At 34.4% G+C, this 72,089-nt stretch overlaps 2 protein-coding genes across 2 annotated transcripts; both read right to left on the bottom strand.

Moving 5' to 3' along the window:
• Positions 1–47,288: 47,288 nt before the first annotated feature.
• LOC138309469 (lactadherin-like) lies at positions 47,289–51,269 on the bottom strand. The gene is made up of 5 exons (XM_069250671.1): positions 51,027–51,269; positions 49,927–50,096; positions 49,090–49,239; positions 48,642–48,780; positions 47,289–48,375 (listed from the first exon to the last, which is right to left on the bottom strand). Exons 1-5 carry the CDS (start codon positions 51,172–51,174, stop codon positions 48,113–48,115), a joined length of 870 nt encoding a protein of 289 aa, XP_069106772.1. The 5' UTR covers positions 51,175–51,269; the 3' UTR covers positions 47,289–48,112.
• A 14,248-nt stretch (positions 51,270–65,517) lies between these two features.
• LOC138309458 (lactadherin-like) lies at positions 65,518–70,080 on the bottom strand. The gene is made up of 5 exons (XM_069250663.1): positions 69,267–70,080; positions 68,161–68,330; positions 67,325–67,474; positions 66,877–67,015; positions 65,518–66,609 (listed from the first exon to the last, which is right to left on the bottom strand). The coding sequence occupies exons 1-5, from the start codon at positions 69,412–69,414 to the stop codon at positions 66,347–66,349; spliced, it is 870 nt and encodes a 289-aa protein (XP_069106764.1). The 5' UTR covers positions 69,415–70,080; the 3' UTR covers positions 65,518–66,346.
• Between the last annotated feature and the right edge of the window lie 2,009 nt (positions 70,081–72,089).

The following is a 72,089-nucleotide window of genomic DNA, read 5'->3' as shown; positions in this document are numbered from 1 at the left end:
AGGTTTACAAACAAACAAATTAACTTAAAAGATATACATACTGCAAATTAAGATTTACACCGTGATTGCATGACATTGTGTATGCAACTGTCTAATATGTTGTATTTATAATTATATGGATTGAATGAAGTTCAATGGTATTTGTCGATGCACATCTTTTCCATGGACTTACAGTATTTAGAACCAGAAAAATAATTTTGTGGCGTTCTCCCTGCAGTTGAAGGCAAATATTTCACCGACTTCAAACATTAAATATATTGCTCGTCGGTAGTTTTAAATTTTGCTGTAATTTTGAAATTGAAAGTGTAAGTTTTATGATATATACTAAGTTGCATAACGCTTGGCTTCTGTTTTTCATCGGTGAAAATTAAAGTGTTAGTAACTTTTAAATGCTGTTTTAGGACGTTAATTAACAAAAGCAGGTAAACACATGAAGACGAAAACCTCTAGATCACGTTGTATGATCGATATTATCTCTGATACATAATCAGTGTTTGTTTAAGTTGGAATTTATGTTGCAGTAAGTAATATTTGTGTTTCAACTGCATTATTAAATATTTTGAACAAGCAGAAACACACATACATACTTAATATTTTTAGGAACTAATGTAGTTATTGTGGTTGGTATTCGGGCATAGGTTTATAGTATATCTTCATTATATATATTAGATATTATTTTATTTAAATTAATAAACCATGTGATGGAATAGTTTTACTGACAAAACACTTTCTAATTATAATTTCACTGATCGCTGATCTACCTTCTAAAACGGAGAGTACATGAGTCATCAGCATGGGAAAACATAACGCCTGATGAAGCTGAGGTAAAAACCTGCAAATCGGACTAATTAAAGCACACTTTTCTTCTATAAACTTTTATTCATAAATATACTGCCATTACGTATATTAAATACCAGACAGTATCTTTGATAATGAAAAATGTGAACAGATCTGTAGATGTTTTGTTTTTGATCTTCGCAAATCACTTCTTCGCCCTATATACGTATTCATTTATACCAGGCCAGCCAAATGCTACATGCTAATGGTAGGAATTTGTCGGACTGAATAGAGGGAATAATTAATATGAATTAATGCCAGTTCTACGCCTTAATTAGTTTGGTGCCGATGCGCCGGGGTTGAAAGCACTATCGTTTAAATACAGGGGTTCATTTAGGGGTTTATCAAGGATTTCCTTTATGTGGTAATTACATGTGTAGAATAGGAAGGGGACAATCTGGTGCGTGTTATGGTAGTGTGAATAATGAGCGTTAAACGCGACAAAAACCGTCAATTCATTCAACACTATAATCAGATCAGTTCATATCTATAATATAATAATTTGTTACGTGTAAATTTAAATCAAAGCATTTCGCACTCAAAATAATGTAAATCACAACCACATCTTTGATTTCCCAATATCAGTACAGTATATATATATGTTTTTACTTCTTCGCGTGTTTGCTTGTATTCTCTCGTTTTTTTCTCTTTGAAAACCATTTTATCCGATGTCATTGTAAATGTAATATATAAATTAATACCTAAAACTACAAATAATCGAAATACGAAACACGAAATATTTTGTTTGTCGTACTTCAAAGATATACTTCTGCTAGGATATTAGGACATTTTATGTGGTTAGCTAATTGTCGGTTGCTGTAGTTGAGATACAGATATAAAAAGTCTATGTCTTTGTTGTAATTTGCTGAATGTTTGAAAATAACCGAGGGATCGATTTGATCAGTTATCGTCGAATGTAGCCGGTTATTTTCAGATTTTTCGACAGATTTCTATGACCGTGAAAATCGAATCCGCGAAATATCGAGAAATAGCTTAAACATATGTACTCTTTACGTAACGTCAAATTTACGAAATATGAATAACGCTAAAATTTTAATTTCTCGTTTTTAGTCATGAAAATCGCGAAAGTCTAGAACCTCGAAAATAACCGGCTATCGGTAACATCTTATAATTACTCTTGTGTGGTGTACTACGTTTGGTTTTTATGCACATTAAACAAATGAAATTTTGGTCCATCATCGTTTGATGTAAATTGCAGTTTTGCAGTAGATTTAAGAAACACACGATGTTAGTCAGGAATGTAATGATCAAATTCTCTTTCGTAATATATTATTATTTAACAGCTTAACGGATTCCGGGACAACAGTATAATAAATTTGAAATAAAATCCTTACGGACGAAATCTATAAGAAATAAAAACAATAACGACTGACTAGTGAGCACTTTCGCCCCATTCAAGGGAGTCTGAAGAGCTCCCTTGAATGGGGCGAAAGCGCTCACTAGTCAGTCGTTATTGTTTTTATTTATATATACGTGTGTGTGTAGCAACGTCTGTTGATATGCTTGTTATAATTGATACAGTAAACTCGGTGTATGTGTGCAATATATTAGATAAAAGTTCGTATTAGATAGAAACATTATCACAATAATGAGTGCAGCATAAAGTTAAATCTTGTTCACCACAATTGTGCTAAAACGTCCACAACACATTTTATCGCCTTTAAAAGATGTTTTTCAACCTAATCATAGAGCAAATGACAACATCCCAGTAGGGTTCAGGATCTGGTGACCTTTTCAGATTGAGCAATCAAATTGGGTACGAAATAGTTTGCAGGAACTGTCAGAATCATTTTCGTGTATGTAGTCATTTCGACCACAATATAGTACATTTTGGGTCGATATAAGATATGTACTTTTAATTAATCGTATTAACCATGACGTCATTTCATTGGGATATTTAACAATGGAAAATGATATCCAGAAAATGAAAAAAAAACTACGATTTTCTAAGTAGGATTGAGTGCGATTGGATATCTAGCACATGCACGCCGTACCAACGCACGGATTCGTACAATTATTGTATCACTGAATATGGGAGGTAACTCTTGTAAAATCTTTGACTAAGGATGTTATTATTGGAAGGGAAATACTATTACCGTCGCCATATTGATAATATTTTCAGCAGATAAACCACGCAAGCCTCCGGCGATCGCAATTTTTTTTCTCTTAAAATGAGCTCCTTTTCTTCTTGTTGTCATTTATTGATACGATAGACCGAATCATCTGTCTATTAAAATGAGCTCCTTTTCTTTTGTTGTAGTTTATTGATACGATAGACCGAATCATCTGTCTATTAAAATGAGCTCCTTTTCTATTTGTTGTAGTTTATTGATAGATAGACCGAATCATCTGTCATTAAAATGAGCTCCTTTTCTATTTGTTGTAGTTTATTGATACGCATGTTTTAGGCATCATTTGTTGATATAAAGTTTCCTGAAGACTTAAAACTTCCGTACAATACGAGGTTTCTATCATATAATAATTAATTGAAATAATTAATTAAGCCTTTTGATGAATATTTAAATAAATGAGATTTTCTTATTGTATTGTATTTTTTTTTTAATCTCGTCAGCATGGTTTAGTTGGTCTGTTGATTGATCTAATCTGTAAGATGCTCCACCGCCGACAGAGTATAAATGATATTCATTATTTGAACAATAATTGGTGTATTATCGTGTATATATATGTCTAATTAACACAAAACATAATATAAAATAATTCATTATGCCGTTGGTGCATGCGCAATCAGTACTTAATTCATTCCATATAGGATATAGTGTAAAGGATTTTTTTCGGGATGCAATTAATTATTTTTCACATTTCTAACTTGAAGTAAAATTAGAAGCTCAATCTTTTCAATGTTGGTAATAGTGTAAAATAAGTAACTTTTGTAAATGAAGAAAAACACTAAATCGTCTGCTCCTGTTTTTGATAGTGAAAAAATACGATTTGTCAGCGGTGGAGCATCTTTAAAACAAGGTGAGTAATGATTATCTCCCCTCTCTTACAACATTTGTTACCATGGTCGACTACACACATGTCCAGCCCCTTTCATGATCATGTACTAATCCTGATTGGCCATGATTGGAGGATTCAGCCACTTTCATGGTCACGTTATCCTGATTGGCCATGCAAGGGAGTTATTTTGGACTCAACTGTGATAGCATGATATTTATTGGCCACGCTTTTCCTTTGTGAGAGGTTAGAAGTATGCAGTAATTTTGTTTTTTCCTTTTGTGTCTGAATAGAGGGACTGATCGCCTCGAAAACTCGACAATATTTTGTCGACATTTGTCCCACTTATCAATAAACTGTTTCGAGATCATAACGGACACATTATTTCAGATAGATACAATTATGTACAATATTTTTGGAAGGATGTGACAAACTATATAATGTTATCAATGATACAATCACAAAACCATTTTCTTTAAATTAGATAAAAGACGCATTTATTATTTTTAGTGAAATTTAATCCCGAGCTATTTAAGAAACATCCTCAGTAACCCAAGCGATATATGCAATTACGTTAATATCGTAAATGATATATTGCTAACAGTGGGTTACCGAGGATGTTTAATGAATGCAGGAAAATAACTACAGTTGCTTCCCTTTAATCACAAAATTTATGTTGCCTGTCTACTGAGTACTGGTGATTACACCAGCCACAAGTATTTTAATTTTTTTTTCGCGTCGTAAACCTGTGCACCAGCTTATCAAAAAAATCCTCATGTTCGACGTAGTTCATCGTTACATGTAAAATGTTGCTGATTATTATTTCGACAACGATTAGCATATATACGGTGTCATCCGTGTTGACGATCTTCTGTATACCAATTTCATTGCACCTAGGCTATAGTATTCCAACATATTCGCAAATTCATTGATTCGGGATGAAGGGCTCTTAAACGTATTTTCATTTTGTAATTGTTTTTTTTTGTCATTGATTCGGGATGAAGGGCTCTTAAACGTATTTGCATTTTGTATTTTTTTTTTTTTTTTTTTTTTAATTATTAGCGGAACTTTTGAAATAAATTTATATCTCGCCAAAATGGCAGTAATTTACAGTATTAAATTCTGAAAAACGTCAAGAAAATCGTACCAAGAAAACGCGTTGCAATTTTCCTCGAAACGGCTAAATTCATCCCACACGTATTTTTATCATGTGCAGTAATGCATGTAGTGCAGTAATGTATGTAATACTAAAGTTGTGATCAATACTTAGTTTGCCTTGCATGGGTGTACACATATATTATTTGCATACGTTAAGGACACGGAGCCAGCAAAACAAACTGTACTGCTAAGATTATAGGTAGTATTAATTATTCAGTAGAGAAAAGACTGCTGTCGATATATACGATCAAGAAACTACTGTAAATTATGTAGTACTAACTTAAAGCTGTCGTTTTATACATAAATATTTACAGTTTCCACTGACATTGACTCAATAACACAATCTTTCCCAGAAGGCATTGCGGTCCCCACAAAACGGCCCAGCGAAATTTCAAGATTCTTGAAAAACGTATTTCGGACGCACACTTAATTATTAAAGTTATTTCTGACAGTATAATTTGATAATTAAATATCAAACCAAACTATTATGGACTCTTTTGCGTATACACTACATTTACTTGTAAGCAAAAAGTCGCGATTTGCATACGACGTTCGCTGTTTCAAAAACAATCATTATGACGTCATGTATAAAGGGGCGCAGTGTACCAAACAATCATCATGACGTAATATTCTGTGACCCGAGGTCAACAGATGGCCAGTCCTAGCTGCAATATTGTAGCTCAAAAGACTTAAGACAGAAAATGGTGTCGTCTTCGACAGGTATTGTAGGCCAGGTACGTGAGCCGTTGACAAAGGTGAAATTGTGAGGACCGAAATGAACCCTGGGAGAGATTGTCAATAACCATAACACGTGCGACGATTCTATTGTTACGGGAATAGTCGCTGGCATATATAGCAACGTAGGGTGATTCCTATCAGCTGTTCAATCGAATTCGTTGACGATGACGGGGTTACATAATGTACATGTGCTCTTAAGGATGTATTCTTCTGAGGTTTCAGTCACGTTGAAGTCTCGTTTCGACAAAGATCAAAGAACCTTTTTGTCAAAATATTACATTTCTATTTTTCGTAGACTTTTTAGGTTTTAAGAAATTGCCCATTTGGCGACCATTTTGAAATGGTGTCTTTTTCGCTTTGAGTAGAGCCACAGTTTTACCATTTTTTACTGAAATTGTTTTTATTTAAATCATCACTGTGACAAGATGTTTAGCTGCATCAAGCTATTTTTTGCTGTAAATCTTTACTAGGTTCATGGCAATTAAAAAAATTGAGCATTTATGTATGAAATGATACACTTTTGTCACTTTATTTTTACATTTCATGGTAATTTGAGCATTATATTTTTTTTACTGCAAAATACTGAAAAATAACAAATATTCAAATGGGGCAAAAAAGTAAGCACACAGACTCCCCATTTTTCTGCATGATTTAGAAAGAACAATCCTTTCCCTATTGATATACAAAATATTAACAAAAGTTTAATACGAGAACGTTTTCTATAAAGGGTTAAATTTGGCAAAAATGACTAAAAATGGTGCATTTTGTAACTCAAAATTAAGGAGTAGGGGTAACATATGTTGTTATTCTGAGAAAAAAGTAGTCTTATTAATTAAAACTGGTATACTTTTAAAGAAGACTACTGGAAAATAAATTCTTCATACGTTTATACATATCAAACACCTCATTGGGAAATTATGGCTTTAATCTTTTGTGTATTAGTCAAAACGGCAAAATTTACAAATAAAATCCAATATTTTATCAACTAGGTATCTTTGAGTGACAAAAGCTCAAAAACGAGCACACGGACATATGTTTTTTCTTCCATTTCCTTATAAGGGATGAACTCCTATCTCCAAAAATCTATATGAGAAAAAAAGTTTAATACAAGAAAATTTTGACTTCTCAGAGGAGTACATCCTTAAATGTTGTACTTTGGTGTCAATTTGAACTTGAACACACCCGAATGATTTTCTTATGTTTAGTCGCTCTTAGCAATTATATTGCAGGCCAAAATTCTAAAGCCCAACTAAGCTGCAGGCTAAATAAGGAAGGTCATAGATCGGAGACCATTATCTCGCGAACTTGATCTGGAAGGATGCTAATGTGCACGTGATAAACTGACCTACGCACGATAATAAGATATTTGTTAATAAGTCTGCAAAATCCCACCGATCGAAAAATAATTCTGGTGGTTGCATCATTAGTTTAATTGTGCTTTTTATTCATGATCAAAAAATGAAAAAAATCTCATTTGATTGTGAAAGTATGTGGGACATAAATAAGAACATCACTTTCTTTCATACCTAAGGGTGTAATACTAGCTGATCTAGGGTAATACACTCATGCCGCCTGAGGCAGTATTGCATGGCTACCCATGCATGCAATAAAGCCTCGTGACGTCACGGCGTTCACAAAATTTCTATTTTTTCGGTAAAATTTTATCATTTTTTTTTTCACAAACTTTACTGATTTTACTATAAAAGATGCAAATAACAAAATTTGTGTTGAAAATATCACGTAATTTTTCATGTATGGAAAATTGACTTTCAGTGGTGAATTTCTTCGAATTTATTTTAAGATGGTGGGATGTTAAAATTGCAATAAAACGTCGAGGTATGAAAGAAAAATACTCTTTCATAAGTGGATATGAAGGATAGGGATATTCTACCCTCGGGATCACAAAATGTTGCAAAACCCTTGGCATGCCTCGGGTTTTACTACATTTTGTGACCCTCGGGTAGAATATCCCTATCCTTCATATCCACACATGAAAGAGTCTTATATCATCGTACTGGAGGAAAACGAATGTGACCCAAAAACATGTAACACATAAGTTGATATTTGTCGGCTGATTAATTTGGGTTGCAAGCTAGGCCTGCAGAAGAAAACAACTTTAGATAAATTACGACATTTGATTTGCAGGCAAGGATTTGTGACCGTCTGATCACAAGATGATGAGGCAGATCAGTACACTAAATGGACATTTCTTCGAGCCGCATCAATATATCATAATGACATTTCTTTAAAATGTTCTCTTCTTAAAGCCCTCGACCACCAGGACATTAACATACATATATAGCCATCCAAGTAGTCATCTCTATCTTTTGTAGACGAACCAAAAATAAACAACAATGTATAAGAAGAAGTAACAAAGTTACACCGGCCTAACCCGGCGCTCCAGGTTGTATCATTATAATTTAATTTCATCTGTTACACTCATTTCCATTGGTTAGATCTTTGAGATTATTTTTTCCATAGACAGAAAGAATTGTACGAAAATATTATGACGTCATTTATACATATAGAACGTTTTTGCGGCATACTTTAAAAGCGGTACAGTAATTGGCCAAACTGAATTATTGGATAAGATATCAATGCGCCACAACTCAATTTGTTTTATTGTAAAGAAAGTAAAATCGGGGAAATGTATGCCTTATAATTTACCTGATTGAATTATTCGAATTAAAGTATAAGTATTATTGTGAATAGACAGTGTATTGTGGGGTTTTTGAAGTCATGGACAAAAATACGGACGCGTCCACCTTTTACCTAAGTAAATGAGTATCTGACGATCATGTATTAAAAAGGGATTAACAATAAAATATATACACACTTGATGTATGATGAATAAGTAATGTCCCAGGTCGAGAGGTCTTGCTATGTGACACAAATTATGCTGACAGCCGATTTCAGCAACGGGTCATCGACTAGTCTCAACGACTCTTAAAGAGCACTCATCCATCAGGTGTACCACCCAACAACTGCATCCTCGAGCTGAATTACATGTACTGAGAGACACTAACCAGTCGATACCTATCCTTCATACTTTTTTGCATTGACAACGGAGAAATCATTCGCCCATTCCTTTTTTGTGAACATTATTGTAGGAAAGTGCCTTCTTCTGCACATATTTCGTCTCAGTAACAGGGGAAAAATTAGAACATTTTACCACAAGAACGAAACGCTTAACACTCGGCCAAAAGGCAACACAAAACGCATTAGAAAGAAAACCATTCAGGGTGAATCTAATTTTACTATCATTTTATTGGGTTATTGACACAAATCACTATATTTCCTATGTGTCTGTGTTAGCACAGATATCGTCCATAAACTATTCCACGCATACGTCAATGTTTATGGTACTAAACTATATCTTATACTTTATGCTTGCCTCAAGAAACAAGATGCCCATGGGCCTTAACGGTCATCTGACTATTGGCACAATACAACACATCAAAGAATATAGTATTGGCAAACAATTAAAGCAATACAAAAGAACTCTTTTTATTAGAAGAAGTTCAGGTTCTGACATATTTGATGAATTAGACCATGAATTAAGGTCTCATGCATATTTGACCCCAATGACCTTTAATGAAGGTCAATGTCATTCATTTGAACAAACTTTGAACCCATTTATTCCAGCATGTCACAAGCCCAATATCAGGTCTCTAGGCCTCTTAGTTATTCACAAGAAGTTGTTTAAAGATTTTAGCCTATTTGACTCCTGTGACCTTGAATGAAGGTTTAGGTCCTTCATTTGAACAAACTTTGTAGCCATTCATCCTAGCATGCCACAGGCTAAATATGAGTACCCTGGGCCTTTTGGTTCTGGAGAAAAAGTGGTGTAAAGATTTTTGCAAATTTGACCCCTATGACCTTGAATGAAGGTCAATGTCATGCATTTGAAGATGCTTGGTAGCCCTTTATCCCAGCATGCCACAGGCCCAATATCAGACCGTTAGGCCTCTTAGTTATTCACAAGAAGTCGTTTAAAGGTTTTAGCCTATTTGACCCACATGACCTTGAATGAAGGTCAAGGTCATTCATTTGAACAAAATTGGTTGCCCTTCATCCCAGCATGCCGCAGGCCAGATATGAGTACGCTTGGCCATTTGATTCTTGAGAAGAAGTGGTTTAAAGATTTTAGTCTTTTTGAACAGGCAAAGTTTTGTAAACGATGCGGTTCTGGATGGCTTGTTCAAAGAGGCGAATATGGTCCCTGTCACTCTGCTGATGAAGCATGGTTCTATGGCTCAGTCGGTAGAACCGTGGATGTTCATTCCGGAGACCTATATTTCCTGGTCGGAACACTCGACAAAAATGTTCATGTGACGTCACTGTACCGTGTCTTTGAATAATGGATGGAAATGCTACAGTGACTAAGATATATTGCAGTTGTCAGACCATGCAATCAAGTGAACGGAATCGGTTCAGCATTAAATGTCGACTTCACACTGAAGGTGTATTTAATATTAATCGAAGAGCAAATGCTAATGATTTCCCTTTCCACAAGCATAACAAATACACAATTGATATGTGTACCTTACGAGTATTGAAAGCACTTTATGTTTTCATCAGTTAAATATGTTTCTAGCACTGCAATGACAATTCAATCGGTTTAGTCAGAGGTACTCCGATACGTTTTAATATTTAAATTTTTCGCGAAAACAAACGTATCGGAACACCTCTGACTAAACCGATGGAATTACATTGCAGGGGAAGTCACACTAATCGCTCTCCACTAGGACGTTGCTTTTGATTTCACAAGTCAGAAAGCGCCGGTAATTTTGGATTAAAATATTTCGACAATTTAGACATCATTTATATGCTTTTGCATTACATGTATGTACTTATGGATTATCGGAGGACTGATGCGTGACTATGACTCTAGGAAAAAAGGTATACTATTATGAAAAAATAACTTTAATCGAGACGTGGGTAAAAATTCCAATATGTCGACTGTCGCCCCTTTCTCTAATTTATAATAAATATCCCGATTTTTTAAAATAATTTTTCAAATCTCATATTTTCTGAAAAAAATCACATAACTGTCATATATACTCATCAGTCTATCCACCAAATACAAAAAAATGTATGACAACATCCATTTTCATGGAGTTGGCCCCCTGTGCTTATCACACGGACAGGGAAATGTCTACATAACCCAGTTTGGTTAAATTTCTCTGTTTGTCAGGCCATATCGTGGTCAATACTTGGCCAATTTTGTTCGTCATGCACTCATTGGAAAGATAAGGTAAGATATGCGTCACTGGTGTATAAATTTTATTTTTAAAAAATCACGGATTAAAACATAAGGTAGGATTTTCTCTATCGAAGAGTTAATACCCTTGATGCTATAATATATATATATACAACTACTGTTGGTTAGAATTTCGTGTCAGGTCCCTGTGGAGCATGGATTTTTGGTTCAGCAGGTAAAGCCGTGGATGTTCACTCCGGAGACCCGTATTTGATTCTTGGTCGGTACATTAGACACAGCGTTCATGTGATGCCAGTGCAATACCGTTGCTTAGAATAATAGATGAATATAAAAGATACACAAAAAGGGAATAAAAAAATACAGTTGTTAGACCATAAAATCAAGCAAAGGGGTTATTTCAGGTTAAATGCCGGCTTCACACTGGAGTTTTATTCATTATTAATCGAAGATCAAATGATAAAACATTCCCTCTTCACAAGAATAAAATGTTTTACAATAAATAATACATATGTGATGTAGCTTACGGCTGGTGAAAAGACTTTCTGTTTTCACCAATCCAAACTCCGTCTTTCCAATATGTCTGTAGCACTGAAGTGAAAACTACACGCAAACAGTTAGTAATTCCGAATACTCCCGAATTTCTGTACTCGCACCTAAGAATGTAACCTGGGCTGACATACCCAACACACACGTTTTGTTAATAGAGATAAGTAAAATTGACATTCATTTATGTACGATTTACCAGAACGATATTACGTACCCGGACTGCTATTTTTGTTCGTCGACATTTGTAGCCACATCGTTACAGCTAGCCAGTTTTGAGGGAAACATCAATGAATTATATATATATAAACTTCAATTAATAATACGTTCCAAAAAAATTTCTTTCTATGGACATTCAACTACGTTCTAAATATATTTAGGCGTTTTACTAAGTGTGAAATTTTCGTGATACTTCGTTTTAGGGAAGAAATTATTTGGATTCGGTTTCGATGTGGATATAGCTAAAACCAACATGACTTTGTATAAAACGTGTTCGTCTGGACTGTATTCTACGTCGTATGCTATTGATGGTAGTTTGGTGTACACATATTTAATTATTAACTCTCGTGTGTGATCAGTATACTTGTAGTGTGTTTGACATATTTGCGACCCAACATCTGAACGCAACGCATAAATTAATTGATATCCTCGCCGTCCCTCTGTTAAACTTCAACAACCATATTAGAATTGTGTATTTAACTCAAAACTTGTCATATCAACAAAAATATCCACTCAACCACTTTATTATGAAACTTACAATACTCAACTTACATTGCGAAATATGAAAACATTTATGAAAATAAATCAATTTATCATATTTTTTATGATGGACATTCATATCTAATATTGCGGCTACTGACCTACACAATCATTTTTTTTCGGTAGTCGTATGGCTTTAAACAAAAAAGGGATTTTCATAAACCCACCGAACCAAATTCAATTGCATTTTGCAGAAACATTTAATGGCGATAGGTAGACCAATAATTATAAAAAAAAGTATATGGTTCCAGCCTCGAGGTCCTCTGCGGTTTGTTCCAAATAAGGCCAACCTGTCTAAAATTAAAATTAAAAGATTTCAAAATTCGTTTAATGATCTTGAGGTTTGTTTGTTTTATATACATATAGCTACTAGCACGGGCCATATTAGGACGGCTTCTGATGCATGCGGTGTGCTGCGTGTTTTGAGAGACTGCGGTAAAACGTGTTGTATCTTCCTGTAATATAGGAAATCTGACCCTTTTTATAGTGCTTATCGATAGACGCACTTCCTTTCCGATGGAATTTTACTGACAACGGGCACGGGCAAACAGTCGTCCCGCTTCCTTTATGCTAAGCAGGAGCAGTCACAGAGTCGAGCGCTGAGCGCAAAATCAAACGTTAGATAAAGTCAATTTAACCGTGAGGACGAAGAAATCCAATGTTCAGTCGATCATGCAATGGGGCAGCATGTACAATTTAATCCTTACACAATGTTTTATAAAGGTGTCCTTATTTAAGTTATAAAACCTCACTTGAATTATAATTGGTTTATATATAAGACATCAAACGCCAAGTCACAAAGAATAAACTGAGCGTAGTGGAGTTCAGATATCTTGGTTTCCAGGGTGTTTATTCCTGTTTGCTGAGTCGGAATAGGAGACGGTCATTCTGGTCATAAATCCCATCCTTATTCTCCATTAGAATGGGGCGGACGCATTGCTCTCAAGTGCAATGTAAGGCTTAAATTAGAATAAACCATAGTTTATTTGTCTTCACCCACATGATCATCAGTTCACCCCTCTTTAATTATCGAATCATCATCTTTGACGTCGACCAGTTAGGGAAGCCTGCAGCAAAATTAGGCCATGCTGACACGTGAAAAGGCGTGTTCAGATTTACCCGTCGGGGTCCAAACCACCATCCACCTTCTTCTAAACTCGCTACATTGGTCAAATTGTCGTTGTCGTTATCTCGGTCGAATGTGCAGAATTGAGCACCGTCATGTTCCAGCAATGCGTCTTTGTGCATGTTTCCTTTAAAGTAGAAGAAATGCGGCATTTGAAAGAAAGCACAGGTTACAATATATTGAGAAATCAATTTTCTTAAGTGATTTACAAAATTCATTTGGATGATTAATAATGATAACTAATATCACTCACATTGCCTCTTGGTTACTATATAAGCTCAATTACTACTATGACGTTTATTCAACTAAAGAAAACTATATAAATACAATGCATTAAACCAAAACCAAAAAGTAAACTTCTCGACAATGGCAATTTATGAATTAAGCACAAATATCGAAAATAAAGTTTCGATGTTTGTCCTGGATATCAAAGGAATGTTTTAATTTTGGAGTCACAAAAATAAAGAGAAACGTTATTTCGTCAAATTTGTTGCAGCACATTATCGTTTTACTTATGCTTAAGTTTCTAAACTATATACATATATGTTCATGTATATATATATATATATATATATATATATATATATATATAAAAACCAAAATGCATTTCTAGCTTCTTATATATAATGCGGTCATCAAAAGTTTGGGAAGTAATTGAAAACAAACGTGTTTCTTTAGTTTCGGAATGGATGCGTTAAACACAATGTTTCGGTCATCTGTCATATCTACTAACTGTATTCGTAAACGTTTTTCTTGCATTTGCACATGTATAAAAGCATATTCCGATATACAAATACATAAAATCACCTACCAGTAAAATTCCCGTACAACACATCTCGCACGGTTAATCTGTAATTGTCATCTTCATTGGCAACCTGGAATGTCGAGTATATGACGAATGCAGAATGTGCACCTTCAATCCCCATTTCAACGAATAGTCTCTTCGCTGGCGCGGTCAAATAGTGGAGGTTTTCATTGCCTGCAAGACAAAGAGATTTAAACAATTGGTGAAATAAGAAACATTCTGTGTATATTTCAATTAATTTAATTTGGACGTAATGAAACAGCTTAATAAATCCTGTTTCATTTGCTTATGGAATTAAGTAGATTAACTTCGGTCTTCGTACAAGAAAGTAGTATTATTGGTTATTTAAAAAAAGTGAAGATATCACCGATACGAGCTTTTGTGAACTCTCATTTTGAAATTTAAGCATTGTTAACATCGTCAATAGAGGGGGAGTAAAACGGGTATTTTCAATTTGAACTGCTTCGCATTTCATTCAATTTGTTTCAAGAGGAGCTAAATTCGTCAATCCATGAATTCGACCCAAGCCAGATTTCATCCTTGAATGGTATTGATTATATGGCATTGATTTTTAATGGGTGTCTTCTGGTGGTCCCCAGGAGGTACCACGAGCTATAAAGATGGATACAGTACAGTTACAATAAATACTGTTCTGTAGATTTTTGTATCAAGATAAAGGAATTGTCCTATTTATTTTCCAAAACATCTTCTAGCATTATACTGAACAAAGTTACAAGTGATGGTGATTATAAGTGAATAACAGGATATGTTTCAATGCCACAAAGCCTCATCTAGACTTAAGATGATGATAATGTTTCTAACAGCAACATTATCTGTCTGAAATAATCCGACAGTTAAATTGGTATGATTAGACTGCCGTTGCAATAAAAGCATATCCCGCAGAATTACCTGGCAACGGGAATTGAAATTAAATATATTTGAATCCTAAAAACAATAAAGTCTATGTTCATGGGTTTCGACTTGTGCGATTGCATTTCATGTAACCAACTTATAAACCAATACACCACAATGCGTGTTAAGACCTACCAATCCACAAGTCCCCTAATGGATCCCCAAATCCGGTCTTGAACTCCGTCCAGTTCCGATCAAAACTTATTTGAGCACTGCCTCGTGTTCTTCTTTGTATGACCTGCGTTGACATTTATTCTTGTATTGGCTAACTTAAGAAACTGATAAAATTGGTTGAAAATATTAAGCATTATATAGTTAAACATTTAAGATATGTATAGAATCTTTTGACTTTCATTATCATCTTAACGTCATTGTACCCAAATCGATACCAATATGGATACATTTCTTTTTTAATACTCTATCTGTAGCATAGAGGTTTTAATTTTTTCATATTTTATGTAGATCCTACAAGCTTTATTTTTATGATTTTATTGTGACAGTGCTGATTTTTACTGATAGAACGATTGATACCATGTGACGAATCTTTCACTTCTATCACATGGCATGTACCCAAATTGTTTGATACCCAACAAGAACAAAGAAAACAACGTATAAATGTAAGAAAAATATATGATTATAGATAAAAGTGATTTTCTTATAAACTTAGGGTGTAGTTGGGCTTATTAGACTGATTAACACCGAATATGAATAAATAACAATGACATTCGATCCTTAACGACGTACAGATACATATCAAAGATGGATTTCAAGCATATATAAAAAATTCCTTAGAAACTGCCCACAGCCAAATTTTCTTTTCAAATAAGATTACGTTTTTTCCTTTTAAAAAGGCGCAAGGGGCCTGAAATCCCCGCGTTAATTTTCAATAAAACTACCTTCACAAATATGTCAAAATAAATCATTCTTTGTTTAATATTCTATATTTGTATTCATAAATCATTTGAGTAGATTTTATACTTTCTATCTGAGTTTTGCTTTGCAGATTTTGAACAGATACGTTTGTTTTAAATAATTAATTTAACAAGAAATTAACACTTTCGTGAAAAAAAGAAAACAAAATATTGCTCTTTGTCATCCAATTTCACACTATTAAAGGAAGTGTCCACAATTTTGCCGTGTGTTGAAAATATTCTCAGGACATTCTCTGTCTATGTGTAAATGAGTTTCAAAAATAAAATACGGGAAAACAGTTTCTGGGTGATTTTATCATAGCCAGTGCAGGTAGCAACAGAACTATTTATTAACACACCTAGGAAAACATTTCCAATTTGGATTGTATTCCAAATTCAAATTGATGTCAAAATTATTGTATAGTAATAATTTTGGATGCTTAATATAATGGTTACAATTTCGAAAATATTTGTTGCAATGGTAACAAAATGGAGGCCTCTGATTGGCTGAAATTTAAATAATGTCATATTGAAGTGAAAATTGGTACAGAGGGGTTACGAAGTATGCTGAATATAATTGTATCACTTTCAAAAAGATCGGTTGCCATGGTTACAAAATGGAGGCCCCTGATTGATTGAAATTTAAATATTGGTGTATAGGAGTTATGAAACATGCTGAACAAAGGAACACTTTCGAAATGCTTAGTTTCCATGGAAACAAAATGAGCGACTCTGGTTGAAATTTAGGGTTTTTTTTTAGATATAAGTGAAAATTGGTACATATCGGTTATGAGGTATGCCGAATACGATAGTAACAGTTTTGAAATAAAATGTACTTTGCTGTCATGGTAACAGTATAAAGGGCCATGATTGGTCAAAATTAAGATTGTAGCCTTTGTGGTGTTGGCATTTTTTAAAGTTTAAACATATTTTATTTGAAAATCAAATGTAATTCTGTTTCGCTCTTTAATCTACATATATTCAGTTTCAAATTGTTTTATTTGGATAATCTTTATTTGTTTCTTTTGAGTTTGAGTTACTAACGAAAATTCATTTTTTTTGTTCTAATTATTTTTTTTATTCTTATATTTAATAAGACACCATTCTTCACTCGAGAGCATATCTGGTTGTTTGGCTTTTTTGTATTGTTAGGGAAAATGCAAGAATACAAAAGCACTAACTATATAGAATATGTGTAAGTTAACAAAATTCTATCACTAATTGTTTTATTACGGTAACTATGATCAATTTTGAATTTACAGTCACCAAGGTTAAAAAGAGTGTTTTTTTGTTTTTTTTTTTTTAGAAAATCCTCTTTTGCTACATTTCAGCCTTACAAATGCTCTTTTCCAGGATTTCATTTTTTATAAAGTATCTGCTATTAGATCATACATATGGCATGTTTTTAAAATGATTTAAAAGTGTGGACAAAATCGATAATGCCAATATCTGGTGCAAACCCAATACCCTTAAATTTCATTCTGTCAGAAATGTTAATTTTTTCCTTGAAAAAATCAATTTGTAGTCAGAATAATTAGTAAATATCATTATAAATGGGTATACATGTACAATAAATACAAATACATATACCTAAGGTATTCTGAGAAAACATTATTTAAGGCCCTTCATGCCTTTTTCAAAAAGGCAAAATACTAAGATAAAAAGCACACATTAAATAGTAATGTACCTAGACCTATAACACTGCAAAATTTGAAAGAAAAAAATCGGAGCGTGCGCAGATTTTGCATTCCCACCTTTCGATGATTTCATTTCAGTTTTTATGACATTCACAAATCTATACGTGCATTAGGTCAATGTGTGAGACGCGACTGCTTAATCTTAATAAAACCATTTCTTTCTACGCGAATGCAAATACATTTAATAAAAAAGCTATAGAAATAGATTATGGTACAAATTACAGGATACTTCATTTTAAAGACAATATAACTATACTGAGGAATGCAGTGAGTTCCATCTGTTGTCATACTCACACGCGATCTACATTAGGTCTAGTTTGACAAAAGTAGACACAAATACATATAACACGAATTAAAATCCTTTATGGTTTCGGATAGAGCATACTTACAATCCCAATCTAATTAAAACAAAACTTGTAATTCCGCTCCACTACGATACTCTACGTTACGCTCGAATACAAGATCTAACAATGCCCCGTTCGAGATCACCTGAGCATGATCTCTAGCCTTGAATTAGAACATCTCGGGACGTACTTTTATCCGTTTACACTTCCAAATGAATCAACCACATCGAAGATTCCTTATGTGACACGCTGATTGGCTAACCATAGGGGTCATGCTGAGGTGACCCCGAACGGGGCATCGTTAGATCTTGTATTGGAGCGTAACGTAGAGTATCGTAGTGGAGCGGAATTACAGGTCTAATTTTAATTAGATTGCTTACAATCCAGACTTCCCCAGCGTCATCCAGTTCTAAATAAGCGTCGATTTTCTTTCCTCCCGTCGTAACTATGGGATAAACACCGGAACTGTTGTCTGAAAGTTTGTATTAAAGTCTTATATTTGCAAATATTGTTATAAGTCATGCATATACTCATATCCATATCGTAATTTTTAATTGAAGAAGTTAATTAAGAATAAAGATATTAATAGCACATCCAATGAACCAGATAATTTTATTGTTCTTGTTGGTAATTACCTGTTTGAAAAAGAAAAAGAAATTTCTCGGTAGTTGTATTTATATCATAGGAGATTTATTCTTCTACAGTACCGAAATTTTGTTTTGGAAATATATGGTTTTGCTTTTATGTTTGTTTGTTTGATTAATTAGCATCCTATTAACGGTCAGGGTCATGAAAGGACGGTCTCCCATACATGCGATGTGTAGAGTGAATGTAGTATCTCTTTTGCATAAGATGATTTTGGCATAGTCCTGACGAAGAATAAAAAATGGCCACCTACACACAAAACACATTTAAAATTTTTCCGGTTCCAGTAAAACCTAAAAGTAATTATTCGATAAGAGAAGTGTTGCCTTCCCCCTTCCAGGTAATTTGAATTCTCGGTATACTCATTTAAATGAAAAGAATGATAGCACATTTTTCATTTTCCCTGTAGACTCTAAGTTTAATGAATTCACCAATTTGTAAAAATGAATACATAAGTAAATGAATAAATAAGTAAATAAACGGGCAATTCAGTTTTATAAAGGTTTTAACTATGAAAAGGTTTGAACGGAATGATCTTGAAATTTCCTCCTCAAATATCAATGAAAGAACTCTGAAATGACTAATGATATGAAAAAATCTATACCAACAGCTACAAATACATTTCTGAAAATGCCCCACTTATATAAATACAATGCTGACACAATAACCATAAGGAAATACATATATAAACATTAGCTTTCATTATTTTCATATTGGATACAACATGTAAATCATTCACTTTGAATTTTCAACACCAGCATTTTTTTACGATTTGCGTCAAAACATTGATTTGGGATTTATAAAGCGCTTACCTTTTGTGTAGTACACATTTGTTTTGTTCAGTCCTTCAACATTCCCTTTGGTCAAAAATGTGGAGTACGTATCACAAGTTTGATTTTCCGACGTGTACGAAAACGATGAACATGAGTAGCTGTTACAATACTCGTAACACCTAAAACGGCTTTGAATTTTGGTATTTGAGCTTAACAAATACAAACTTCGATTAACTGGGGATGAACGCAGTACTCTCTTGAATTGGTGATGCTGGCAGGTGTCTAATGCCTTAACTCCAAATACTATGGAGGAGAATGCGCAACATACAGATATTATTTTCCTGAACCAACTTCTCAAGATAGGCATCTTCTAAGCTATGTAATGAACCAGCATGCAATTGATACATAAACTAATGGCGAATTTCACCATCAGGTATTTATAGAGTAAACAAAACACGTGACCATAACATATCGATTATTTTTACATGAACGAAAACAATTGGTTAACGGGTAACCTGCAAGTGTAACCGCAGAGGACTATAGTGTTTGTCTCTGTTTGTCCGTCCGTCTGTCTGTCCGGATTTGGTTTCCAGATGATAACTTGAGAACGAATTGATGGATTTTGATAAAACTTCATATTATAATAGTAGCAAATGAGAAACCTTGAGCTTGAATGTAAACTACAAAGGTCAATGTTACTAAAAATAGATCGTTTCACAAATTTTAGTTTTTAGATGATAACTTGAGAACATATTAACAGTTCAAGCGTCATACAATAATAGTGTAGGAGGTCACTCAGAACGGGATTGAATTTGGGGTCAAAATGAAATTGACGGCAGGGGAAGTGTGTTGCTTGCAACACCTGCTGTAATCTTGTTAAGGTTGCTAGGTACTCTGCGATAGTATCTTGCCGGTTGAAGAATCAAGGACCGTAGATACGTGTTGTGGGTAAAGTGGTCGATTTAACTTTTTATGCTTATCAATGCACGTTGCAAACGAAATGTTCGCTAATTTCATTCATGATGTGTCTGAATGATTATATCTCAACATATTACGACCTCCAGTTATGAGTCGCAAGGGAAAGTCCCATGTCGGGCAGTTGCTAGATAGAAGCTTATTTTGCAATCACGTGCGCTACATATAAGTTTAAATGCCTAATCAAAATAACAGGTTTTTGTGGATTCAATATTCCGTCTTTGCATATTAAAGCTTTAGCTCCCTTCCGGGCAGGTATCGATTGTTACGTCATTATTTTGTGAGCGCAACTCACGTCATTTTCATCGAAAAGTATGACGTTACGCTCGCAAAAAACATGACGTCATTATCAATACCTACCTGCAAGTGCAGATAACTCTGTAATATGCAAATCCGGAATAGCGCTCGTGCGACTATTCTGCAACAACAAAAAGGGAACGGGACGACTGGTTCCCCCATTGTCAATATCAGGGCAACTTAATCACCATATATGGCAGCGACAGAACAACTGCCCGAGGTATTCCCTTTATTAAATGCCATAGACACGTAATTTGTTCTCAGATTGGTCAATTGAAAGTGTGTTTTTGAAATGAAATTAGCCGTGTGTATAATATTTGTTATAAATTTTAAACATTAATAATAAGGGGTATTCGACGAATAGCTGCTAGAGCTATCAAGGATTTTGTTACATTAATAATATAGGGACACCGTCAGGACCGTACGACCAGTTCGACGAATGGGCGGTATTCGAGGAATCCGAGTTCAAGTTAGAGGGGCTATACTGTAAAACAATCAAGTCAACCAGTTACTATTAATCTATTTGGCTGCTAAAGCAAAATTGCAAAAGTGCCATCATCGTGGCGATAGTGACGTGGTAAGTTAATTGAACATAGTTTGATGATTTTGACGAAGTTATAATTATGTAACATAGCATTTATATTTAGTTCCCCTTGTTTCAGTTTCGTCGAATACCTCGGCATCTTTGCATTTGTAGTTAATTTTCAAGAATAAGGAATTTCCGTAATTCCATAGTGTTAAAATTTAACATCATGTATCCCGAAGATAAAAAATAACGTAAAATAACAACAGCAACCACCAAATTTAACATTTACCAATATTCTCACTTTCATTTCGTACACTTATTTTGCGGATAAAGCTTCATTCCTTTTTGTTTTTTAGCCATAAAAACGAAATGCGATGTTCCAAAACGCACAGACACTGCCCACAAACATTTTTTTTTGCATATTGAAATTAATACTTTCTGTAGTTGTTCCTCTAAAATCGCAGTAATACATTTTCCTTTTGTGAGAATAAGCAGGCCCAAATGTAAATCTTCGTGTTAATTTCTTATTACAAAACTACCAGCATAAAAATGCCGAATTAGGTCATCCTTTGTTGAATGGTCCATTTTGTTTTTATTCATAAATGGTTTGTCGTAGATGTATACTTGATTACTGAACCATTGTTTAATCAAAACGGAAAGTTTCACTAGAAATGATTATTTTAACAGAAATTAATACTAGAAGAAAAATAATTAATGATATTGTTGCTCTTTGTCATCTCAATTTATCCTGTTATTGAGTACTCTGAGTACATTTTCTGCCTTAGCGTAAATTACTTAAATTAAATGGCACATTCTGAACACTACTAATCTTTAGCTGAATAATGTTACATTAAATCATGTCAACACACACAATCATCTTAGAATATCATTATCAGGAAATTTAAGATTACAGGTTCATATATCTGATTTGTGGCAAAGGCTAATAAAATATTAAAATATTAGTCATTATCGTACATAATTCCACGTGACGACCTCCAATATATATATATATATATATATTATGGTAAGATCTATTCTGTAATATAGCTGTATACTCTTCGATACATTGTCAATACAATCATCATGAATCCGACCTTTTTGAAAGTGTCCATCGAAGGGCTGTTTTTATCTTCCAAGGGGGGATAAGGTAGCAAAATTTCCAACTTTTAATTTTAGGCCATAGGCTAGGAAGGTCCCATATGCATCAAAAAAACCCAAATCTGAACCATTTTTTAACCTTATGACCCACTGATCACAAATCAAAGTGTTAACATTGTATATGTTGGGAAGGACTTCCGGTTATGGCGTCATCAAGATGGCCGTCATCCCGGATTTCACTAAAAACTGACAAATAGTCATAACATTGACATTTTTCAACCGAAGTAGACCACAATAGAACAACAATTACATATATGGACTTAATAATCCAATATATGCAGTAATTGATGCGCAGGAAATGAAAAATTCGATTTCTAATTTAAAAACGCAGCAATAATGTTTTTCAACACCAAACTATTACTGTATTTCTAATCAGTTTTTTGACCACTTATCAATCAGTTTAAACAAAAACACCAACGAAAACCAATGTTAACATTGCATAAGTTCCGGTTTTGACGTCATCAAAATGGCCGCCTTATCGAATTTCGAATTTCCATAAAAAAAAAACCATCGTACATTGACATTTTTCAACTGATAAAGACAAATGAGGTATCAGAATGACCACAATAGAACAACAAATACATATCAGGACCGAATAGTCCAATATATTTAGTGGTTTTTACGCAAGAATTAAAATAAAATCGGATTTTAAACTCAACAAGAGGTCCAGAGGGCCTGTAATGCTCACCTGGTTTGTAATGCCAAGTTCTGAATACAGGATCATTGTTTCTGTTCTGAAGGAATTTAAAGATTTACAATTATTTCCCTATTAGGCCCCGCCCTTCCTGCTCCCGGGGGACCAGAGAAGAAAGCATTGTAGACTAAGTGTTATTAAATTCGATAAATTATGATCCCATCCCTCAATACTTGAAATCGCTCTGCCTTCTTCATTCACGTTGCACTTCAAACTTTTGCAGATATTCAAATCTATTAGACCAATGCCTTCCAAAACATTTGTATAACTATGTTTTCTTTTCAAAAACTATTAGAGGCTGGAGCAATTTTCCAGAATACATAAGAACATAAATCCACTCTTACCTCGTTTTTCCAAAGCACTATAATGCTTTCAATACTCGTAAAACAAATAAAGAATTATAACAGTTTTATTTGTTCTTTCTGTATCTTCACGGAGGAGAAACTACGTCACATACATGGTTGTCGTTGCAATTTGAATGGCGGAAAATTGTCCACTTTAATGTAGAAAATGGTATGCTGTATCACCAATAACGAAAATTCCAATAAGACCATGAGTGCATCGTACCCCGGACATTCCCATGTAACTGTAGCAAGTATTAATTGTGTTATAAATCTCTCCGTTTCTTCAAACACTCCAACACAATATCAAAATAGTGCCTGATATCGTTAACACAATCAAGCATGGTTTTGTAAACAATCCGAATTTCTGCATATTTCCGATGTCGCATGTAGAACACTTTGTTATATTATGTAGCATATTGCATTTAATAACTGTTTAATTTTGAAATACGTATAATATGACTGAAGGCAATGCCTTTAAGGGCGCAGCCAGATGTTTCAGTAATTATTGACTATACAGTACAATATTGAAAAGTGCAATTTATGGAAATAACGGAGCCGAATTTTCTGTTTATTTTTTATTCATATATTCACACTCTGTCCTTATCCAAAAACCCTCATTTGTGATAGAAACTCCCATTAGAGAATTAAGACATTTTATCTTCGTAACGGATATTCCGTTTTTGGTCAGCTGATAATAGTTATTGGGATTGTCGTTATTGGTGATACAGTATATATACCATTTTCTCCCCTGAAGCGAACAATTTCCCACCATTTAAATTGCAACGACAGCCATGTATGTGACGTGGATCTGATGCTGCATGATGACATTATCCGGTATTCATTTATCAATTACATGTATGTGCATATATGGCATGCATGTTACTTTTAACGTACATTTAACTGAGTATTTTAATAAGTCAATCAGAAACATATTTACGGAGGTAATTGAGAATTACATAGAGAGTACATCCCTATCTATTTTGTAGATTATAAAAAATGGAATTATATAGTAATATTTCGGTATGAAAATCTGTTGCAAAGCTAGTTGTGACTCATTTTTACAAATATAGAAATGGTGAGGCTCGTATCCAGCACAATCGATACAAAAGGGACATAATATGTCCAAGCGTTTTGGTTCCCCGTTTTCGAAGGGTACATTCCTGGAATATCGATGATCGGAGTCTATGGTACATGTATACATGTACAGGTTAGCATGTGGTCAGTGTTCGTATGGATGATGGATGTTATTTGACTTACAGTACACAACTTTTTTCAATGCAGAAAATGAAAATTCAATGTAGTATTTAAAAAAATCTGACTGTGTGTCATTTTTTAAGATAAAGAGTATATACGTGGCTCTGCTGCTGTCGGACACCTTCACCGACTCCAGGTAAACGACCAATCAGAATGCGCGGGAAGGGCTTTAGACTAAAACCACAAACAAACTGTTACTTGGACTTTGTTCACGATTACTTCAAAGGTACGTGGCGATCAGCAGAAAGATCAAAAGGAAGGCAGTGCGTTTCTCCGCCGTGATGCAATTCATTGTATTGGATTAAAAAAGTCAGAACAATCCTGAATTTGTTATGAAACTGAAGTTACGGTTGATATCCCGGTGGGTAGGTTTTCAGAAAGTATACCTTGTGGCTGGAATCTGATACAGACTCTGTGAAGTTCAGTGATTTTACCGAGTAGAGATGGCATTCCTTAGTTTTAAAATCAAACATGAAACTCCCACATGATACTGATAGGTGGCATGCTTTCCCGCATATTCCATTGTTAGGTGATGTTGTCAAGTGAAGCGTAGCTGGAAGGTCCACCGGGTCACCCTTCTTTCCAACCCAACCAAGCTTTGGTATAACTAATATAAAAAATCCTTTTTTTAAATAAAAGGTAATACAATATTGCATTGCCTTTCTTCTCGTATTTTTTACCTAGATATTTTGCGATAAATCTGAATGCATCTCTATCTTCGGATCATACGAAAGCAACTTGGTCTAACTGAAATTGATATAAACTTGGAGAAATGATGTTTTTTTTTATATTATGACTCGTTTTTAATTGATCCGAATCTTTAACGTTAAAAGAGGAGAAACTAGGTTTATTCATTCACCTGGTTAAGGCAAACAAATACCTAATAAAAAAAATGCGCCGACGCCAGAATTAAAATGAAATAAAATGAGGAACAAACATGTTAATACATACTTGCACATCCGGTGATTTCGAAACGAAACGCAGGCCAGTCATTCCACGTTTCTGGATAAATCCTAATGAATTTAGTAGGCCTTATCTCAGTCACAGTCATTGTCACATTTGATGTTCTGTCGATATTTGCAGGAAATATCTGTCATGAAAAAACAATTTAGAATAATTCTTCTCGATATCTCATTATGATAAATGCATATTTGTATAGATGGAAAGGTAATAAAATGCTTAAATACAATTGCTTAGCTTCATTTCATTACAATCGGAAGAAATTGAAGTATGAGGGGGGGGGGGGGGGACAATAAGCACTGCCACCCTCTAAAGCATGTAGTATTTACATAATATGACATAGTGGTGTTTCATTTATAAAACTCAAAATAGTAAACTGCTAGTAATTAGCAAATGTAACCACATTCAATGATTTTGAAAAAAAAAACGCATAAAGAATTTTTTACATTTACCTTTTTTAATCCATCACTGTCGAAAACGTCATGCCATTGTTGTCCATCTAAGCTGTGCTTCACTGAAAACGACTTTGTATATTGGACGTAATCTGATCGTCCTCGAATGATAAATCCGGTGATAGATGACAACACTCTCAGCTGGATCTAGGAATCAATATAAATGAATTAAATAAAAACAAACATGGATAAGTAAATAATACAATACACATTAACACATAAATCGCATTTTGTTTTTCGTTAGCGTTACTAAAGCAATTAATATAATATGGTTCTTTCCCGGTTCATTGCGTTTTAAGATGCTTATAGTTAGTTTCGTTTCATGACCGTGTAAGTCATCGTATAAATTTTCTAGTATCTACATCCATGCCTTTTACATTGTACATACGATGTGCATTTATACACAATTAGAGGATAAATACAACTGTTTTCTATCATAGATTCATAGAGTTATTATGGAACAAGTTTTCTTTTACATATAGTTTATCCCCTTTGATTTATGTTTTGGTATTTAGTTACACGGAAACTTGTGAAATACATCGTCAGCCGGTTAGTTTTTTTCCCATCAAACTGTTATAATCATGATGGCCTTGCAGGTAGGGAATCATATCGGAGCCATATGAAATGGGAAATAAAAATCCACTTACACCAATAAAACCCCAATAAAACTCCATTTAACCAATAAAACCCCAATAAAAATAACACGAATTTTTTAACGAGGACAGGCTATAATTATGTGCAAAATCAGAACGTTAAAAAAAACTTGTAATGTTATCACAATCAGTGAAAGATAGTCCCTTGTATGTGAAGAAGACTTGGTAAGTTTCGCTAATAAACAATACAATTGTTTGCTGTAGTGTCGTGTGGATTACCTGTAGGTATTCGGTATTAGATTTACTGCCAGGGCACCATGCTCCATGAGACGTTCCTATCCTGACTTTCTTTGGTTGACAATTAGGGTGTTGGTACGAGGACGATGCCGTTATGAATGAGTCATCGACACCGTAGGGTCCAGTAACAAGATTTTCACCACAATGACAATCTAAACAAATAATTATGATTATTTCTTCATTTATGGTCGTCATATCTATGTATTTACATTGCCACTGCAGTGTTCCTACATTGTATATGTGGCCACTAAACCCAATGTATATTAACCAATGTTATTACTATCAGTTAGGCACTGGCGTACTTTTACCTTCCAGAGGTCACGTCTGGGTTTATGTTAGTGTGAGAATTCACTGAAAGAATGTTAAATTGCTATTTAAATTGATCAATATGAAAACATATTTTGATTAAAATATTTGAAATGGATTGAAGTGTTGTATTTATCTTTGTATATCTGGTTTATCGATATTACTCCTTCATCTACTATTATCGTGTAGTCGGGTTTCCATGACAACACACCGGAAATTACTGACAGCCACTATTTACCGCCAATCATAGGCTGTTTCATCAACTGGTATTTTTCTCTTAACAGGCATATACGTTTTATTTTCAAGCTTTTATTTATAAATCTTTTTTCTTTTTAAAACGACAATCAATACATCAATGAAGAAACAAATCCGCGAATGGCAAGAAAATCTTATGTTGATCGTGACGTCACAAAACTTACATCGACGAAGTGTATTTATATGGATAAAATCCCTTGGAATAGTCAATGGGATCATACGTTTAGACAGTTTTTTAACAGGTATTCTGTAAATATAATCATAAGCATAATTAACTTAGTTGTTGTCGTATTTTGCGCGTTTCGTACTGAAATAGATTTAGCCTGATTAATGTCGCTACATGTATTTGATTTTATGTTTAAAGTAACGAACCCCTAATTGGATGTGGATGTGGCGCAGTGGCAGAAGGCGCAGGTATGTTTGGCTAGACGATTGGGTGCCGGAGATCGTGAGTTCGAGGCCCGGATAGGGCACGAGTTAATAAATTGTCATGCTTTGTTAAATTGTTTCTTTGATTTTTAATATAGTAAACACTGATACCGTAAAATCTCGATTAGAGCTGCAGCTTATATTCTTTGTTGACAGGAAACACACAGCCCAACGCTTATGTCCTAGGCTGGCTCAATTTCAAGCCTGTGCTATTTTCGAACTCATGTATCCTGTAAGGTATTGCGGTACTGAACAATTCATTTCGTTTTAGTAATTAGATAATTTACATGAATTGATTTAATAATACACATATGCTTGTTAAGCAAATTTATTTTAACTGTAAGAATGTACAAACAGTGTATACTATAAGAAAAGAAACACATATCAGTGGCGTAGGTTGATGAAACGTAATGGGGGGCAACGATCCTCAATATTTTGTAACAACCCCCCACCCCTCGCGCGCCCCGCACCCACAGGAGATACTTGATATACTTATTACATATAATCCTCGTACACACAGTGGCGTCGCTAACAGGAAATTAATGAATACGCAAATTAGCATGCGAGTATGGGGGGTCCGAGGTATCCCCTGGAAAAATATTAGAATTTAGAATGACTGAGGTGAGCTTTACAATGTATTTTGATGATTTTTCGAGCGCCGAAGGCGCGAGATTTAGGTGATTGAGGGATCCGAGGTTCTCCCCGGGGAAAAATTATACGATTTAGAGTGGCAGAGAAGAGTTTTACGATACTTTTTGTTGAATTTGCGAGCGCTAAAGGCGCCAAATTTTGGTGTTTTGGGGTTCGGGGTAAATTTTACGATTTAGAATGGCTGAAATGAGTTTTATGATGTACTTTGATGAATTTGCGAGCACCGAAGGCGTGATATTTTGTTGTTTGTGAGGTCCTGGGTACTCCCCGGGAAAAAATTTACGATTCAGAATGACTGAGATGAGATTCACGATGCATTTTGTTGAATTAGCGAGCGCCGTAGGCGTGAGATTTTGTTTGTTTTTTGGGGCGGAGGGTGTCCCCCAATGAAAAAATATTACGATTTTGTATTTTGATGATTTTCTTAACATGGTATTTTTTTATTTAAAGTTACCTGCTATGAAATGATAATTGTGAGTGTCGGGATATACCATTATGCAACCCAGCTCGATCTGAACATACCGGATTCACACCATCGGCACTCAAAATAATAATGAATTGATTGTCTTGCTAAGACATATAAACAAATTAATATTTTAAGAAACATTTTTTGAAATAGTATAATCCCTTGATGGACATTTTTAGTCTAGTTCATGTGTATTGAATTTTCATTATTAGAGGTTTGAACATTACTTGCTTGAACGTTTTAGGAAACGCGCCACGCAGCGGAAAATTTTCTAAAATGAAGTACAAAAATGTGCAGGATGACCCTTTTTTCTTTCAAATGTCCATTTTTAGAACATTTCACTCAGCGAAAATGGGGGGCCAAAAAGACATGTTTGCCTCCCCCCCCGTCCTGGGGAACGGGGGGCAATTGCACCCCCCCCCTCCCCACCCTGCCCCCCGCTTCCTACGTCCCTGTCATATACATAATGTTATGATAAATATATATTGATCACATGTAAGATAACATCAAAGAGCAAGAAATCCCAGACAAAAATAACGATTTTAAAACATTGTGTTTATGTACAAGAATTAATGGCTTAGATTTTATCATAAAAAATCTTATATCGCTACAAATACAAAGTTATTGCGCATAACTAGAAGTGCAGTCAATGTATGATCCGGTTGCTCGATTTAGCATGGGTCCGGTTTTGAAGAAAATGACGATTGTGGTAAACATGCTGAATAGTTGTTATCTACACATAATCAAATCTTTTAAAACACAATGGCAATTATTATGGAATGTAACTGAATGTTGTGTTTCCACCTGGTAATTATTTACAGCTGACATTTAAATATTTATTAACTAATTTAAACCTGTTGTGAAATCCAACCCCTGTGTCTATGGTATGCGATGCAGACCAATAAAACGTGTTAAATATGGGATTTAGTCGCAGATCAGTGGAAGACTTCTGTGTTATTCTTGAAATGTGATAACTTCGTCGCTGTCAACTGGAGATTTGCGATAAAGTAAGTAGAGAAACATCGATTTGAAATGTTGGCGGTTACCAACGAACCTCCAATGTCGTTGGTTTTGACACTAACGGAATCGTTTCGTTGATAATAGACGTTAGGTCACTGAAATCAGCTTGTTTGCTATTTGAGCGTATTTTCATTTTCTATCTTTTCTAAGCTTACATCCATGTCACCTGACTGTTACACATATACATTATACACATTATCGTATCGATTTGAGTTCGATTATGCCTACTTGAAATGAGTGGTGAACCTTATTGCGTTCGGTATGTTCAGCAGTTTTCCGGGGGCTTGAGCCTAAGTCAGCGTTTCATCGAAGTACGTGTATATACATTTGTATACGTATTATTTTATATTACTGACAACATATAATATCTCTTCATCAAGCATTACTGTCTGTGTTTCTAAATGTACAATGACATCTCTACCACATTGCAGAAAGTCCATTCAAAACTGAAGCGGCGTAACACTAGGTCACAATGTAAACAATATCTATCAAAACGTATTTTCACGCCGGTCAGAGGTCAGCGTGTGACCAAGCATCTTCATTGGGAAATGAAGGGATCAGAGTTTGCTTGTTTCATTGAGGTGGAGCGAAGTGAAAATGTAAATATTTTGAAATGAAAACAAGAAATAAAGCCGATGCAAAAATGAGAATAATTCGTCAAAGAAATACTCAGCTCATTTACCTCTTTTCGCTATAAACAGCAGCATTATAGTAGCTAGAAGTAGTAAGTCAACGGCACGTCTTATCTGCATAATGGTTGGAACGTTATCTGAAAAAAAAACACATAAACCACACGATTACTGCAGGTAAATGTTCCGTCTTCACTGGCATAACTGCAATAAATCATGATAATGACGTCTACAGTGCAATGAAATGTGTACATAGTCAAACTGAGAAGCCAAGCAATAGTCTACAAATTCATTTCACATTTTACCGCGCTAATAGTAATTATAAAGGGACTTCTTCAGATATGTGTTCATCTAAACAGACATAAACATTTGTTACAGTTCATAATGTGTTATAAAGCAGCAATTCTGTGTCCGTGCTAGGACCTCTGTCGTTGAAGTATGTCAATATTTTGCCTTGTGTTTCCGAAAGAATGTTAACAATATGTGTATGTCACATTTTGATTCCTGGTAACACAATATGCCTTATTGAATTGTCCTTTTCACGCCTGATATCAAATGCTGACTCGGGCCTATACAATGTAGCTATCGATGTGGATCGTGGTTAGTGAGGCAATTCATTATTAATGCAGGTTATTGATAGTTGTCATTCGTGAAAACAGTTCTTTCTCCACCAATGACAAATCCCATCTTCTTTTATTTCGTCAAAAGCGGTTGTCTTGAGCACCACTGTATTTCTGATAGATGGCGTTTGTTTTGGTGAACTGCATAGAAAACGAAACGATATGGCAAAACCATTTGCTCTATAATCATCAATAATTTTTGTTAATAATGTCATGAAACCATCCAAAAGAAAATGACGACTATGATAAAGTAAATGAGTATACACAGTGTATCAAACAATCGAGAGATGGAGAAAAATTAAAATGAACATGAATGTAGGATTTCAGTGTTGATTTCATATGAGATGTTATAGAATGAGTAAAAAATAGTTTTTATTATTTCTGCGAGCCTTCGCGAATTAATGTATCTCGCAAATTAAAACAGCGAGATACATTTTATAAAAAGGATATGAACAAAAATTAAGGATATTTTTTTATATAACTTCAAAAAAATTCGAGGAATTATAATGTAAAAAGTGTCGCAAAAATCCTATTTTGAAACCGCCATTATTTCACCACATCAAGACCTCTCTTTAGAATTTGAGCCAATGAAAAGCGTTCAGGTTACAACATGTGTATTAGGCATACTTTTATTATTATACTTTTATTTCGTTTCATGAAATAACACTTAATAAACAAATGTTTTAATTTGAAATATGAGTTTTGCTGTTTTCATTTTGTTTTCATCATTCATTACTGTATCAAAAATGTAAAAAATGTTAAAATATGTTAAAGACATTTGTGCAGTCACTAAATAACATGCTATTATACTTCAATGCATGGTATATTTTCATATTTTTAGGACAAATGATGACAATTTTAACATTGATTGGCAATGTTTGATACTCCAAAGAAATAGTAAAGAAAAATAAAGCTTAGTAAACTTTACTTAATGCAAATAATTTGCTTTTTACAGAGCATTCAGCAAAAACTAACGAACCAATAGCACCAACCAGCTATTATTGTTAATGGGAAATAGTTTAAATATCATCCGACATGTAAATCCTTTCTCATTTGTTACAAAATATTGTATGAAACTGTTTATTTTTGTTTAGCATGGTACTTATTTTTGTTTCTCATACTAAAACTGAGATGCATGTACATGCACAATGTATATAACTTCAAAAACTATAAACATAAAGATTATTCTTTTAATGATATTCCTTTATTGTCTTTCGAAACAAAAACATATGGATAGTATGACTCAAAAGTTTCATTTTATCAGCATTCATATCAGAAAAGATTGATTTAATATGGAATCTTGAAACGAAAAGATCGTTCATAAAAGTATTTCCTCATAAAATGTTTTGGGTAAATCAAACGTAATAATCAACACAAAAATGAAAGCAAATCTATTTTATTTACTGTCGTAGAAGTCTAGAAGTGAAACTTAGTTAAGGTCGATCCTACCAAAATGTATAATTTACTAGATCAACCGATATTTTACAGATTGAATAACAGACGAATCGTCACCAATGTTACTCATTCATGCAGTCAAAACACGTTGGCAAAAGTAACCGCATGCACAAGACGTCCCCGTGCCTAAATACACACTGACCGTGCCTTAAGATATCAGATAACTGAGGTGTTAATTGATTAGCGATTACCATCATTCAATTAACATCCCGGACTGTCGTATTTTTTATTTGATTTGTTTTGGGTTTTTTTGAGAGTAGACCAGTGAAATTAACTGACATGGTCGCCGGTTTTTGGGAGAGTTCGAATGCAAAGTCTGAAAGAGTTGCGAACATCGACAAAAACAGACTTAAGACGGGGCATGGACTATTAAAAAGTTTGCGTCCCTATCACATTTTAAGTACCTCTGCACGTGGTGGCGGAAAAAAAATGAAAAAAACATGTATGTTGTTGTAAATATTTGCAAGACGATTGTGTATTTGAAGAGACGATGCGTAAATGATTCAAACACCAGAGTGACCAGGAAACGATGACTAGTAAAATTGAAACCTGTACAAATTTGCCGGGTTCGTTAGCTTACCTGACAACAAAATGAGGAGCGTTTTTTTCGGAAAACAGGAGCGGGAAATGCGACGAACGAGAAATCAAATTTAAAGGGCCTCACATTAGTGATATTGCAAACGAAAAACTCATTATACGAGTAAAGTCAATGAATTTTATGTGTATCATTTTGTTTGTTTGTTTGTTTGAGTTTTACGGCCCATCGACAACTAAGGTCATTTAGGGCCAAACTACAAGGCAGGCATTAGTATTAGGATATAAACTGTATCTAAAAGATCAGGATAAGAAAAAGGCAAGTAAAAACTAAAACAAAATTGTAGATGTTGATTTGATAAAAAGAGTTACATAGAATAAAAATAGTTTTGGCTAAAACACATGAGAAAACTCATGCACAATATTGACGAAACGTTTGATATGAATGTTAGATGCGATTAGAAAACGATCAAATTTTGTTAAAAATGCCGATCTCTTTTTAGATAATTGAAAATACGATTATGTCTCACGCCATGAAACAAAGTGTAAATGTCGGAGACATCATATTACTTATCTCGTATGTGTTTAAAATCAATACAATGCAATAAAATATGCTCCACTGTGAGAGGAGAATCGCATGCATGGCATGTAGGAGGATCCTCCCCTCTCAATAGATAAGAATGTGTAAAATATGTGTGTCCAATTCGGAGCCGAGAGAGAACAACTTCCTCTCTGCGGTCTCTCCGACTGGACAGATTAGGATTAAGTGTAGGTTGTATTTTAAACAGTTTATTGTTTGTTTCGGTAGACCACCTTTGTTGCCAATGGTGTTTAATGGCTGACTGAATGTAAGGTTTAATGTCGGTGTAAGGTAGTTTCAAATCTGTTTGTGCTAGGCGAAGAGCAGTCTTAGCTGCTTTATCAGCCTTTTCATTTCCCTTTATACCCACATGGCTGGGAATCCAGAGATAAGTAATTTGAGTTTTAGAAGACAATCGAAATGTTCGGATCAAAAGATTTTGGATTAATGTGTTTCTAGGGTTTCTTGATTTCAAAGCCTGAAGAACCAAAAGAGAGTCGGAACAGATGATTGCCTTTTCAATGCGGTGTTCTTCGATATGGTCAAGCGCCAGACCGATAGCACATGCTTCCGCAGAGAAAATGGAGGCAACATCCGGGAGTCGGATAGAGGAGCAGTGATTAGATGTACAGCATGCTGCCGCAACATTATCACCATCTTTTGATCCCTCAGTGTAGATCTGAACATGGTCAGGGAAAGCCCTAATACACTCCCGAAAGGAGGATTTGTGTTCTTCGGGTAATGCACTGGATTTTGCCCTCTCATGCAGAGATGAATTGATATCAGGTGTTTGAATGAGCCATGGTGGTACATCCGATACGGTGTACTCGTCAATGGTGTCGAAATTTATATTTAGTTCCAGCAAATATTTTGAAATTCGGATGCCAAATGTTGGTATGAGCTTTTGATTTTGTGTAAATATTTCTTGATGTTGTGGATTGAATAAAAGGTTGAATGCGGGATTTTTTAGGTTTGATTTCAGTTAAGCAGCATACTGTAAGGATAATTTCTTTCGTCGATCGTCGAGAGATGGTTCATTAGCTTCCACATGGAGACTCTTCACAGGTGTTGTTCGAAAAGCTCTAAGTGCGAGACGCAGTCCCTGATTCTGTATAGGGTCAAGCATCTGTAGATAGGAGCTGCGAGCCGATCCATAGACAATAGAGCCGTAGTCAAGTTTTGATCTAATAAGTGCCCGATAGATACGTAGAAGCATTTCACGGTCTGCACCCCAATCAGAATGGGAAAGAACTCGTAGAATGTTAAGCGCCTTCGAGCACTTATCCTTCAGATGTTTGATATGTGGAAAAAAGGATAGTTTCGAATCAAATATTAGTCCAAGAAATTTAGTTTGTTCAACTACTGGAATTTTAATTCCATTGAGTGTGAGGTCAGGATCATTGTGTGGTTTTCGTTTTTGACAGAAGTGCATACAGACAGTTTTTGATCTTGAAAATCTAAAGCCATTTTCTTCAGCCCAATTTTGTAATTTGCCTAAACATTGTTGTAGTTGTCGTTCTATAGTGTGCATGTTTTTTATCTGTAACAGATCAAGACATCATCCACAAATAGAGACCCTTCCGTAGATTGGCCAAGACGTTTAGTTATGCTGTTAATTTTTAATCCAAAAAGTGTGACGGACAGGATACCACCCTGGGGGACGCCCATCTCCTGTGTTTCTGTTTCTGAATTAGTTGAACCCGTTCGAACTTTGAAATGTCTGTCAGATATAAAGTTTGAAATAAACTTTGGCAAATTACCACGTATACCGATATCATGTAGATCGTTCATGTGCATCATTGTTTTATGCTGCGCAATGTTGCATCAATATGAACGGTATTGAAATGCAGCAAATATTTGTTTATTATGTCTGAGTGGAAATGTGTCATAGAAAACTGGTTTACAAATACAAAAGAGATAGAGCTAGTAGGAAGATGTATCATGTCATTTGCATCGAATTTAATGCGAGAAATAGCTTAGCGAAAACATAGTTTAAATGTATAATGATGTAAGAGGTCATTTCCCAAATTCTATCAAAATATATTTTGTACTTACCAGAAATTTGATCAACTGATCCCTTCAAGAAATTATTCAGACTGAATGTATCCGATGTAATCCAATTGAGCTTTGAGAGAAGGAATGGTTATTGACGTCAAAGCTATCATGAGAGTAATTGTTGGAAATTAATATCGTTTTGCTAAGCAACCAGCTTGAGTCCATGCGAGGCATCTGTCACATGATATGTTATTAATAAGTTAAATGTTCCTTATAAACTGTAACATCTATGAATATACGCATATCAATTATATATGACCTGATCAAACGAATCGATTTTGAGATTGATAGTCCGGACGCCAATTCGCGTTTTTTTTCTTATATCAATTTTTGTCTATTTACGTATATAGTAAGATCACGGTGAGTGGGGAGTTTTCACCCTTGAGCATTTCAAAATAATTATGATGACTCTCAGAAAACTTATTATCTCATTTCAATCTTTTTAGGATACAACTGGTAAAACCGGAAGTAAAATTTAGTATATAATCCATAAAAACGAAGATGGCGAAGAAATAATCTTCTTCTACATCTGTATAAAATTCTACCCGTGTTATTAATAACTCATTTAACAACAATCTTGAGGGTATACAGTTGTCATGATTTGAACTACTATTAAGTCATTTTTATTTCAAAATATGAATTTTAAAATTTGTGTAATTAAGAAAATGGTATGTTGTGGCTATGCGAGTAGATGAAATTCTAGATCCCCGTCTGTCATGTCTGACGCAATTTATAATGTAGAGAATACATGATTAGTATCTTACAATAAAAGGTTTCTTTTGATGCGAGACTAAGGAAAGCCGAGATGACGGCTAATAATATAAGAATACTCAAAAAACATCGAAGAATTACTTTACAATACATACCTTTGCTATGAGCCAAGAAAAAGACGACACCGCCATACGAGATTTTCGATGTCATAAAAATGACGTCATTCCGGTGAATGTGGGATTGAATGACGTGTCATTCACCGGAAGGGTAAAGTTCTGGGTCAAGCTAGAAAAAGTTCCGGCCGATAAGGAACAAATTCACGTGATCGTAATGAGAAGAAATCAGGTGATTTTTTTTTGATTTTTTTTTTATTTTTTTTTAGCGCTTTTCCGATATTAATGTAGCCTAATTACAATTGGTATTGTTGATTTAATTGTGTCTTAATATGCATGCTTGCAGTAACATGCAATTGTTTAAACATAACAAAAACTGATAACCTAAAATCTCGATAATAAGCTTCGGCTTATACTCTTTGGTGGTAGGTAATCACAAATTGTTTTAGAGACTGGCCTATTTCAAGCCCATCTTCTTTTCGAATTCATTTATACTGGAAGATATGTAAGGCTTACATATGTACGTTTGAGACCGACTTACTTTCAAAACGTTTAATGGGCGACGAAAATATAACGACGTATAAAGTTTATTATGTTTGATCTAAACGAAGTACATGAACTAATATTTACACTTGCGAGGCTTGTTCTCTATACACAAGTACTAGCCGATTTTGTTTACCATAACTGCATGGTAACATTGAACTTTGAACTTGCGTATGAAAATGTTCTATGCAACGTATAGAGGCTACTTTTTTAAAAGAAACACGTGGCTTTGTTTACATTTTGACGCAACATTACGTGTATATTGTTGTTTTTCATAGAAAATTGGAAAAATGTAAACAATACATATATGTTTAATATACATTGTATGATACAAACATTTTTTAAATGAACAATTGTATAAAGGAACGAGAAAAAAAATCCCGACCGGGGCGACGTGCAGTGCTTTCATTTTTGTTAAGAATGAGAATAAGAATGGAGGTCAAATGTAAACATTACCTCTGTGTCTGTGTTCGTCCTACGATCGAGTCTTTGAGTTGGACGAGCGTGAGACCTTCTAACAGAGGTCAGTTATAAACATATCCCCTTGTCTCTGTCCTTTGAGAATTTAATCGAGTGTATTATAAAACATTTTATTAATCGAGTCTAAGACGATTTTTGTTGTTTCTGCGAGCTTTGGCCAGCAAAAATTAAAACTTGTACACAAACAACAAAATACTCGTAAACTTATTCTAATTAATGGAGTTAACGCCCTTTATATTATATCCGTCTGTGATATCCTTCAGGTGTTGTTCGTTATAAGCATAGTTTGTAATACAGTTATTACAAACACTTCAACAGACAGTTAGTACTACGTTATAGCTACAACAAGCTATAAACATGTTACATGTAGTTTCATGCGTATTTAACTTTGTTTTTCTTTTTCTTTTTAATTTGGAAAAATGTGTTCATTTATACAAAATAGCCCATATTGAATAATATGTTTGTTCCGATTTCACTTTTGAGCACCTTCAGTATCAAGACATACGATTTAAGGTTTATTTGTCGTTTTTAAATTCATTAACCGTTATTATTTATGAAGGACACTATACTCGTCAAGAAGGGAGGGGAAAACTTGAGATCCCGAACATAATCTATCGCCCTGTGATCAGTATCTGGCAACTGACAAAAATCAGATTAATTCAACTATACCGCCACTGCAGTCTCAGCAACCATAACACATCCCTTGGTATTTATAAGCTCAATAGTAAATGTTTTGAATAAAATATACACAATGATATATTTGTAGATGTGTAGCAGCCTAAAAGTACTTAGCCGATGGCACTTTGTGATAGGATCACAACGTCATACATTATTGAGATTATAGGGGTCGAGCTCCTGATAATTAGCTTTTAAATAAATTATTGTGTTGTCATTTCCTACAGTCAAACCTCGATGATTCGAACTCCGATGCATCGAATTTCTCGCTGTATCGAACTTTTTGTCTGGTCCCGAATTTCTTCACTATATAACATTACTAACTAACCTATGTATGAATCGAAGTTCTCGATGTATCTAACTTTTTTCATGGACCATTTGTTATAGAATCATAGGTAACTGACACTCGATGATTCGAATAAAAAATTACCTTTACAGATCAGGTGTTCGCCGATACCCCGCGGCATGCTGTAACACCAATGTTACCTATGTTGCTGTCTCGCGACGGCCCTTCGCCGGACAATAGGGATTATAACAGCTTGTGTTGCTTGCTTGATATCATCAAGATAATTAATATCACTGATCAGGTCGATACCCTATGCTTTGTTTTTTTTTTTCAAGCTGATTTATTAAATCATTTGTTCGCCGCCGCCATTGGTAGCGGTTTGTATAATTTACGGAACATAAATAGCGAGCCACATTCTTAGTAACTCATAACCAAAACTGTTACATTGCAAAACTTTGGCATAAATACTGGAGCAAATCGATCATTCTAAATCGAAGTATTGTGTAGGTGTTGTAGCGCTTTCGGTTCCTCCTTTTAAGTTTCGTTTTTACAACGTGTTTTCGTTTTTATATTCATTCCGTAATATTAACCATCGCTTAAATAGTCACCAAACGAACACATGTACATGGGTTAGGCCTTGTACACGTAACAGAGTTCGAGCTAGGTCGGGTTAGCAGTGCGCGGCGCCCTGCCCTTAATTCCCAGCGCCCTGCCCTTTTTCCTAACGCCCTGCCCCTTTTCCCATCGCCCTGTCCCCTTTTCGATTTCCCCATACTGTCCCGATATCGTCGGCTCAAATTCGGGACTTAGCAAGTCTAGCTAACACAACTTCCTGCTTCCTGTTTGCTCGCGCATATCATTGATGATGTCTTCAACTTCCGACTCAAAATAAACAAATTTACAATGTTTTTATCTTGCCAAGAACTCAACAAATCGGCAAAGAAATGTCACGATCTGTTGTGGATGTTCAGGTATGTAGTTATATGCAATTTTCGTAATGTATTTTGATGCATTTTTGCCTCGATTGCTTCAAAATCGGCGTAGCATTTTCGCGTGTCGGCTTTTCTTTGATGTGCAAAAAGTAAATAAATTCACAAAATAAGAAGCTTTATCGATCAAGAAGCGAGATTGTGAATTGGCAATTATTATTCTATGCCACCGATAACACTTTGGAATTGATATCTTGCGTAATTTGTTGTTTAATTATACATTTTCTGGTAGTGCGAGCCGTGAGGCATGGCTTCGTTAAGTCCAGGCACAAATCATCAAAATAAACGGAGTTATTTCAGTCATCGAATTCCTCATTTAATCCTATACATTTATTCAAACTTACTTTGAACAAAAAGTATTACTATAAGCTGTATTTTTCGTTCACTGCGTATAAAATACTTATTTATTTCATGACCAGTAGGCCTATCTTAAACGTTAATTCAGAGACATGCAATTTCAAATAATTAACATTGAGAATAAAACTTGAATAATGGTCCAATTGTTTAATATTTTTGTTTTCTTTTTAATTTGTTTCTTTCTACTTCATAGATGACAAAGCTGATGCTGAGGACTAGTACTCATGATGTCCAGCGTTAGCTTCACTTATGAACACCTCACAACCAGCCTTATTTTATTGTGTGCCATTGATTTAGTATATGTGTGACAAATTTCCTAGGTTATATATACACATACTTTTATCAAAGAACTCTTTTTGAAGTCAATTACAATTGTTGTCAACTACTTAATTTGGACATGCAACTTTGTTACAATTTATATATATATATATATATATATATATATTTAATTTCAATTTCTTGATTTCATGGATGAAAGTGTGTATTTTTTTTAATATTGATAACTTGTAATGTCTGAGAGATGTGTAGGTATGTCTACTGAGTGCATGGTGAGATTACAGGGAGCTGTATATGTGGATACATTGTTTTCAACATTTACTTGTTGTTAACAATTTTGCCCAGCGCCCTGCCCTTTTCAAATCCTAGCTGGAACACACGGTAAGTTTTGTTTATTATATACATATGTATTGTTAACGATAGCAATACATGTGATTAATTGCATACTTCGTTTTTATTTTGTTTTGCTTGTGGTAAATACAATGATTATAAATTGTTTCCGGAACGGAGACGTTATGTACACAAAGTTGGTCATGGTAAAACAAAATCGGTCTAATTTCGACCATGAATAATTCGAAGTCTCGATGTTTCGAAGTTTTTCTAACGGTCCCTTGAACTTCGATACATCGAGGTTTGACTGTATATAGCAAACAGCAATACCGTCATTTCTATCATGTTAAAAACGTTATATTGACTGAGGTGTTAGTTTTGAAACAAGTGATTATTTCTGTCATCTTGCAGTTTACCCTTGGAAGTTCTTATCGATTTCTGCCACATCGGGTTTCATGGACACGTGTGTTGTGAGGTTTGCGTTTTCTTTCCGAGTTCAAAGACACATCAGTTTAAAACGGATCATGAATATCATGCTTCTGGTATTGTCTAATTGTGTTACTGGGTTATGAAAAGGAGGTAGAAGTTCATACCAAGCGAAGAGTCAAAATGTGTAAAATTGTTTATACACAGGAATTAGAATAAAAACAAACTTCATTAACATACAACACAACACTTTTATTAAAAAGTAAACCACACAAATATTCAACATGTAATGAATTCTGTATATTCCAAAATATCTAAAGGCTTGTAGTGGTGTTGGGTGTATGAACCAAATATGAACCAAATGATTTCTTCACGATATAACTCTTAAATACGTGAAATCATACGACAATTTCGAACAAGATATAAGATTTTTGTATATCTAAAGTCGCAAATTGAGTAACAAACAACATTGGCTCTGTAGAGCTATTATTGCGAGAAACAAGAATACAAATAAATAAGATTATAATAAATTATATACAATGCCGCAGGGAGGACATCAATCAAGCATGTAAGACAAGACAAAGTTTAAAACCAAAACAAATGATAATAAAATGAAGAAACACATCACATATTTTGAGTATCATTTAAAACAAAAAGGTTTTATATTAAAAATGAATACTAGTACATTGTGTGTATTGCTTAACAAACGATTTTCTGTTAATTCTTAAAAGTTCTGTTGCCATTGTTTTTGCATTTTAACATGTTAAAATCTAATTTGTGCTTCTTTAACAAAAAAGTAATTGTAGATGTATAATCATAGTCAATAATTCTCATTTGCTCTTTCTAGTATCTTTTCCATTTCCCTGATGTTAGTAATATTTCAAAAATGCCAGGCTGGTGGACAGTAATTAAAATTTGATAAAATAAAAGATTTACATAAAGTGATTTTGGCCTTTCGGGGTAAATAGATGCCTATTCTTTTCAGTATACAAAATTGTTCTGAGGTTTTTCTTCATATATTTGATATATGAGAGTTAAAATTTACAAAGTGTGCGATACAAATATTTAGGAGTGGAGAACGATTAAGTTTTAAAGCACAGTAATAACAGCAATCTTTGGTATCGTGACATTTTTTAAGTTGAAATAAATCTTGAATATGCATTTAATTAGGGGGGGGGAGGGGGAACATGAGTTATTATATATAAAGTGACGGTGGTTTTTTTGTGTGTTTTTTTTTTTTTTTTTTTTTTTGAAAAAATCAAAATTCTATTTTGCTACCAGGTGAGGTTTGCAAGTTTTTCAGAACAATACTTGTTCGAGTTTAAAATTATACTTATCAGGGGAGCAAATCGGTGTCTCTGTAACAAACCAAGACCATTGCTATGATCCTAGACTTCTTAGTTTGCAAATAATCCATGGATAAAATTGACAACGACTGTACACAGGTTGTATCCCAACTTTATGAGTGCTCGTGTATTAGTCTTGTACGAGATTATTCATGAAATCCAAATTGTTGAACTTCTGATTTAGTGGCGACGTTTCTTTTAAATAAGTTTTTACTCATTTCTTCGCGAATAAAAAAGAGATGTCATACAGCTTTTGGGTAAAAGCATGGAGTTAGAGAGAATGATACAGCTCAACAGCTGCATCATCTGCATACGTTTCAAACACAAAAGTTCATTTTGATTCAAAGATCATTCTTTTGTAAAATGAAATCCTGTAAAAAATATATTGGAGTACTTGTGTTGTATACTATAATATGTGGATATAAAGGATAGGGATATTCTACCCGAGGGTCACAAAATGTAGTAAAACCGAGGCTTGCCGAGGGTTTTGCAACATTTTTTGATACCGAGGATAGAATATCCCTATCCTTTATATCCACTTATGAAAGAGTATTTTGGTACAGACATATGACGCCTGTATCTTTTTTGTGATAACTCCGTGAGTACAAACCCCAGCCAGATGTTTCACAATATTCTAGTCTTTCTTCTGTTCCCAAACATTTGACAACGAACAGCCATACATTTGCTGTTCCTTCCCATAGTGTTGTTGAGATGAAAAGCGAGGATGGCCCTACCCCTGAAGACAAAGAACTGACTCCAAAAGGATGGTGTCAGTAGATGAGATCTATCAATACAGCAATCGGTGCTAGTCATAAAATTTATAGATTTACACCAAATGTAATCAGAAATAGTCTTTTGGAAGGGGATTCGATTTTACACAAATGGCTATTTTTATACCTCTGGAGCTAAGAGGATATAACCTAGTAGAGGAATTAGAAGGAATGCCTTTAAATCGCTTCTAGTCATAATTTAGTTTTGGTCTAGAAATCCTTGAGAAGCGGGGATAAGAATTCGTTCGAGTGGTGACTTTGATCTCCCTGGGGCAGGAGGGGCAGGAAACAATAGATCGTTACTAGTCTAAGTAGTTGATTGGTTTATAACAGGTCAGAAACATATTTGGAGAGGAGAATAAAATTTCGCTTAAATAGTGACCGCTGGGGTTAGATGGTTAGAACCCATCACGACAAATAACAATAATTGATTTACATTATTGTGAAATTATTAATAACATTATTTCAAAATATTTTTTTATTTTTGATATAGTGTATTTAGCTATTTACCCTAATCATTGGAATATCAAGGTGAGCGATACAGGCCCACTGAAACTCTTGGTGAGCAACACGTGGTGCCATTTACCTGTATCCAAGTTAAGCGCAGATGACATCGTATGATTCTTGAGTAATGGCATCGTACCGTATCGTGCCAAAACCTGTTGGTCTATAAACCTTTACACGACCAGAGGAACAAGTATCTGAATTTACCAGCCGGATGTCACCGTACATGTCGTCTGCTTCTGTAAACAAAATAAGGAAAATGCTAGGAATCTCGTTTAAGAATAAAGCCATCCCGTGTTTCTTTCCAAACACTTTGTCCGAAGAAATAACGAAGGTGTTTGGACTTTCTTTCGTCACTGTTATTGAGTGTTACGAGTCTCATATCTCATCAAATTGACACCTGTGGGATTGATTATCTTTTACTAGTGAGTCATGTTGTTCATGTTAGTGCCACGAGTGTCAGTGTCATAAGACTAACAGTTAATTGAACTGACATGACCATGACTGACAGCATGTAATTCCAGACAGAACCATGTATATTAAATAGCTACTAACTGTAGCAAGTGTTAATTGTGTTATAAATCTCTCCGTTTCTTCAAACACTCCAACACAATTTCAAAATAGTGCCTGATATCGTTAACACAATCAAGCATGAATTTGTAAACAATCCTAATTTCTGCATATTTCCGATGTCGCATGTAGAACACTTTGTTATATTATGTAGCATATTGCATTTAATAACTGTTTAATTTTGAAATACGTATAATATGACTGAAGGCAATGCCTTTAAGGGCGCAGCTAGATGTTTCAGTAACTATTGACTATACAGTAAAATATTGAAAAGTGCAATTTATGGAACTAACGGAGCCGAATTTTCTGTTTATTTTTATTCATATATTCTGTCCTAATCCAAAAACCCTCATTTGTGATAGAAATCCCATTAGAGAATTAAGACATTTTATCTTCGTAACGGATATTCCGTTTTTGGTCAGCTGATAATAGTTATTGGGATTGTCGTTATTGGTGATACAGTATATATACCATTTTCTACCTTGAAGCGAACAATTTCCCGCCATTTAAATTGTAACGACAACCATGTATGTTACGTTGTTTCTCCCCCGTGATCTTGATAAAAGGTTCAATTGCTTCAAAAATTCGCTTTGTTCTAATATCATTAAATTGTTTGGGAATCATTTTACGGACATTTGATGTCTAGTTACAATGTGTGTAGAATAATTTGAAAAAACTATATAATATAATCTAGGATGCAAGCACAAAAAATCCCAAATTGAATAAATGACGCTTATAAATAATATACTCACCACTTTCTGATATATTTTCAGACATGTATAGGAAAATACAAATATCATACTGATATTATGTATGGGTACTGCGGAAATGCATGGAAAAAAACTGCAGTTGCCTCCCTTTATTTGCAGACAGAAAGCGTCATTTGATTGATCCAATGTCGACGTAGTCCATCGTTAAAATGTTAAAATCTACTGTATACCAGTTCATTTCACTCATTCTATATATATTTTTTTTCAATGGGTTCCTATGTTTTTTCCATCTATTTTGTAAATATGTTCCATACAACCATTAGCGAAACATTGGAATTCAATTTGTATCTCTCACCAATAAACCAGTTTACGGTATTAAATTTAGAAAAAAAGTAATGAAACTCGTACCAAAACAACGATTACCAAATTTATTTGACACTGCCAAAGCAAGTCAATTTTGAACATAATATACAGTACATAATACATCACACTATACACGTCTTTCTAATTGAAAAGTGCTGACCAATAATCGATGAGCCTTGCATGGGTGTGCACAAATATTATTTGCATACATTTTGGAAACAGGGCCAGTAAAATGAGATTCCTTACTGTTAAAATCATAATTGGTCATCCTCAATACCCCAGGGGTTATTATCACTATCGTTATATCCGCTCTTGACTATCTCATAGTAAAAATCGGGTCAGCAGTAATTTGATCCTTTGATGTACACCAAGAGAATTGTATAACGGTACACTGTGGTTTACTGTGTGACTGTGAAGTTGGGCGTCGCTCTATCTGTAATTCTGCAGGCTTGTGATTATTTTTTCTCCTCTTGAATTGCCTCCAGTTTTACTATGATATTGCCAGTGGTGTATAAAATGTCAGTGAAAGTAACCCTGGAGTATCGAGGATTATATATATAATTAGTTAGTTTAATGTTCAGCAGAGACAACAGGGAAATTATTTCCTTCACTCCTTTTTTGTGAACATTATGCTAGGAAAGTGTCTTCTTCTGCACATACTTCGTCTGGGTAATGGGGCAGAAATTGGAATATTTTACCACATGAACGAAACGCTTAACCCACGGCCAAAAGGCAACGTAAAAACGCATTAGAAAGAAAACCATTAAGGGTAAATCTAATTTTACAACAATTTGATCCTAAAATCAAGCGAACGGGGTTATTTCATGATTAAGTTGTCACAGACCCCGTCACAGGCAACCTTTACCCCATCACCGACATTCTGTCGAGAATTGAAACCACTCCCACTTGCAATTGCTAATCCATGTCGCCTTTTGATTGGTCAGTCACATTTTAAACTTGTGCTGCTGAATCTTGGATTGGCATTGGATTTCATCAGGCTCACGTGCATATTGTAACATTTTAAAAATCAAAATCGCTTGCACGGACCATTCGATATATTAATACCTCGGCAAAGTTAGCATATGATTATGCACATTCAAATATCGAATTATGGATATATCACCAAGGATTTATAAGTGAGACTACGTCCTTGATTCATGTATCACATATTTTAAGACTCTTTCATAAGTGTGTAACTGTACATGTATATGAAGGATAGAGATATTCTACCCAAGGGTCACAAAATGTAAAACCCGAGGCTTGCCGAGGCTCATACATGTACCGTGACGTTTTATTGCAATTTTACTACTATGAATTTCCGCCATCTTGAAATAAATTTAAAAAAAAGTCTGCAAATCAATTCTCATCATATGAAAATTACGTGATATTTTAAACACAAATTCCGTTGTTTGTATCTTTTACTAATAAAGTAAACCCAGCCTAGTTTCTAAAAACAAAAGTTTAAATTTAACCGGGAAAATAGTAATTAAAATGTATGTATTACCTGTATATTTCAACTTCTTTATGGATATTCAACCCGAAATAAGTCATGTATGTATCAACAAGACCTATTTTTTTTAAAACACGTGTCATTGAGTAATTACTCACAAAGATATGTTTGCGAAATCACATATTTAGTGATTATTGATGGCATAATCAGGTTAAGAATTGAGTTCTGATTTTTATACACTATAATCAGTATTAATTCTAAAAAGTATCAAGGAAATTATAAGAATGCATGGGAGTATGGGCGCATACATCCTCGATACTCCAAGATTAAAAATTTGTTTGTAACAATGTGTTAAAGAAGGTCATTATGTAAAAAACAAGTGAAGAATGAATAAAGAAAAATAAATAAATTATTGACAGAGATAACTGATGCTGCATGATTACATTATCCGAATACATATGATGGTATTCATTTATCAATTACATGTATGTGCATATATGGTATGCATGTTACTTTTAAAGTACATTTAACTGAGTATTTTAATAAGTCAATCAAAAACATATTTACGGAGGTAATTGAGAATTACATAGAGAGTACATCCCTACCTATTTTGTAAATTATAAAAAAATGGATTCATATAGTAATATTTCGGTATGAAAGTTTGTTGCAAAGCTAGTTGTGACTCATTTTTACAAATATAGAAATGGTGAGGCTCGTATCCAGCACAATCGATACAAAAGGGACATCCAAGCGTTTTGGTTCCCCGTTTTCGAAGTGTACATTCCTGGAATATCGATGATCGGAGTCTATGGTACATGTACATGTACAGGAATGTCTGGTTAGCATGTGGTCAGTTTCGTATGGATGCTATTTGACTTTGCAGTACACAGCCTTTTTCAATGCAGAAAATAAAAATTCAGTGTAATATATAAACAAATCTGTGTGTCATTTTTAAGATAAAGAGTATATTCGTGGCTCTGCTGCTGTCGGACACCTTCACCGACTCCAGGTAAACGACGAATCAGAATGCGCGGGAAGGGCTTTCAACTAAAACCTCAAACATACTGTTACTTGGACTTTGATCACGATTACTTCAAAGGAACGTGGCGATCAGCAGAACGATCAAAAGGAAGGCAGTGCGTTTCCGCCGTGATGCAATTCATTGTATTGGATTAAAAAAGTCAGAACAATCCTGAATTTGTTATGAAACTGAAGTTAAAGTTGATATCCAGGTGGGTCGGTTTTCAGGAAGTATACCTTGTGGCTGGAATCTGATGCAGATTCAGTGAAGTTCAGTGATTTTACCGAGTAGAGATGGCATTCCTTAGTTTTAAAATCAAACATGAAACTCCCACATGATACTGATAGGTGGCATGCTTTCCCGCATATTCCATTGTTAGGTGATGTTGTCAAAAGAAGCGTAGCTGGAAGGTCCACCGGGTCACCCATCTTTCCAACCCAACCAAGCTTTGGTATAACTAATATAAAAAAATCCTTTTTTAATAAAAGGTAATACAATCATACGAAAGCAACTTGGTCTAACTGAAATTGATATAAACTTGGAGAAATGATGTTTTTTTATATTATGACTCGTTTTTAATTGATCCGAATATTTAACGTTAAAAGAGGAGAAACTAGGTTTATTCATTCACCTGGTTAAGACAAACAAATACCTAATAAAAATGATGCGCCGACGCCAGAATTAAAATGAAATAAAATGAGGAACAAACATGTTAATACATACATGCACATCCGGTGATTTCGAAACGAAACGCGGGCCAGTTATTCCACGTTTCTGGATAAATCCTAATGAATTTAGTAGGCCTTATCTCAGTCACAGTCATCGTCACATTTGATGTTCTGTCGCTATTTGCAGGAAATATCTGTCATGAAAAACCAATTTAGAATAATTCTTCTCGATATCTCATTATGATAAATGCATATTTGTATAGATGGAAAGGTAATAAAATGCTTAAATACAATTGCTTAGCTTCATTTCATTACAATCGGAAGAAATTGAAGTATGAGGGGGACACTAAGCACTGCCACCCTCTAAAGCATGTAGTATTTACATAATAAGACATTGTGGTGTTTCATTCATAAAACTCAAAATAGTAAAATGCTAGGAATTAGCAAATGTAACCACATTCAATGATTTCGAAAAAAACGCATAAAGATTTTTTTACATTTACCTTTTTTAATCCATCACTGTCGAAAACGTCATGCCATTGTTGTCCATCTAAGCTGTGCTTCACTGCAAACGACTTTGTATATTGGACGTAATCAGATGGTCGTCCTCGAATGATAAATCCGGTGATAGATGACAAGGCTCTCAGCTGGATCTAGGAATGAATATAAATGAATAAATAAAAACAAACATGGATAAGTAAATAATACAATACATATTAACACATAACACGCATTTTGTTTTTCGTTAGCGTTACTAAAGCAATTAATATAATATGGTTCTTTCCCGGTTCATTGCGTTTTAAGATGCTTATAGTTAGTTTCGTTTCATGACCGTTTAAGTCATCGTTTAAATTTTCTAGTATCTACATCCTTGCCTTTTACACTGTACATACGATGTGCATTTATACACAATTAGAGGACAAATACAACTGTTTTCTAACATAGATTCATAGAGCTATTATGGAACAAGTTTTCTTTTACAGATAGTTTATCCCCTTTGATTTATATTTTGGTATTTAGTTACACGAACACTTGTGAAATACATCGTCAGCCGGTTATATTTTTTTCCATCATACTTTTATAATCATGATGGCCTTGCAGGTAGGGAATTATATCGGAGCCATATGAAAGTGGAAATAAAAATCCACTTACTCCAATAAAACCCCAATGAAAATAACACGATTTTTTTAACGAGGACAGGCTATAATTATGTGCAAAATCAGAATGTTAAAAAAAATGTTATCACAATCAGTGAAAAATAGACGCTTGTATGTGAAGAAGACTTGGTAAGTTTCGCTAATAAACAATACAATTGTTTGCTGTAGTGTAGTGTGGATTACCTGTAGGTATTCGGTATTAGATTCACTACCAGCACACCATGCGCCATCAGACGTTCCTATCCTGACATACTTTGGTTGACAATCAGCGTGTCGGTACGAGGACGATGCCGTTATGAATGAGTCATCGACACCGTAGGGTCCAGTAATAAGATTTTCACCACAATGGCAATCTAAAAAAATAATTATGATTATTTCTTCATTTATGGTCTTCATATCTATATATTTACATTGCCACTGCACAGTTCCTACATTGTATATGTGGCCACTAAACCCAATGTATGTTAACCAATGTTATTACTATCAGTTAGGCACTGGCGTACTTTTACCTTCCAGAGGTCACGTCTGGGTTTATGTTAGTGTGAGAATTCACTGAAAGAATGTTAAATTGTTATTTAAATTGATCAATATGAAATTACATTATAATTAAAATATTTGAAATGGATTGAAGTGTCGTATTTATCTCTGTATATCTGGTTTATCGATATTACTCCTTCATCTACTATTACTGTGTAGTCGGGTTTCCAAGACAACACACCGGAAATTACTGACAGCCACTATTAACCGCCAAATCATAGGCTGTTTCATCAACTGGTACGAGTATGTGGCGCAGTGGTAGAAGGCGCAGGAATGTTTGGCTAGACGATTGGGTGCCGTAAATCGTGCGTTCGAGGCCTGGATAGGGCACGAGTCTTTAAATTGTCATTGAGCCTAAGTCAGCGTTTCATCGAAGTACGTGTATATACATTTGTATACGTATTATTTTATATTACTGACAACATATAATATCTCTTCATCAAGCATTACTGTCTGTGTTTCTAAACGTACAATGACATCTCTACCACATTGCAGAAAGTCCATTCAAAACTGAAGCGGCGTAACACTAGGTCACAATGTAAACAATATATATCAAAACGTATTTTCACGCCGGTCAGAGGTCAGCGTGTGACCAAGCATCTTCATTGGGAAATGAAGGGATCAGAGTTTGCTAGTTTCATTGAGGTGGAGCGAAGTGAAAATGTAAATATTTGGAAATGAAAACAAGAAATACAGCCGATGCGAAAATGAGAATAATTCGTCAAAGAAATACTCAGCTCATTTACCTCTTTTCGCTATAAACAGCAGCATTATAGTAGCTAGAAGTAGTAAGTCAACGGCACGTCTTATCTGCATAATGGTTGGAACGTTATCTGAAAAAAACCACATAAACCACACGATTACTGCAGGTAAATGTTCCGTCTTCACTGGCATTACTGCAATAAATCATGATAATGACGTCTACAGTACAATGAAATGTGTAAACAGTCAAACTGAGAAGCCAAGCAATAATCTACAAATTCATTTCACATTTTACCGCGCTATTAGTAATTATGAAGGGACTTCTTCAGATATGTGTTCATCTAAACAGACATCAAACATTTATTACAGTTCATAATGTGTCATAAAGCAGCAATTCTGTGTCCGTGCTAGGACCTCTGTCGTTGAAGTATGTCAATAGTTTGCCTTGTTTTTCCGAAAGAATGTTAACAATATGTGCATGTCACATTTTGCTTCCTGGTAACACAATATGCCTTATTGAATTGTCCTTTTCACGCCTGATATCAAATGCTGACTCGGGCCTATACAATGTAGCTATCGATGTGGATCGTGGTTAGTGAGGCAATCCATTATTAATGCAGGTTATTGATAGTTGTCATTCGTGAAAACAGTTCTTTCTCCACCAATGACAAATCCCCTCTTCTTTTATTTCGTCAAAAGCGGTTGTCTTGAGCACCACTGTATTTCTGATAGATGGTGTTTGTTTTGTTGAACTCCATAGAAAACGAAACGATATGACAAAACCATTTGCTCTATAATTATCAATAATTTATGTTAATAATGTCATGAAACCATCCAAAAGAAAATGACGACAGTGATATAGTAAATGAGTATACACAGTGTATCAAACAATCGAGAGATGGAGAAAAATTAAAATGAACATAAATGTACGATTTCAGTGTTGATTTCATATGAGATGTTATAGTATGAGTAAAACATAGTTTTTATTATTTCTGCGAGCCTTCGCGAACGCAAATTAAAACAGCGAGATACATTTTATAAAAAGGATATGAACAAAAATTTAGGATATTTTTTTTATATAACTTCAAAACATTCGAGGAATTATAATGTAAAAAGTGTCGCAAAAATCCTATTTTGAAACCGCCCTTATTTCACCACATCAAGACCTCTCTTTAGAATTTGAGCCAATGAAAAGCGTTCAGGTTACAACATGTGTATTAGGCATACTTTTATTATTATACTTTTATTTCGTTTCATGAAATAACACTTAATAAACAAATGTTTTAATTTGAAATATGAGTTTTGCTGTTTCTATTTTGTTTTCATCATTCATTACTGTATCAAAAATGTAAAAAATGTTAAAATATGTTAAAGACATTTGTGTAGTCACTAAATAACATGCTGTTATACTTCAATGCATGGTATATTTTCATATTTTTAGGACAAATGATGACAATTTTAACATTGGCAATGTTTGATACTCCAAAGAAATAGTAAAGAAAAATAAAGCTTAGTAAACTTTACTTAATGCAAATAATTTGCTTTTTACAGAGCATTCAGCAAAAACTAACGAACCAATAGCACCAACCAGCTATTATTGTTAATGGAAAATAGTTTAAACGGATGAAATATCATCCGACATGTAAATCCTTTCTCATTTGTTACAAAATATTGTATGAAACTGTCTATTTTTGTTTAGTATGGTACTTATTTTTGTTTCTCATACTAAAACTGAGATGCATGTACATGCACAATGTATATAACTTCAAAAACTATAAACATAAAGATTATTCTTTTAATGATATTCCTTTATTATCTTTCGAAAAAAACATATGGATAGTATGACTCAAAAGTTTCATTTTATCAGCATTCATATCAGAAAAGATTGATTTAATATGGAATCTTGAAACGAAAAGATCGTTCATAAAAGTATTTCCTCATAAAACGTTTTGGGTAAATCAAACGTAACAATCAACACAAAAATGAAAGCAAATCTATTTTATTTATTGTTGTAGAAGTCAAGAAGTGAAACTTAGTTAAGGTCGATTCTACCAAAATGTATAATTTACTAGATCAACCGATATTTTACAGATTGAATAACAGACGAATCGTCACCAATGTTACTCATTCATGCAGTCAAAACACGTTGGCAAAAGTAACCGCATGCACATTGCTAAGACGTCCCCGTGCCAAAATACACACTGACCGGGCCTTAAGATATCAGATAACTGAGGTGTTAATTGATTAGCGATTACCATCATTCAATTAACATCCTGGACTGTCGTATTTTTTATTTTATTTGATGTTGTTGTTTTTTTTGTTTTTTTTGAGGGTAGACCAGTGAAATTAACTGACATGGTCGCCGGTTTTTGGGAGAGTTCGAATGCAAAGTCTGAAAGAGTTGCGAACATCGACAAAACCAGACTTAAAACGGGGCATTAACTATTAAAAAGTTTGCGTCCCTATCACATTTTATGTACCTCTGCACGTGGTGGCGGAAAAAAAAAGAAAAAAATGTATGTTGTTGTAAATATTTGCAGGACGATTGTGTATTTGAAGAGACGATGCGAAAATGATTCAAACATCAGAGTGACCAGGAAACGATGACTAGTAAAATTGAAACCTGTACAAATTTACCGGGTTCGTCAGCTTACCTGACAACAAAATGAGGAGCGGTTTTTTCGGAAAACAGGAGCGGGAAATGCGACGAACGAGAAATCAAATTTGAAGGGCCACACATTAGTGATATTGCAAACGAAAAACTCATTATACGAGTAAAGTCAATGAATTGTATGTGCATCATTTTGTTTGTTTGTTTGTTTGAGTTTTACGGCCCATCGACAACTAAGGTCATTTAGGGCCAAACTACAAGGCAGCCATTAGCATTAGGATATAAACTGTATCTAAAAGATCAGGATAAGAAAAAGGCAAGTAAAAACTAAAACAAAATTGTAAATGTTGATTTGATAAAAAGAGCTAATTAGGATGAAAATAGTTTTGGCTAAAACACATGAGAAAACTCATGCACAATATTGACGAAACGTTTGATATGAATGTTAGATGCGATTAGAAAACGATCAAATTTTGTTAAAAATGCCGATCTCTTTTTAGATAATTGAAAATACGATTATGTCTCACGCCATGAAACAAAGTGTAAATGTCGGAGACATCATAGTACTTATCTCGTATGTGTTTAAAATCAATACAATGCAATAAAATATGCTCCACTGTGAGAGGAGAATCGCATGCATGGCATGTAGGAGGATCCTCCCCTCTCCATAGATAAGAATGTGTAAAATATGTGTGTCCAATTCGGAGCCGAGAGAGAACAACTTCCTCTCTGCGGTCTCTCCGACTGGACAGATTAGGATTAAGTGTAGGCTGTATTTTAAACAGTTTATTGTTTGTTTCGGTAGACCACCTTTGTTGCCAATGGTGTTTAATGGCTGACTGAATGTTAGGTTTGATGTCGGTGTAAGAGGTAGTTTCAAATATGTTTGTGCTAGGCGAAGAGCAGTCTTAGCTGCTTTATCAGCCTTTTCATTTCCCTTTATACCCACATGGCTGGGAATCCAGAGATAAGTAATTTGAGTTTTAGAAAACAGTCGAAATGTTCGGATCAAAAGATTTTGGATTAATGTGTTTCTAGGGTTTCTTGATTTCAAAGCCTGAAGAGCCGAAAGAGAGTCGGAACAGATGATTGCCTTTTCAATGCGGTGTTCTTCGATATGGTCAAGCGCCAGACCGATAGCACATGCTTCCGCAGAGAAAATGGAGGCAACATCCGGGAGTCGGATAGAGGAGCAGTGATTAGATGTACAGCATGCTGCCGCAACATTATCACCATCTTTTGATCCCTCAGTGTAGATCTGAACATGATCTGGGAAAGCCTTAATACACTCCCGAAAGGAGGATTTGTGTTTTTCGGGTAATGCACTGGATTTTGCCCTCTCATGTAGAGATAAATTGATATCAGGTGTTTGAATGAGCCATGGTGGTACATCCGATACGGTGTACTCGTCAATGGTGTCGAAATTTATATTTAGTTCCAGCAAATATTTTGAAATTCTGATGCCAAATGTTGGTATGAGCTTTTGATTTTGTGTAAATATTTCTTGATGTTGTGGATTGAATACAAGGTTGAATGCGGGATTTTTTAGGTTTGATTTCAGTTAAGCAGCATACTGTAAGGATAATTTCTTTCGTCGATCGTCGAGAGATGGTTCATTAGCTTCCACATGGAGACTCTTCACAGGTGTTGTTCGAAAAGCTCCAAGTGCGAGACGCAGTCCCTGATTCTGTATAGGGTCAAGCATCTGTAGATAGGAGCTGCGAGCCGATCCATAGACAATAGAGCCGTAGTCAAGTTTTGATCTAATAAGTGCCCGATAGATACGTAGAAGCATTTCACGGTCTGCACCCCAATCAGAATGGGAAAGAACTCAACTCGTAGAATGTTAAGCGCCTTCGAGCACTTATCCTTCAGATGTTTGATATGTGGAAAAAAGGATAGTTTCGAATCAAATATTAGTCCAAGAAATTTAGTTTGTTCAACTACTGGAATTTTAATTCCATTGAGTGTGAGGTCAGGATCATTGTGTGGTTTTCGTTTTTGACAGAAGTGCATACAGACAGTTTTTGATCTTGAAAATCTAAAGCCATTTTCGTCAGCCCAATTTTGTAATTTGCCTAAACATTGTTGTAGTTGTCGTTCTATAGTGTGCATGTTTTTTTGATCTGTAACATATCAAGACATCATCCACAAATAGAGACCCTTCCGTAGATTGGCTAAGACATTTAGTTATGCTGTTAATTTTTAATCCAAAAAGTGTGACGGACAGGATACCACCCTGGGGGACGCCCATCTCCTGTGTTTCAGTTTCTGAATAAGTTGAACCCGTTCGAACTTTGAAATGTCTGTCAGATATAAAGTTTGAAATAAACTTTGGCAAATTACCACGTATACCGATATCATGGAGATCGTTCATGTGCATCATTGTTTTATGCTGCGCAATGTTGCATCAATATGAACGGTATTGAAATGCAGCAAATATTTGTTTGTTATGTCTGAGTGGAAATGTGTCATAGAAAACTGGTTTACAAATACAAAAGAGATAGAGCTAGTAGGAAAATGTATCATGTCATTTGCATCGAATTTAATGCGAGAAATAGCTTAGCGGAAACATAGTTTAAATGTATAATGATGTAAGAGGTCATTTCCCAAATTCTATCAAAATATATTTTGTACTTACCAGAAATTTGATCAACTGATCCCTTCAAGAAATTATTCAGACTGAATGTATCCGATGTAATCCAATTGAGCTTTGAGAGAAGGAATGGTTATTGACGTCAAAGCTATCATGAGAGTAATTGTTGGAAATTAACATCGTTTTGCTAAGCAACCAGCTTGAGTCCATGCGAGGCATCTGTCACATGATATGTTATTAATAAGTCAAATGATCCTAATAAACTGTAACATCTATGAATATACGCATATCAATTATATATTACCTGATCAAACGAATCGATTTTGAGCTTAATAGTCCGGACGCCAATTCGCGTTTTTTGTTTTTTTTCTTATATCAATTTTTGTCTATTTACGTATATAGTAAGATCACGGTGAGTGTGGAGTTTTCACCCTTGAGCATTTCAAAATAATTATGATGACTCTCAGAAAACTTATTATCTCATTTCAATCTTTTTAAGATACAACTGGTAAAACCGGAAGTAAAACTTAGTATATAATCCATAAAAACGAAGATGGCTAACAAATAATCTTCTTCTATATCTGTATAAAATTCTACCTGTGTTATTAATAACTCATTTAACAACAATCTTGAGGGTATACAGTTGTCATGATTTGAACTACTATTAAGTCATTTTCATTTCATAATATGAATTTTAAAATTTGTATAATTAAGAAAATGGTATGTTGTGGCTATGCGAGTAGATGAAATCCTAGATCCCCGTCTGTCATGTCTGACGCAATTTATAATGTAGAGAATACATGATTAGTATCCTACAATAAAAGGTTTCTTTTGATGCGAGACTAAGGAAAGCCGAGATGACGGCTAATAATATAAAAATACTCAAAAAACATCAAAGAATTACTTTACAATACATACCTTTGCTATGAGCCAAGAAAAAGACGACACCGCCATACGAGATTTTCGATGTCATAAAAATGACGTCATTCCGGTGAATGTGGGATTGAATGACGTGTCATTCACCGGAAGGGTAAAGTTCTGGGTCGAGCTAGAAAAAGTTCCGGCCGATAAGGAACAAATTCACGTGATCGTAATGAGAAGAAATCAGGTGATTTTTTTTTTATTTTTATTTTTTAGCGCTTTTCCGATATTAATGTAGCCTAATTACAATTGGTATTGTTGATTTAATTGTGTCTTAATAAGTATGCTTGCAGTAACATGCAATTGTTTAAACATAACAAAAACTGATAACTTAAAATCTCGATAATAAGCTTCGGCTTATACTCTTTGGTGGTAGGTAGTCACAAATTGTTTTAGAGACTGGCCTATTTCAAGCCCATCTTCTTTTCGAATTCATTTATACTGGAAGATATGTAAGGCTTACATATGTACGTTTGAGACCGACTTACTTTCAAAACGTTTAATGGGCGACGAAAATATAACGACGTATAAAGTTTATTATTTTTGATCTAAATGAAGTACATGAACTAATATTTACACTTGCGAGGCTTGTTCACTATACACAAGTACTAGCCGATTTTGTTTACCATAACTGCATGGTAACATTGAACTTTGAACTTGCGTATGAAAATGTTCTATGCAACGTAAAGGGGCTACTTTTTTAAAAGAAACACGTGGCTTTGTTTACATTTTGACGCAACATTACGTGTATATTGTTGTTTTTCATAGAAAATTGGAAAAATGTAAACAATACATATATGTTTAATATACATTGTATGATACAAACATTTTTTAAATGAACAATTGTATAAAGGAACGAGAAAAAAAATCCCGACCGGGGCGACGTGCAGTGCTTTCATTTTTGTTAAGAATGATGGAGGTCAAATGTAAACATTACCTCTGTGTCTGTGTTCGTCCTACGATCGAGTCTTTGAGTTGGACGGGCGTGAGACCTTCTAACAGAGGTCAGTTATAAACATATCCCCTTGTCTCTGTCCTTTGAGAATTTAATCGAGTGTATTATAAAACATTTTATTAATCGAGTCTAAGACGATTTTTGTTGTTTCTGCGAGCTTTGGCCAGCAAAAATTAAAACTTGTACACAAACAACAAAATACTCGTAAAATTATTCTAATTAATGGAGTTATCGCCCTTTATATTATATCCGTCTGTGACATCCTTCAGGTGTTGTTCGTTATAAGCATAGTTTGTAATACAGTTATTACAAACACTTCAACAGACAGTTAGTACTACGTTATAGCTACAACAAGCTATAAACATGTTACATGTAGTTTCATGCGTATTTAACTTTGTTTTTCTTTTTCTTTTTAATTTGGAAAAATGTGTTCATTTATACAAAATAGCCCATATTGAATAATATGTTTGTTCCGATTTCACTTTTTGAGCACCTTCAGTATCAAGACATACGATTTAAGGTTTATTTGTCGTTTTTAAATTCATTAACCGTTATTATTTATAAAGGACACTATACTCGTCAAGAAGGGAGGGGAAAACTTGAGTTCCCGAACATAATCTATCGCCCTGTGATCAGTATCTGGCAACTGACAAAAATCAGATTACTTCAACTATACCGCCACTGCAGTCTCAGCAACCATAACACATCCCTTGGTATTTATAAGCTCAATAGTAAATGTTTTGAATAAAATATACACAATGATATATTTGTAGATGTGTAGCAGCCTAAAAGTACTTAGCCGATGGCACTTTGTGATAGGATCACAACTTCATACATTATTGAGATTATAGACGTTATGGGGTCGAGCTCCTGATAATTAGCTTTTAAATAAATAATTGTGTTGTCATTTACTATATATAGCAAACAGCAATACCGTCATTTCTATCATGTTAAAAACGTTATATTGACTGAGGTGTTAGTTTTGAAACAAGTGATTATTTCTGTCATCTTGCAGTTTACCCTTGGAAGTTTTTATCGATTTCTGCCACATCGGGTTTCATGGACACGTGTGTTGTGAGGTTTGCGTTTTCTTTCCGAGTTCAAAGACACATCAGTTTAAAACGGATCATGAATAACATGCTTCTGGTATTGTCTAATTGTGTTACTGGGTTATGAAAAGGAGGTAGAAGTTCATACCAAGCGAAGAGTCAAAATGTATAAAATTGTTTATACACAGGAATTTATACACAGGAATTTATACACAGGAATTATAATAAAAACAAACTTCATTAACATACAACACAACACTTTTATTAAAAAGTAAACCACACAAATATTCAACATGTAATGAATTCTGTATAGTCCAAAATATCTAAAGGCTTGCAGTGATGTTGGGTGTAAAATTCATAGTCAAATTTATTCATATGAACCAAATGATTTCTTCACGATATAACTCTTAAATACGTGAAATCATACGACAATTTCGAACAAGATATAAGATTTTTGTATATCTAAAGTCGCATATTGAGTAACAAACAACATTGGCTCTGTAGAGCTATTATTGCGAGAAACAAGAATACAAATAAATAAGATTATAATAAATTATATACAATGCCGCAGGGAGGACATCAATCAAGCATGTAAGACAAGACAAAGTTTAAAACCAAAACAAATGATAATAAAATGAAGAAACACATCACATATTTTGAGTATCATTTAAAACAAAAAGGTTTTATATTAAAAATGAATACTAGTACATTGTGTGTATTGCTTAACAAACGATTTTCTGTTAATTCTTAAAAGTTCTGTTGCCATTGTTTTTGCCTTTTAACATGTAAAAATCTAATTTGTGCTTCTTTAACAAAAAAGTAATTGTAGATGTATAATCATAGTCAATAATTCTCATTTGCTCTTTCTAGTATCTTTTCCATTTCCCTGATGTTAGTAATATTTCAAAAATGCCAGGCTGGTGGACAGTAATTAAAATTTGATAAAATAAAAGATTTACATAAAGTGATTTTGGCCTTTCGGGGTAAATAGATGCCTATTCTTTTCAGTATACAAAATTGTTCTGAGGTTTTTCTTCATATATTTGATATATGAGAGTTAAAATTTACAAAGTGTGCGATACAAATATTTAGGAGTGGAGAACGATTAAGTTTTAAAGCACAGTAATAACAGCAATCTTTGGTATCGTGACATTTTTTAAGTTGAAATAAATCTTGAATATGCATTTAATTAGGGGGGGGGAGGGGGAACATGAGTTATTATATATAAAGTGACGGTGGGTTTTTTGTGTTTTTTTTTTGAAAAAATCAAAATTCTATTTTGCTACCAGGTGAGGTTTGCAAGTTTTTCAGAACAATACTTGTTAGAGTTTAAAATTATACTTATCAGGGGAGCAAATCGGTGTCTCTGTAACAAACCAAGACCATTGCTATGATCCTAGACTTCTTAGTTTGCAAATAATCCATGGATAAAATTGACAACGACTGTACACAGGTTGTATCCCAACTTTATGAGTGCTCGTGTATTAGTCTTGTACGAGATTATTCATGAAATCCAAATTGTTGAACTTCTGATTTAGTGGCGACGTTTCTTTTAAATAAGTTTTTACTCATTTCTTCGCGAATAAAAAAGAGATGTCATACAGCTTTTGGGTAAAAGCATGGAGTTAGAGAGAATGATACAGCTCAACAGCTGCATCATCTGCATACGTTTCAAACACAAAAGTTCATTTTGATTCAAAGATCATTCTTTTGTAAAATGAAATCCTGTAAAAAATATATTGGAGTACTTGTGTTGTATACTATAAGACTCTTTCATATGTGGATATAAAGGATAGGGATATTCTACCTGAGGGTCACAAAATGTAGTAAAACCGAGGCTTGCCGAGGGTTTTGCAACATTTTTTGATACCGAGGATAGAATATCCCTATCCTTTATATCCACTTATGAAAGAGTATTTTGGTACAGACATATGACGCCTGTATCTTTTTTGTGATAACTCCGTGAGTACAAACCCCAGCCAGATGTTTCACAATATTCTAGTCTTTCTTCTGTTCCCAAACATTTGACAACGAACAGCCATACATTTGCTGTTCCTTCCCATAGTGTTGTTGAGATGAAAAGCTGTAATTGAGAAATATGTAAGTAGTAACTGTGTTATATTTATGGCCTATTTAATTAAGAGTAGCCACGAAAGTAGTATGCGAATGATACTAATTTTTCAGGTCCTCTACCTATTTTTATCGTGCTGCGTCAGTTTCTCTACTGCTATGCGTCATTCGTTTTTCCGTAACATAAGTGTGGATTTTCTTCAAAGTTAGTGTGAAACATCATCACTGATTGACATTAATGTTTATCACAAACGAGGATGGTCCTACCCCTGAAGACAATGAACTGACTCCAAAAGGATGGTGTCAGTAGATGAGATCTATCAATACAGCAATCGGTGCTAGTCATAAAATTTATAGATTTACACCAAATGTAATCAGAAATAGTCTTTTGGAAGGGGATTCGATTTTACATAAATGGCTATTTTTATACCTCTGGAGCTAAGAGGATATAACCTAGTAGAGGAATTAGAAGGAATGCCTTTAAATCGCTTCTAGTCATAATTTAGTTTTGGTCTAGAAATCCTTGAGAAGCGGGGATAAGAATTCGTCCGAGTGGTGACTTTGATCTCCCTGGGGCAGAAGGAAACAATAGATCGTTACTAGTCTAAGTAGTTGATTGGTTTATAACAGGTCAGAAACATATTTGGAGAGGAGAATAAAATTTCGCTTAAATAGTGACCGCTGGGGTTAGATGGTTAGAACCCATCACGACAAATAACAATAATTGATTTACATTATTGTGAAATTATTAATAACATTATTTCAAAATATTTTTTTATTTTTGATATAGTGTATTTAGCTATTTACCCTAATCATTGGAATATCAAGGTGAGCGATACAGGCCCACTGAAACTCTTGGTGAGCAACACGTGGTGCCATTTACCTGTATCCAAGTTGAGCGCAGATGACATCGTATGATTCTTGAGTAATGGCATCGTACCGTATCGTGCCAAAACCTGTTGGTCTATAAACCTTTACACGACCAGAGGAACAAGTATCAGAATTTACCAGCCGGATGTCACCGTACATGTCGTCTGCTTCTGTAAACAAAATAAGGAAAATGCTAGGAATCTCGTTTAAGAATAAAGCCATCCCGTGTTTCTTTCCAAACACTTTGTCCGAAGAAATAACGAAGGTGTTTGGACTTTCTTTCGTCACTGTTATTGAGTGTTACGAGTATCATATCTCATCAAATTGACACCTGTGGGATTGATTATTTTTTACTAGTGAGTCATGTTGTTCATGTTAGTGCCACGAGTATGTCAGTGTCATAAGACTAACAGTTAATTGAACTGACATGACCATGACTGACAGCATGTAATTCCAGACAGAACCATGTATATTAAATAGCTACTAACTGTAGCAAGTGTTAATTGTGTTATAAATCTCTCCGTTTCTTCAAACACTCCAACACAATTTCAAAATAGTGCCTGATATCGTTAACACAATCAAGCATGAATTTGTAAACAATCCTAATTTCTGCATATTTCCGATGTCGCATGTAGAACACTTTGTTATATTATGTAGCATATTGCATTTAATAACTGTTTAATTTTGAAATACGTATAATATGACTGAAGGCAATGCCTTTAAGGGCGCAGCTAGATGTTTCAGTAACTATTGACTATACAGTAAAATATTGAAAAGTGCAATTTATGGAAATAACGGAGCCGAATTTTCTGTTTATTTTTTATTCATATATTCACACTCTGTCCTAATCCAAAAACCCTCATTTGTGATAGAAATCCCATTAGAGAATTAAGACATTTTATCTTCGTAACGGATATTCCGTTTTTGGTCAGCTGATAATAGTTATTGGGATTGTCGTTATTGGTGATACAGTATATATACCATTTTCTACCTTGAAGCGAACAATTTCCCGCCATTTAAATTGTAACGACAACCATGTATGTTACGTTGTTTCTCCCCCGTGATCTTGATAAAAGGTTCAATTGCTTCAAAAATTCGCTTTGTTCTAATATCATTAAATTGTTTGGGAATCATTTTACGGACATTTGATGTCTAGTTACAATGTGTGTAGAATAATTTGAAAAACTATATAATATAATCTAGGATGCAAGCACAAAAAATCCCAAATTGAATAAATGACGCTTATAAATAATATACTCACCACTTTCTGATATATTTTCAGACATGTATAGGAAAATACAAATATCATACTGATATTATGTATGGGTACTGCGGAAATGCATGGAAAAAAACTGCAGTTGCCTCCCTTTATTTGCAGACAGAAAGCGTCATTTGATTGATCCAATGTCGACGTAGTCCATCGTTAAAATTTTGCTGATGTGTTTTTATAATGATTGACATATATGGTGTCATCTACTGTATACCAGTTCATTTCACTCATTCTATATATATTTTTTTCAATGGGTTCCTATGTTTTTTCCATCTATTTTGTAAATATGTTCCATACAACCATTAGCGAAACATTGGAATTCAATTTGTATCTCTCACCAATAAACCAGTTTACGGTATTAAATTTAGAAAAAAAAAGTAATGAAACTCGTACCAAAACAACGATTACCAAATTTATTTGACACTGCCAAAGCAAGTCAATTTTGAACATAATATACAGTACATAATACATCACACTATACACGTCTTTCTAATTGAAAAGTGCTGACCAATAATCGATGAGCCTTGCATGGGTGTGCACAAATATTATTTGCATACATTTTGGAAACAGGGCCAGTAAAATGAGATTCCTTACTGTTAAGATCATAATTGGTCATCCTCAATACTCCAGGGGTTATTATCACTATCGTTATATCCGCTCTTGACTATCTCATAGTAAAAATCGGGTCAGCAGTAATTTGATCATTTGATGTACACCAACAGAATTGTATAACGGTACACTGTGGTTTACTGTGTGACTGTGAAGTTGGGCGTCGCTCTATCTGTAATTCTGCAGGCTTGTGATTATTTTTTCTCCTCTTGAATTGCCTCCAGTTTTACTATGATATTGCCAGTGGTGTATAAAATGTCAGTGAAAGTAACCCTGGAGTATCGAGGATTATATATATAATTAGTTAGTTTAATGTTCAGCAGAGACAACAGGGAAATTATTTCCTTCACTCCTTTTTTGTGAACATTATGCTAGGAAAGTGTCTTCTTCTGCACATACTTCGTCTGGGTAATGGGGCAGAAATTGGAACATTTTACCACATGAACGAAACGCTTAACCCACGGCCAAAAGGCAACGTAAAAACGCATTAGAAAGAAAACCATTAAGGGTAAATCTAATTTTACAACAATTTGATCCTAAAATCAAACGAACAGGGTTATTTCATGATTAAGTTGTCACAGACCCCGTCAGAGGCAACCTTTACCCCATCACCGACATTCTGTCGAGAATTGAAACCACTCCCACTTGCAATTGCTAATCCATGTCGCCTTTTGATTGGTCAGTCACATTTTAAACTTGTGCTGCTGAATCTTGGATTGGCATTGGATTTCATCAGGCTCACGTGCATATTGTAACATTTTAAAAATCAAAATCGCTTGCACGGACCATTCGATATATTAATACCTCGGCAAAGTTAGCTTATGATTATGCACATTCAAATATCGAATTATGAATACATCACCAAGGATTTATAAGTGAGACTACGTCCTTGATTCATGTATCACATATTTTAAGACTCTTTCATAAGTGTGTAACTGTACATGTATATGAAGGATAGAGATATTCTACCCGAGGGTCACAAAATGTAAAACCCGAGGCTTGCCGAGGCTCATAATGTACTGTGACGTTTTATTGAAATTTTACTACTATGAATTTCCGCCATCTTGAAATAAATTTAAAAAAAAAGTCTGCAAATCAATTCTCATCATATGAAAATTACGTGATATTTTAAACACAAATTCCGTTGTTTGTATCTTTTACTAATAAAGTAAACCCAGCCTAGTTTCTAAAAACAAAAGTTTAAATTTAACCGGGAAAATAGTAATTAAAATGTATGTATTACCTGTATATTTCAACTTCTTTATGGATATTCAACCCGAAATAAGTCATGTATGTATCAACAAGACCTATTTTTTTTTTAAAACACGTGTCATTGAGTAATTACTCACAAAGATATGTTTGCGAAATCACATATTTAGTGATTATTGATGGCATAATCAGGTTAAGAATTGAGTTCTGATTTTTATACACTATAATCAGTATTAATTCTAAAAAAGTATCAAGGAAATTATAAGAATGCATGGGAGTATGGGCGCACACATCCTCGATACTCCAAGATTAAAAATTTGTTTGTAACAATGTGTTAAAGAAAGGTCATTATGTAAAAAACAAGTGAAGAATGAATAAAGAAAAATAAATAAATTATTGACAGAGATAACTGATGCTGCATGATTACATTATCCGAATACATATGATGGTATTCATTTATCAATTACATGTATGTGCATATATGGTATGCATGTTACTTTTAAAGTACATTTAACTGAGTATTTTAATAAGTGAAGAAAAAACATATTTACGGAGATAATTGAGAATTACATAGAGAGTACATCCCTACCTATTTTGTAAATTATAAAAAAATGGATTCATATAGTAATATTTCGGTATGAAAGTTTGTTGCAAAGCTAGTTGTGACTCATTTTTACAAATATAGAAATGGTGAGGCTCGTATCCAGCACAATCGATACAAAAGGGACATCCAAGCGTTTTGGTTCCCCGTTTTCGAAGGGTACATTCCTGGAATATCGATGATCGGAGTCTATGGTACATGTACATGTACAGGGATGTCTGGTTAGCATGTGGTCAGTGTTCGTATGGATGTTATTTGACTTTGCAGTACACAGCCTTTTTCAATGCAGAAAATAAAAATTCAATGTAATATATAAACAAATCTAACTGTGTGTCATTTTTAAGATAAAGAGTATATTCGTGGCTCTGCTGCTGTCGGACACCTTCACCGACTCCAGGTAAACGACGAATCAGAATGCGCGGGAAGGGCTTTCAACTAAAACCTCAAACATACTGTTACTTGGACTTTGATCACGATTACTTCAAAGGAACGTGGCGATCAGCAGAACGATCAAAAGGAAGGCAGTGCGTTTCCGTCTTGATGCAATTCATTGTATTGGATTAAAAAAGTCAGAACAATCCTGAATTTGTTATGAAACTGAAGTTAAAGTTGATATCCAGGTGGGTCGGTTTTCAGGAAGTATACCTTGTGGCTGGAATCTGATACAGACTCTGTGAAGTTCAGTGATTTTACCGAGTAGAGATGGCATTCCTTAGTTTTAAAATCAAACATGAAACTCTCACATGATACTGATAGGTGGCATGCTTTCCCGCATATTCCATTGTTAGGTGATGTTGTCAAGTGAAGCGTAGCTGGAAGGTCCACCGGGTCACCCATCTTTCCAACCCAACCAAGCTTTGGTATAACTAATATAAAAAAATCCTTTTTTAATAAAAGGTAATACAATCATACGAAAGCAACTTGGTCTAACTGAAATTGATATAAACTTGGAGAAATGATGTTTTTTTTATATTATGACTCGTTTTTAATTGATCCGAATATTTAACGTTAAAAGAGGAGAAACTAGGTTTATTCATTCACCTGGTTAAGACAAACAAATACCTAATAAAAATGATGCGCCGACGCCAGAATTAAAATGAAATAAAATGAGGAACAAACATGTTAATACATACATGCACATCCGGTGATTTCGAAACGAAACGCGGGCCAGTTATTCCACGTTTCTGGATAAATCCTAATGAATTTAGTAGGCCTTATCTCAGTCACAGTCATCGTCACATTTGATGTTCTGTCGCTATTTGCAGGAAATATCTGTCATGAAAAACCAATTTAGAATAATTCTTCTCGATATCTCATTATGATAAATGCATATTTGTATAGATGGAAAGGTAATAAAATGCTTAAATACAATTGCTTAGCTTCATTTCATTACAATCGGAAGAAATTGAAGTATGAGGGGAACACTAAGCACTGCCACCCTCTAAAGCATGTAGTATTTACATAATAAGACATTGTGGTGTTTCATTCATAAAACTCAAAATAGTAAAATGCTAGGAATTAGCAAATGTAACCACATTCAATGATTTCGAAAAAAACGCATAAAGATTTTTTTACATTTACCTTTTTTAATCCATCACTGTCGAAAACGTCATGCCATTGTTGTCCATCTAAGCTGTGCTTCACTGCAAACGACTTTGTATATTGGACGTAATCAGATGGTCGTCCTCGAATGATAAATCCGGTGATAGATGACAAGGCTCTCAGCTGGATCTAGGAATGAATATAAATGAATAAATAAAAACAAACATGGATAAGTAAATAATACAATACATATTAACACATAACACGCATTTTGTTTTTCGTTAGCGTTACTAAAGCAATTAATATAATATGGTTCTTTCCCGGTTCATTGCGTTTTAAGATGCTTATAGTCAGTTTCGTTTCATGACCGTTTAAGTCATCGTTTAAATTTTCTAGTATCTACATCCTTGCCTTTTACACTGTACATACGATGTGCATTTATACACAATTAGAGGACAAATACAACTGTTTTCTAACATAGATTCATAGAGCTATTATGGAACAAGTTTTCTTTTACAGATAGTTTATCCCCTTTGATTTATATTTTGGTATTTAGTTACACGAACACTTGTGAAATACATCGTCAGCCGGTTATATTTTTTTCCATCATACTTTTATAATCATGATGGCCTTGCAGGTAGGGAATTATATCGGAGCCATATGAAAGTGGAAATAAAAATCCACTTACTCCAATAAAACCCCAATGAAAATAACACGATTTTTTTAACGAGGACAGGCTATAATTATGTGCAAAATCAGAATGTTAAAAAAATGTTATCACAATCAATGAAAAATAGACGCTTGTATGTGAAGAAGACTTGGTAAGTTTCGCTAATAAACAATACAATTGTTTGCTGTAGTGTAGTGTGGATTACCTGTAGGTATTCGGTATTAGATTCACTACCAGCACACCATGCGCCATCAGACGTTCCTATCCTGACATACTTTGGTTGACAATCAGCGTGTCGGTACGAGGACGATGCCGTTATGAATGAGTCATCGACACCGTAGGGTCCAGTAATAAGATTTTCGCCACAATGGCAATCTAAACAAATAATTATGATTATTTCTTCATTTATATGGTCGTCATATCTATGTATTTACATTGCCACTGCACAGTCCCTACATTGTATATGTGGCCACTAAACCCAATGTATGTTAACCAATGTTATTACTATCAGTTAGGCACTGGCGTACTTTTACCTTCCAGAGGTCACGTCTGGGTTTATGTTAGTGTGAGAATTCACTGAAAGAATGTTAAATTGTTATTTAAATTGATCAATATGAAAATATATTTTAATTAAAATATTTGAAATGGATTGAAGTGTCGTATTTATCTCTGTATATCTGGTTTATCGATATTACTCCTTCATCTACTATGACTGTGTAGTCGGGTTTCCAAGACAACACACCGAAAATTACTGACAGCCACTATTAACCGCCAAATCATAGGCTGTTTCATCAACTGGTACGAGTATGTGGCGCAGTGGTAGAAGGCGCAGGTATGTTTGGCTAGACGATTGGGTGCCGTAAATCGTGCGTTCGAGGCCCGGATAGGGCACGAGTCAATAAATTGTCATTGAGCCTAAGTCAGCGTTTCATCGAAGTACGTGTATATACATTTGTATACGTATTATTTTATTTAACTGACAACATATAATATCTCTTCATCAAGCATTACTGTCTGTGTTTCTAAATGTACAATGACATCTCTACCACATTGCAGAAAGTCCATTCAAAACTGAAGCGGCGTAACACTAGGTCACAATGTAAACAATATATATATATCAAAACGTATTTTCACGCCGGTCAGAGGTCAGCGTGTGACCAAGCATCTTCATTGGGAAATGAAGGGATCAGAGTTTGCTAGTTTCATTGAGGTGGAGCGAAGTGAAAATGTAAATATTTGGAAATGAAAACAAGAAATACAGCCGATGCGAAAATGAGAATAATTCGTCAAAGAAATACTCAGCTCATTTACCTCTTTTCGCTATAAACAGCAGCATTATAGTAGCTAGAAGTAGTAAGTCAACGGCACGTCTTATCTGCATAATGGTTGGAACGTTATCTGAAAAAAAACACATAAACCACACGATTACTGCAGGAAAATGTTCCGTCTTCACTGGCATTACTGCAATAAATCATGATAATGACGTCTACAGTACAATGAAATGTGTAAACAGTCAAACTGAGAAGCCAAGCAATAATCTACAAATTCATTTCACATTTTACCGCGCTATTAGTAATTATGAAGGGACTTATTCAGATATGTGTTCATCTAAACAGACATCAAACATTTATTACAGTTCATAATGTGTCATAAAGCAGCAATTCTGTGTCCGTGCTAGGACCTCTGTCGTTGAAGTATGTCAATAGTTTGCCTTGTTTTTCCGAAAGAATGTTAACAATATGTGCATGTCACATTTTGCTTCCTGGTAACACAATATGCCTTATTGAATTGTCCTTTTCACGCCTGATATCAAATGCTGACTCGGGCCTATACAATGTAGCTATCGATGTGGATCGTGGTTAGTGAGGCAATCCATTATTAATGCAGGTTATTGATAGTTGTCATTCGTGAAAACAGTTCTTTCTCCACCAATGACAAATCCCTTCTTCTTTTATTTCGTCAAAAGCGGTTGTCTTGAGCACCACTGTATTTCTGATAGATGGTGTTTGTTTTGTTGAACTCCATAGAAAACGAAACGATATGACAAAACCATTTGCTCTATAATTATCAATAATTTATGTTAATAATGTCATGAAACCATCCAAAAGAAAATGACGACAATGATATAGTAAATGAGTATACACAGGTGGAGAAAAATTACAATGAACATAAATGTACGATTTCAGTGTTGATTTCATATGAGATGTTATAGAATGAGTAAAACATAGTTTTTATTATTTCTGCGAGCCTTCGCGAACGCAAATTAAAACAGCGAGATACATTTTATAAAAAGGATATGAACAAAAATTAAGGATATTTTTTTATATAACTTCAAAAAAATTCGAGGAATTATAATGTAAAAAGTGTCGCAAAAATCCTATTTTGAAACCGCCATTATTTCACCACATCAAGACCTCTCTTTAGAATTTGAGCCAATGAAAAGCGTTCAGGTTACAACATGTGTATTAGGCATACTTTTATTATTATACTTTTATTTCGTTTCATGAAATAACACTTAATAAACAAATGTTTTAAGTTGAAATATGAGTTTTGCTGTTTTCATTTTGTTTTCACCATTCATTACTGTATCAAAAATGTAAAAAATGTTAAAATATGATAAAGACATTTGTGCAGTTACTAAATAACATGCTATTATACTTCAATGCATGATATATTTTCAGGACAAATTATGACAATTTTAACATTGATTGGCAATGTTTGATACTTCAAAGAAATAGTAAAGAAAAATAAAGCTTAATAAACTTTACTTAATGCAAATAATTTGCTTTTTACAGAGCATTCAGCAAAAACTAACGAACCAATAGCACCAACCAGCTATTATTGTTAATGGAAAATAGTTTAAACTGATGAAATATCATCCGACATGTAAATCCTTTCTCGTTTGTTACAAAATATTGTATGAAACTGTCTATTTTTGTTTAGCATGGTACTTATTTTTGTTTCTCATACTAAAACTGAGATGCATGTACATGCACAATGTATATAACTTCAAAAACTATAAACATAAAGATTATTCTTTTAATGATATTCCTTTATTGTCTTTCGAAAAAAAACCATATGGATAGTATGACTCAAAAGTTTCATTTTATCAGCATTCATATCAGAAAAGACTGATTTAATATGGAATCTTGAAACGAAAAGATCGTTCATAAAAGTATTTCCTCATAAAACGTTTTGGGTAAATCAAACGTAACAATCAACACAAAAATGAAAGCAAATCTATTTTATTTACTGTCGTAGAAGTCTAGAAATGAAACTTAGTTAAGGTCGATCCTAGCAAAATGTATAATTTACTAGATCAACCGATATTTTACGGATTGAATAACAGACGAATCGTCACCAATGTTACTCATTCATGCAGTCAAAACACGTTGGCAAAAGTAACCGCATGCACATTGCTAAGACGGCCCCGTGCCAAAATACACACTGACCGTGCCTTAAGATATCAGATAACTATTAAAAAGTTTGCGTCCCTATCACATTTTAAGTACCTCTGCACGTGGTGACGGAAAAAATTGAAAAAAATGTATGTTGTTGTAAATATTTGCAAGACGATTGTGTATTTGAAGAGACGATGCGTTAATGATTCAAACACCAGAGTGACCAGGAAACGATGATAGTAAAATTGAAACCTGTACAAATTTGCAGGGTTCGTCAGCCTACCTGACAACAAAATGAGGAGCGGTTGTTTTCGGAAAACAGGAGCGGGAAATGCGACGAAAATGCGACGAACGAGAAATCAAATTTGAAGGGCCTCACATTAGTGATATTGCAAACGAAAAACTCATTATACGAGTAAGTCAATGAATTGTATGTGCATCATTTTGTTTGAGTTTTACGGCCCATCGACAGCTAAGGTCATTTAGGGCCAAACTACAAGGCAGCCATTAGTATTAGGATATAAACTGTATCTAAAAGATCAGGATAAGAAAAAGGCAAGTAAAAACTAAAACAAAATTGTAAATGTTGATTTGATAAAAAGAGTTACATAGGATAAAAATAGTTTTGGCTAAAACACATGAGAAAACTCATGCACAATGTTGACGAAACGTTTGATATGAATGTTAGATGCGATTAGAAAACGATCAAATTTTGTTAAAATGCCGATCTCTT

This window comes from Argopecten irradians, chromosome 1 (genome assembly GCF_041381155.1).
Source record: "Argopecten irradians isolate NY chromosome 1, Ai_NY, whole genome shotgun sequence".
Lineage (NCBI taxonomy): Eukaryota > Metazoa > Mollusca > Bivalvia > Pectinida > Pectinidae > Argopecten > Argopecten irradians.
The sequence above is the reverse complement of the archived record's forward strand: the minus strand, read 5'-3'. Positions and strand labels throughout refer to the sequence as shown.

Excerpts from the sequence above, each read along its gene's own strand:
- LOC138309469 (XM_069250671.1), bottom strand. The coding sequence starts at position 51,174 with ATGCCAGTGAAGACGGAACATTTACCTGCAGTAATCGTGTGGTTTATG. Across the intron at positions 49,240-49,926 it reads CTAATACCGAATACCTACAG|ATCCAGCTGAGAGCCTTGTC; the intron begins GTAATCCACACT and ends ATTCATTCCTAG. Across the intron at positions 48,376-48,641 it reads CGAAATCACCGGATGTGCAT|TTATACCAAAGCTTGGTTGG; the intron begins GTATGTATTAAC and ends TTTTTATATTAG.
- LOC138309458 (XM_069250663.1), bottom strand. The coding sequence starts at position 69,414 with ATGCCAGTGAAGACGGAACATTTTCCTGCAGTAATCGTGTGGTTTATG. Across the intron at positions 68,331-69,266 it reads GCTGTTTATAGCGAAAAGAG|ATTGCCATTGTGGCGAAAAT; the intron begins GTAAATGAGCTG and ends TTATTTGTTTAG. Across the intron at positions 67,016-67,324 it reads ACAGTGATGGATTAAAAAAG|ATATTTCCTGCAAATAGCGA; the intron begins GTAAATGTAAAA and ends TTTTCATGACAG.